Source organism: Nuphar pumila, chromosome 1, assembly GCF_984573655.1.
Source record: "Nuphar pumila chromosome 1, dmNupPumi1.hap1.1, whole genome shotgun sequence".
NCBI lineage: Eukaryota > Viridiplantae > Streptophyta > Magnoliopsida > Nymphaeales > Nymphaeaceae > Nuphar > Nuphar pumila.
Window position 1 is genome coordinate 167785812 of NC_143249.1, and position 63533 is coordinate 167849344.

The 63533-nt window shown below is 36.1% G+C and overlaps 1 protein-coding gene across 4 annotated transcripts; it reads right to left on the minus strand.

Moving 5' to 3' along the window:
- Nucleotides 1–30865: 30865 nt before the first annotated feature.
- Nucleotides 30866–59815, minus strand: LOC149851223 (uncharacterized). Of its 4 annotated transcripts, none has more exons than XM_089999315.1 (10): nt 59606–59815; nt 59320–59403; nt 56940–57989; nt 50957–56800; nt 47419–48340; nt 46623–47308; nt 33854–33992; nt 33673–33754; nt 33449–33566; nt 30866–31168 (listed from the first exon to the last, which is right to left on the minus strand). In XM_089999315.1, exons 2-9 carry the CDS (start codon nt 59368–59370, stop codon nt 33464–33466), a joined length of 8877 nt encoding a protein of 2958 aa, XP_089855441.1. In that variant the 5' UTR covers nt 59371–59403; nt 59606–59815; the 3' UTR covers nt 30866–31168; nt 33449–33463. The 4 variants fall into 4 exon arrangements, with proteins under 4 accessions (XP_089855441.1, XP_089855433.1, XP_089855459.1 ...); XM_089999307.1 differs by having other exon boundaries at nt 30866–31188; XM_089999333.1 differs by having other exon boundaries at nt 30866–31188; nt 50957–56811; nt 59606–59790.
- Between the last annotated feature and the right edge of the window lie 3718 nt (nt 59816–63533).

The window sequence follows — 63533 nt, forward strand, 5'->3', positions numbered from 1 at the left end:
TAATGTATAAAAATAAATCTCTACTAGAGGTTGTTGTTTAATTGTTAAAATAATATTTATAGATGTTAGTGTTGGAATCCGTGTCATTGCGTGTTTAGTCATCTAAGGTGGGACCCTAGACTAAAATGGCATGTCCTTGTGACACAGGGAACAGACAGTACAGTTCACCTAACCAAGATTCTTTATTGTGAGGTATGAGAGGCCCAAGTCAAGGCTCAGTACCGGTGCAATTGTAGCCACTCAAAAGGCGGGTGAAGCCCTAGAGGCATATTCTTTTCTTTTGGTCCCTTCAATTTGACAATGGCATTCATTGCCAAACTTGGTCGTTCAACGGTTAGATTTGTGGCATTTGTTGGGGGTTCATTGAACACAAACGTACAAATACTGTGCAAAGTCAGTGATTGTATTATGGTGGTGGTGGGACAAGCCACCAAGTTGTGGACTTGTGGTACAGACTCTTGTTTTTGTGTGGATGGATCCAAAGATGGAAAGCCTATACCTAATCCTTTGGAATAAATCCATGCGTGAGATATTTTGTGTGTTGCAAATAAGTTGGTATATTTATTTCAGTCAACAATTAAAAAACCAACCGTTGAAGTTGCATTGGATATTATTGGATCAACTGGTCGGTTTTGGTTCAGACCCAGGTGGAACCAGACTTGGACCCGATTTTTGGGTATGGTATCGGGTATGGACCTGAGTCTAATCGGGTGTACTATAAGAAAAATCATACCCAGATCCAATCAGAACTAAATGAACTAGACACGAACCATACCCGGTAAAATATTAATTTTTTTATCATTTTTACATTAAAAAATTGCAGGTCTTAATTGGAATTCAGGTCGGGCCCGGGTCTGGTATAAAATTTCACAAACTATACCTGGATCCATGTCACTACAAGAAAATAAGGGATTAGACAGATTATTGACAGAAAAATTTTGTCACTAATTATTGACAGATTAACGAGAGAAACAAGTATGTCGTTAAGAACCGTAATATTGACGAAAATATTGACGGAATAGATTTCGTCACAACGTAGCGTCAGAATGTTTGGTTGTAATAATTGCGTATTTTAGCGACGGATTGGGCGAGGGAAAGTACACTTAGGGGTGCATTTATTTCTCAAGCAAGATGGAGTGGGATTAATTAGTTCATCCTCATCCTCTTGAGTTGTGATTTGTACATAGTCAATTATGAAGCTCGAACTATGGATGTCTAGTTTCTATCATGTTGTAAGTAGTGACTATTAATGGAGTCTTTGGGTAAGAGAGTGAATCCTAGGGATGTCAATGAATTGGATATATCTGACCCTATTCAAATCCAATTATAGTGGGATTTAGTTAAGAAAATTGATTCTGATAATGATGAGTAACTGGATTCAGATCATTCCATATGATGATTTCATGACCGACAAATATCCATGTATTTTTTTCAGATTTGGTATTAGCTTTTTTCCATCCGAATCTGAATCCGAGTCCAATTAGCTAATATAGAAGAAATATATGCAACCAGAGAAGGGACATTCATGAGAGCATGTGATGATCCCATCTCGAAAGACATCCAGCAACATGAAACCTCCTTGTATGATCCCTGATAGTAAATCCTACAACTCTCATCGTGCAATGGATTGTACCAAATATAAACATTATTATACCTATTGTACATATATTATACGTACATATTTTATATATTATCAAGTTTTAAAAATAAATTTGCATTAGAAAACCAGCCAGCTCTTGATCGGCTAACAACAGCCAGCTAACGAGCCGAGCCTGAAAACAGCCGAAGCTCGGCTCGTTTTACCAGCTACGTGTCCCAAGAGAATGGAAATTAATTAAAATGACTGAAACGGACGGTTGATAACAAAGCAAACATGGCTAATGATTGTGGTGGTCCGCGGTGGCTTGATGCTGCCGGTGGCCCGGCCCCTCGTGTTCATGGCTGAGTTTAGCCCCACCGACGCAGTCGCGGTCTGGCGCTTTTTTGAGACGTGACACGCTGCTTCTCACCAGACATGTATGGCACGTGAGCGATATGTAGTTTCCGGCTAAAGGTGGGTGACGAGCTCACGTGATATTCTGTGTTTTTAATTAAGGGGGTTTCGACGGTTCGGGTTTGATTCGGATTCTTGTAGAACCAGATCCAGAATTAATTTGAGATGATGGTACCATATTCGAATCCGATTTCCCATAAGAGAAACCATACCCAGATTCTATAAAGATTACATGAACCAGACCGGGATCATACTCGAGTAAAATAATATCTTCTATCTTTTTATATTGAAAAATTACGAAATTCAGGTCAAGCCTGGATCTGGTATGAAAATGATGGATAGGGGATTAAGGTTAAAATCAAAACCCATAAAACCCGTGAGGATGAACTTACTCTTACCCGCCTTGTCTCGCCACCCGCTCTGCCTCGTTCTTGATCTCCGATAAGAAAATTATTATTATTATATTCTTATACATATATAGATATAACCCTAACATAAAACTCATTATAGAATCTCTTTTCTTTTCTTCCTTTCCTTTTTCTAACGAGCCGCACGAGCTTCCATTTCTCTCATCGTCTTCTTCTAATGACGGAAGGCAGCATAAGGTTCAGAAAAACAGGGTTTCACCGTGCCTTGCCTCATTTTGAACCAAAGATGAAGGACATGAAACGGGGAATGAACCGGAGATGGAGGTTAAAATCAAAACCCCTGCACGGATAAAGACAGAGATAAAAAAGCCTATAGACACTAGATTATGGTGATTCAAATCATATACCTAACCTTAGATATTTATTTTTTTTAAAGAATGCTAGGGTTAGAAGGATGGAGAAAACATGGTAGGCATTGCACCCATTGAAAATAAGATAAGTGAGAATCATTTACGATGGTTTGGGCATATTCGACGAAAGCCTAATGATGCTCCAGTTAGAAGGATGGAGAAATGAGAAAATATATTAGCTAAAAGAGGTCGGGGTAGGCCTAAGAAGACTTGGATGGAGATGATAAGAAATGATATGAAGGCTTTGAACCTCGCCGAGGACATGACATTAAATAGAAATGATTGGAGGAGAATGATTCATGCTGAGTACCCAAAATGATTTTCTTTTTGGTTCATATCGCCGATCCCAATTGTTTGGGATGAAGGCGTTGTGGTTGTTGTAGAAAGCTAGGGTTGGGCAGATCCCTAGCTGTTATACAACGAATCATTTGGGGTCGGAACTTGCAACGTCCCAACACAAGGTAACCTACATTAACTGCTCCTGCCAGACAAGCGGAACCCGTTGATGTATACCTAACATTAGATTTCAATTAAAAGAACAGGAGCGCTCTTTTCAACTCATGCATATCTTATGCACATCTGCACGAGAGACTTATATATCCTTGAATAGTTATTGTTTACACAGTCAAATTAGTGGTGACTAACTGTTTGAATCCAACTATTTCGACACACAAAGTTTTTCCAAGAGTTGAAAAATCAACAATCTTTAATTTTTTTAATTTTAAATATTATTATAAGATTAAGGACTGGCAATCACATTCATACGGGTAAATCGCGAGGCTATCACCGATGCATTCAAGATGTGTGCAGCTTTAAACGGGACAAAAGAATATTGTGGTATGTGTTTTTTACTTAATCCAAATATGTAGATGTGTTCAATTGTTTATTCATTGAAAGCCATGCTTTGAATCATTTAAAAAAAATAACAAAAAACAAAATCAAACTAGAAACAATAGCGTTTCCCTTCTTCTAAGGTAGTGCACAGATGTTGCAAGTATGAACTCTATTGGTATGTAAGTGGTTTAATAACCAAGGTTGTTAAATGCGATGAGGCGAAGCGAGGCGTTGAGCATGTTATGAAGCGAGGCGTAAGCCTCGAGGCGTTGAAGCGTAAGCTTCATGATCAAAATAATAAAATATATAATATTAATAAAATAGCACTGGTAAATGGTTTTTTAATATAAATATACATATATGAGTTTGTTATATACATATATGAGTTTGTTTGATGGTTAATTAGTAAATATAAGGTTTTTGAAGGACTTGAAAAATAAAGAGCTCCCAATTTTTTTAAATTATAACCTTGAATTTGTTTCCATCAAAAACGGCCTAAACAAAAAAAAAATCTTAGTGATGCATATAAATATTTTTTTCTTGGACATATCAAATGCATACATGCAATAGAACTATCATGAAACTATAGTTTTTCTGCAATGCACTTTTGCGCACATCTCTTACTTATATACGGTATATGTAAATTTAAGTTAGTTATACTAATGCAAGATTTTTAGTGGTTTACCACCATGCAATTAATCGGGAGCTATTAATGCTATTGAAACTTGCATTAAACATTTAACTGAAATCATAGTGAGGGCAATCCAAACAGTGTTATATTTGAAATTATTTTAGATAATTATGTATTCAAAGCAATTCCAGAACGCTTCAGGTAATGAGGGTGCGCCTCAGTACCTTGAGCGTGCGCCTCGCCTGTGAGGCGTACGCTTCAAGTGCTGAGGCGTACACCTCTCACAACACTGTTAATAACTATTATAAAAAGAAGCGTCCCTAATTCCCCAGCTCTGTTATGGGAAAAAGAAAATAGAAACTTTGATGTTTATTTCATTAACTTTTTGGTGCAATATGAGCTGTTGATTTTTTTATTATTTTTTTTAAAGAAATATAAGCTGTTGATTTTCAATTACTCTAAAAATACATATAAACACGAAAATATCTAATCTAATATCTTTAGTCTTTTTTTCAAAGGTTTGAATTAAGCAAAAAAACACATGCAAATACGCTTTTTAAAGATACATATAAAGTTCACATCACATGTATGCTTTCGTGTTAGATGATACCGTACTATCAAAAGCTCCTACGCCCTCATCAACATGCATTGGCTGCTGACAACCGCTCATCATGGTTTCTCATGTGGATTATATGCAACCAATCAATAGAAATCCACAACTCTGACAAAAAAGAAAAAAGAGAACCGTGGCCACATGTATAAAGAGCTCACATTCATGTTAATCTAAGTTTCAGTTAAACAGTGGTATCCCATGTGGTAAGCGGGCTTAATAGATATTTGATAGGGTCAGACCAGCTTGCTTATCTAAAAAACTAAATAAATAAATAATGCGTTGCCTGACTTCATGGTACAGATAGCGACCACCACCGTCAGAACTGACAATCACTTTTTATCTTTTATTTTTGCATAACTTAAGGGGTGGCAAAACCTGGCACGACCCGCCAACCCGACCCGCTAACCCGCCTCTTAGGCGGGTTTGGGTTGGGCTTAAACTAACCCATTTAATAAACGGGTCGACCCGCCTAACCCGTTTATTAAACGGGTCGAGTTCGTGTTAGGGGTATGCTAACCCGCCAACCCGACTGACCCGTTCAATAAACGGGTTAGGCGGGCGGGTCGACCCACCAACCTGACCCGCCAACCCACCCGCTAACCTGTTTACCCGATCCAACCTGTTTATTAAACGGGTTGGCGGGTCGTGTCGGGTTACCCGTTTAATAAAGGGGTCGGGATCATGTTTGCCACAGCCGACCCATTTAATAAACGGGTCGGTTCGGGTTGAGGTATGATGACCCGCCAACCCGACCCGATTGCCACCCCTACATATTGGCACCAATCTTAGGAAAATTTTACTTATAGTTGCTCTAAGTTTCAAATGTCTAAGATGGACGGCTGACCTGTCAAGAAATTATTTAGATAAAACCACAAATACCCCTAACAATAGAGCAAGAAAAGCGACACCTAGTCATTTAAAGAACAAAAAAAAAGCTAAAAATTATCAATTTCAACAAAATGCAGCTCAGGTGGTATTTGAGTAACTCTGTCAAAGGTTGGGCACCTATCTTATATATTTTAAAATTAAGGTGGTTGAACATAAATTTGCCCGCTTATATTAAAATTACATAAAGTGACTGATATGTACGATACATTTGATGTGTTTTCCCAAATAGGTTCTAAACGTTTTTAGGTTCTTTTTATCCTTAGCACTATTGAAACTCAATTTTTGGGAGTTACGTCACAACTCTCCCAATGTGGCTAAATCCCACTAAAAACAGAATTCACACTATATTTTCACATAAATCACTCATTTTGCATAAATAGTACAAAAATTGCAATACTTCTAGTAAAAATTTCTTGTGATTTTCGTCAAAAGTTTTGGGTTGGTAGTTGTCAAAATCTGTTTGTAAAACCCCCTCCTATGATTTTGTCGAAGGAGATAAAAAAAACACAATCTGCAGGAGGAATGAGGTTTATCCTCATTCTCCTTACCCTGTGTGAGCCTTTGACTGCCCCTGCCCCTGCCATGGATGATGAGGTAATGCTCTTCCCCTTTCCTTTTTTTGGTCGATTTGAGAGTCGACAACCATGGATGCCGGCAAGCCACAAAAAAAAAGAGGGCATTGCTGCAAAGAAAGAGAGAGGGGGGGGGGGGGGGGGTTCGGCCCGCACCTTTACCACAGAGAGAAGGGGAGAGGGCCAGCTCAGAGGCCTGCCCCCTCTGCAACAGGGAAGACAAAAGGGGCTCTGCCCCTTTCGCCTTTATTTTTATCAAGGTTGGGTCAACCTGGGTGCAACCCAGACCGAACTGGGTCAGTCTAGGTGCGACCCATACCGAACTAGATGGTTAAAAAAGAGGGGGGGGGGGGGGTCAGACCAGGTCGGCTTGAGTGCAATCTAGATCGGGTCACCCAGACCGATCCAGACGAGTGAAAAAAAATGGGTCGAACCGGTTCAGGCCGAATCAGTTTAGATCGAGTTAGCTCGGGATGAACCAGTTTAGCTCGAATCGGATCAGCATTGAACCCGTTTGGACTAAACCGGGTCAGAACGAATCGGTTCAGACTGACTCATATAGACCGAACTGGTCTATGTTTGAACCAGACTGAGATGGGTCTGACTGGGTCTCAGGTCTTGATTCAGATCAGATCGATTCTAGATACAGTTAATTTAGATCGATTCAAATAAGAACTAGATCCAGAGAAATCTGGGTCTGGATTCAGATTGACTATTATGGATCTAGAACAAAACTGGATTTAGTTCAGATCAATACTAGATCTAGATCAGATTTGGATCCGGATCCAACTAAATGGATTAGTTCTGAATCTAGATCAAAATTGGGTCTAGATCCTGATCAATAATAGATCTAGATCTTCTCAGGCAGTTTTGGATCCAGATTAGAAATGAATCTAGATTGAGTTTGTGATTTAATTTTGAATATTGAAAATAATTATCAAAATGACCAAAATGCCCTTATATGTACCCAAGATTTGTTTTGGTAAAATGGGCATAACTTTACACTCCAAACTCATAATTGAATGATGTTTGGTGTGTTGGACTCGTATCGTAGAGGATAATCTACTTATCCTTTGGTTTTATTGAAATCAGGGGCACAAAAATTGACGTTTAGACTAAACCGGGTCAGAACGAATCGGTTCAGACTGACTCATATAGACCGAACTGGTCTATGTTTGAACCAGACTGAGATGGGTCTGACTGGGTCTCAGGTCTTGATTCAGATCAAATCGATTCTAGATACAGTTAATTTAGATCGATTCAAATAAGAACTAGATCCAGAGAAATCTGGGTCTGGATTCAGATTGACTATTATGGATCTAGAACAAAACTGGATTTAGTTCCGATCAATACTAGATCTAGATCAGATTTGGATCCGGATCCAACTAAATGGATTAGTTCTGAATCTAGATCAAAATTGGGTCTAGATCCTGATCAATAATAGATCTAGATCTTCTCAGGCAGTTTTGGATCCAGATTAGAAATGAATCTAGATTGAGTTTGTGATTTAATTTTGAATATTGAAAATAATTATCAAAATGACCAAAATGCCCTTATATGTACCCAAGATTTGTTTTGGTAAAATGGGCATAACTTTACACTCCAAACTCATAATTGAATGATGTTTGGTGTGTTGGACTCGTATCGTAGAGGATAATCTACTTATCCTTTGGTTTTATTGAAATCAGGAGCACAAAAATTGACGTTTAGACTAAACCGGGTCAGAACGAATCGGTTCAGACTGACTCATATAGACCGAACTGGTCTATGTTTGAACCAGACTGAGATGGGTCTGACTGGGTCTCAGGTCTTGATTCAGATCAGATCGATTCTAGATACAGTTAATTTAGATCAATTCAAATAAGAACTAGATCCAGAGAAATCTGGGTCTGGATTCAGATTGACTATTATGGATCTAGAACAAAACTGGATTTAGTTCAGATCAATACTAGATCTAGATCAGATTTGGATCCGGATCCAACTAAATGGATTAGTTCTGAATCTAGATCAAAATTGGGTCTAGATCCTGATCAATAATAGATCTAGATCTTCTCAGGCAGTTTTGGATCCAGATTAGAAATGAATCTAGATTGAGTTTGTGATTTAATTTTGAATATTGAAAATAATTATCAAAATGACCAAAATGCCCTTATATGTACCCAAGATTTGTTTTGGTAAAATGGGCATAACTTTACACTCCAAACTCATAATTGAATGATGTTTGGTGTGTTGGACTCGTATCGTAGAGGATAATCTACTTATCCTTTGGTTTTATTGAAATCAGGGGCACAAAAATTGACGTTTAGACTAAACCGGGTCAGAACGAATCGGTTCAGACTGACTCATATAGACCGAACTGGTCTATGTTTGAACCAGACTGAGATGGGTCTGACTGGGTCTCAGGTCTTGATTCAGATCAAATCGATTCTAGATACAGTTAATTTAGATCGATTCAAATAAGAACTAGATCCAGAGAAATCTGGGTCTGGATTCAGATTGACTATTATGGATCTAGAACAAAACTGGATTTAGTTCAGATCAATACTAGATCTAGATCAGATTTGGATCCGGATCCAACTAAATGGATTAGTTCTGAATCTAGATCAAAATTGGGTCTAGATCCTGATCAATAATAGATCTAGATCTTCTCAGGCAGTTTTGGATCCAGATTAGAAATGAATCTAGATTGAGTTTGTGATTTAATTTTGAATATTGAAAATAATTATCAAAATGACCAAAATGCCCTTATATGTACCCAAGATTTGTTTTGGTAAAATGGGCATAACTTTACACTCCAAACTCATAATTGAATGATGTTTGGTGTGTTGGACTCGTATCGTAGAGGATAATCTACTTATCCTTTGGTTTTATTGAAATCAGGGGCACAAAAATTGACGTTTAGACTAAACCGGGTCAGAACGAATCGGTTCAGACTGACTCATATAGACCGAACTGGTCTATGTTTGAACCAGACTGAGATGGGTCTGACTGGGTCTCAGGTCTTGATTCAGATCAAATCGATTCTAGATACAGTTAATTTAGATCGATTCAAATAAGAACTAGATCCAGAGAAATCTGGGTCTGGATTCAGATTGACTATTATGGATCTAGAACAAAACTGGATTTAGTTCCGATCAATACTAGATCTAGATCAGATTTGGATCCGGATCCAACTAAATGGATTAGTTCTGAATCTAGATCAAAATTGGGTCTAGATCCTGATCAATAATAGATCTAGATCTTCTCAGGCAGTTTTGGATCCAGATTAGAAATGAATCTAGATTGAGTTTGTGATTTAATTTTGAATATTGAAAATAATTATCAAAATGACCAAAATGCCCTTATATGTACCCAAGATTTGTTTTGGTAAAATGGGCATAACTTTACACTCCAAACTCATAATTGAATGATGTTTGGTGTGTTGGACTCGTATCGTAGAGGATAATCTACTTATCCTTTGGTTTTATTGAAATCAGGAGCACAAAAATTGACGTTTAGACTAAACCGGGTCAGAACGAATCGGTTCAGACTGACTCATATAGACCGAACTGGTCTATGTTTGAACCAGACTGAGATGGGTCTGACTGGGTCTCAGGTCTTGATTCAGATCAGATCGATTCTAGATACAGTTAATTTAGATCAATTCAAATAAGAACTAGATCCAGAGAAATCTGGGTCTGGATTCAGATTGACTTTTATGGATCTAGAACAAAACTGGATTTAGTTCAGATCAATACTAGATCTAGATCAGATTTGGATCCGGATCCAACTAAATGGATTAGTTCTGAATCTAGATCAAAATTGGGTCTAGATCCTGATCAATAATAGATCTAGATCTTCTCAGGCAGTTTTGGATCCAGATTAGAAATGAATCTAGATTGAGTTTGTGATTTAATTTTGAATATTGAAAATAATTATCAAAATGACCAAAATGCCCTTATATGTACCCAAGATTTGTTTTGGTAAAATGGGCATAACTTTACACTCCAAACTCATAATTGAATGATGTTTGGTGTGTTGGACTCGTATCGTAGAGGATAATCTACTTATCCTTTGGTTTTATTGAAATCAGGGGCACAAAAATTGACGTTTAGACTAAACCGGGTCAGAACGAATCGGTTCAGACTGACTCATATAGACCGAACTGGTCTATGTTTGAACCAGACTGAGATGGGTCTGACTGGGTCTCAGGTCTTGATTCAGATCAAATCGATTCTAGATACAGTTAATTTAGATCGATTCAAATAAGAACTAGATCCAGAGAAATCTGGGTTTGGATTCAGATTGACTATTATGGATCTAGAACAAAACTGGATTTAGTTCAGATCAATACTAGATCTAGATCAGATTTGGATCCGGATCCAACTAAATGGATTAGTTCTGAATCTAGATCAAAATTGGGTCTAGATCCTGATCAATAATAGATCTAGATCTTCTCAGGCAGTTTTGGATCCAGATTAGAAATGAATCTAGATTGAGTTTGTGATTTAATTTTGAATATTTAAAATAATTATCAAAATGACCAAAATGCCCTTATATGTACCCAAGATTTGTTTTGGTAAAATGGGCATAACTTTACACTCCAAACTCATAATTGAATGATGTTTGGTGTGTTGGACTCGTATCGTAGAGGATAATCTACTTATCCTTTGGTTTTATTGAAATCAGGGGCACAAAAATTGACGTTTAGACTAAACCGGGTCAGAACGAATCGGTTCAGACTGACTCATATAGACCGAACTGGTCTATGTTTGAACCAGACTGAGATGGGTCTGACTGGGTCTCAGGTCTTGATTCAGATCAAATCGATTCTAGATACAGTTAATTTAGATCGATTCAAATAAGAACTAGATCCAGAGAAATCTGGGTCTGGATTCAGATTGACTATTATGGATCTAGAACAAAACTGGATTTAGTTCCGATCAATACTAGATCTAGATCAGATTTGGATCCGGATCCAACTAAATGGATTAGTTCTGAATCTAGATCAAAATTGGGTCTAGATCCTGATCAATAATAGATCTAGATCTTCTCAGGCAGTTTTGGATCCAGATTAGAAATGAATCTAGATTGAGTTTGTGATTTAATTTTGAATATTGAAAATAATTATCAAAATGACCAAAATGCCCTTATATGTACCCAAGATTTGTTTTGGTAAAATGGGCATAACTTTACACTCCAAACTCATAATTGAATGATGTTTGGTGTGTTGGACTCGTATCGTAGAGGATAATCTACTTATCCTTTGGTTTTATTGAAATCAGGAGCACAAAAATTGACGTTTAGACTAAACCGGGTCAGAACGAATCGGTTCAGACTGACTCATATAGACCGAACTGGTCTATGTTTGAACCAGACTGAGATGGGTCTGACTGGGTCTCAGGTCTTGATTCAGATCAGATCGATTCTAGATACAGTTAATTTAGATCAATTCAAATAAGAACTAGATCCAGAGAAATCTGGGTCTGGATTCAGATTGACTATTATGGATCTAGAACAAAACTGGATTTAGTTCAGATCAATACTAGATCTAGATCAGATTTGGATCCGGATCCAACTAAATGGATTAGTTCTGAATCTAGATCAAAATTGGGTCTAGATCCTCATCAATAATAGATCTAGATCTTCTCAGGCAGTTTTGGATCTAGATTAGAAATGAATCTAGATTGAGTTTGTGATTTAATTTTGAATATTGAAAATAATTATCAAAATGACCAAAATGCCCTTATATGTACCCAAGATTTGTTTTGGTAAAATGGGCATAACTTTACACTCCAAACTCATAATTGAATGATGTTTGGTGTGTTGGACTCGTATCGTAGAGGATAATCTACTTATCCTTTGGTTTTATTGAAATCAGGGGCACAAAAATTGACGTTTAGACTAAACCGGGTCAGAACGAATCGGTTCAGACTGACTCATATAGACCGAACTGGTCTATGTTTGAACCAGACTGAGATGGGTCTGACTGGGTCTCAGGTCTTGATTCAGATCAAATCGATTCTAGATACAGTTAATTTAGATCGATTCAAATAAGAACTAGATCCAGAGAAATCTGGGTCTGGATTCAGATTGACTATTATGGATCTAGAACAAAACTGGATTTAGTTCAGATCAATACTAGATCTAGATCAGATTTGGATCCGGATCCAACTAAATGGATTAGTTCTGAATCTAGATCAAAATTGGGTCTAGATCCTGATCAATAATAGATCTAGATCTTCTCAGGCAGTTTTGGATCCAGATTAGAAATGAATCTAGATTGAGTTTGTGATTTAATTTTGAATATTGAAAATAATTATCAAAATAACCAAAATGCCCTTATATGTACCCAAGATTTGTTTTGGTAAAATGGGCATAACTTTACACTCCAAACTCATAATTGAATGATGTTTGGTGTGTTGGACTCGTATCGTAGAGGATAATCTACTTATCCTTTGGTTTTATTGAAATCAGGGGCACAAAAATTGACGTTTAGACTAAACTGGGTCAGAACGAATCAGTTCAGACTGACTCATATAGACCGAACTGGTCTATGTTTGAACCAGACTGAGATGGGTCTGACTGGGTCTCAGGTCTTGATTCAGATCAGATCGATTCTAGATACAGTTAATTTAGATCGATTCAAATAAGAACTAGATCCAGAGAAATCTGGGTCTGGATTCAGATTGAGTATTATGGATCTAGAACAAAACTGGATTTAGTTCACATCAATACTAGATCTAGATCAGATTTGGATCCGGATCCAACTAAATGGATTAGTTCTGAATCTAGATCAAAATTGGGTCTAGATCCTGATCAATAATAGATCTAGATCTTCTCAGGCAGTTTTGGATCCAGATTAGAAATGAATCTAGATTGAGTTTGTGATTTAATTTTGAATATTGAAAATAATTATCAAAATGACCAAAATGCCCTTATATGTACCCAAGATTTGTTTTGGTAAAATGGGCATAACTTTACACTCCAAACTCATAATTGAATGATGTTTGGTGTGTTGGACTCATATCGTAGAGGATAATCTACTTATCCTTTGGTTTTATTGAAATCAGGGGCACAAAAATTGACGTTTAGACTAAACCGGGTCAGAACGAATCGGTTCAGACTGACTCATATAGACCAAACTGGTCTATGTTTGAACCAGACTGAGATGGGTCTGACTGGGTCTCAGGTCTTGATTCAGATCAGATCGATTCTAGATACAGTTAATTTAGATCGATTCAAATAAGAACTAGATCCAGAGAAATCTGGGTCTGGATTCAGATTGACTATTATGGATCTAGAACAAAACTGGATTTAGTTCAGATCAATACTAGATCTAGATCAGATTTGGATCCGGATCCAACTAAATGGATTAGTTCTGAATCTAGATCAAAATTGGGTCTAGATCCTGATCAATAATAGATCTAGATCTTCTCAGGCAGTTTTGGATCCAGATTAGAAATGAATCTAGATTGAGTTTGTGATTTAATTTTGAATATTGAAAATAATTATCAAAATGACCAAAATGCCCTTATATGTACCCAAGATTTGTTTTGGTAAAATGGGCATAACTTTACACTCCAAACTCATAATTGAATGATGTTTGGTGTGTTGGACTCGTATCGTAGAGGATAATCTACTTATCCTTTGGTTTTATTGAAATCAGGGGCACAAAAATTGACGTTTAGACTAAACCGGGTCAGAACGAATCGGTTCAGACTGACTCATATAGACCGAACTGGTCTATGTTTGAACCAGACTGAGATGGGTCTGACTGGGTCTCAGGTCTTGATTCAGATCAAATCGATTCTAGATACAGTTAATTTAGATCGATTCAAATAAGAACTAGATCCAGAGAAATCTGGGTACATATACAGATTGACTATTATGGATCTAGAACAAAACTGGATTTAGTTCAGATCAATACTAGATCTAGATCAGATTTGGATCCGGATCCAACTAAATGGATTAGTTCTGAATCTAGATCAAAATTGGGTCTAGATCCTGATCAATAATAGATCTAGATCTTCTCAGGCAGTTTTGGATCCAGATTAGAAATGAATCTAGATTGAGTTTGTGATTTAATTTTGAATATTGAAAATAATTATCAAAATGACCAAAATGCCCTTATATGTACCCAAGATTTGTTTTGGTAAAATGGGCATAACTTTACACTCCAAACTCATAATTGAATGATGTTTGGTGTGTTGGACTCGTATCGTAGAGGATAATCTACTTATCCTTTGGTTTTATTGAAATCAGGGGCACAAAAATTGACGTTTAGACTAAACTGGGTCAGAACGAATCAGTTCAGACTGACTCATATAGACCGAACTGGTCTATGTTTGAACCAGACTGAGATGGGTCTGACTGGGTCTCAGGTCTTGATTCAGATCAGATCGATTCTAGATACAGTTAATTTAGATCGATTCAAATAAGAACTAGATGCAGAGAAATCTGGGTCTGGATTCAGATTGACTATTATGGATCTAGAACAAAACTGGATTTAGTTCACATCAATACTAGATCTAGATCAGATTTGGATCCGGATCCAACTAAATGGATTAGTTCTGAATCTAGATCAAAATTGGGTCTAGATCCTGATCAATAATAGATCTAGATCTTCTCAGGCAGTTTTGGATCCAGATTAGAAATGAATCTAGATTGAGTTTGTGATTTAATTTTGAATATTGAAAATAATTATCAAAATGACCAAAATGCCCTTATATGTACCCAAGATTTGTTTTGGTAAAATGGGCATAACTTTACACTCCAAACTCATAATTGAATGATGTTTGGTGTGTTGGACTCATATCGTAGAGGATAATCTACTTATCCTTTGGTTTTATTGAAATCAGGGGCACAAAAATTGACGTTTAGACTAAACCGGGTCAGAACGAATCGGTTCAGACTGACTCATATAGACCGAACTGGTCTATGTTTGAACCAGACTGAGATGGGTCTGACTGGGTCTCAGGTCTTGATTCAGATCAGATCGATTCTAGATAAAGTTAATTTAGATCGATTCAAATAAGAACTAGATCCAGAGAAATCTGGGTCTGGATTCAGATTGACTATTATGGATCTAGAACAAAACTGGATTTAGTTCAGATCAATACTAGATCTAGATCAGATTTGGATCCGGATCCAACTAAATGGATTAGTTCTGAATCTAGATCAAAATTGGGTCTAGATCCTGATCAATAATAGATCTAGATCTTCTCAGGCAGTTTTGGATCCAGATTAGAAATGAATCTAGATTGAGTTTGTGATTTAATTTTGAATATTGAAAATAATTATCAAAATGACCAAAATGCCCTTATATGTACCCAAGATTTGTTTTGGTAAAATGGGCATAACTTTACACTCCAAACTCATAATTGAATGATGTTTGGTGTGTTGGACTCGTATCGTAGAGGATAATCTACTTATCCTTTGGTTTTATTGAAATCAGGGGCACAAAAATTGAGGTTTGATGAGTCAATTCGAGAGAAATATTTTAGTAACTTTGTTAAAATATAAGAGGTGATGTGTATTAATACAAATATGCTTGTGTAATGATCGTATTTTAAAAGGTTGGAAACCTATCTTATATATTTTAAAATTAAGGCAGTTGAACATAAATTTTCCAACTTATATTAAAATTACAGTAAATAATTATTTTGTATGATACATTTGACGTGTTTTTCCAAATGCCTCACAAATTTCTAAATCTGTTAGGTTTCCAATTTTGTAGGTTCTTAACTTTTTTAGGTCCTTTTTACCGTTAGCACTATTGGACCTCCTCAAATTTTGTGAGTTATGTCGCAATGCTCTCCCGATCTTGCTAAATCTCACTAAAAACAGAATTCACATGATATTTTTACATAAATCATGTATTTTGCACAAATAGTATGAAAATCGTTATACTTCTGGTAAAAAATTCTTGTGATTTTTGTCAAGAGTTTTGCATTGGTGGTTGTGAAAGTTTGTCTTTCAATGTGGAATTCATCTTTTGTATAATTCACAGATTTTCACATGAAAATTTTTGTTTTAGCATATGAATTTAAGTGTGTGTGTGTGAGTGTGTGTGTATATATATATAGGCAATTAGAGTGTGAATTTCATTAAGAGTTTCACGTTGGTTGTTGCAAAAGTCTACTTTCAATGCAGAATTCATGAAAAGTTTAAGGAATTCATGGACTTCCATATGTTGTTGACTTTAAGCAATGTGAGATTCCATTTTAGCGTGTGAATGACTTGTATATATAGGCGATTGCGTTTATTTTTATTTTTTTTAGAGTTTGTATGTGGAAAGAGCAATGACCCTTTTCCCTCTACAATCGTGTACCCTTGCGATGATTTTTGTGAAAAAAAATTCACTCCATTTTGATGCTCATCGACTTAATTTCTTGGTTAGTTTTTTCTATTCATTCAGGTGATTACCGTTGTTTCCGAACTTTTTTTATTTTTCTGTAAATATGAGCAGTTAATAGCCTTATAGTGTTTTTGTTTGATTGTTGTTGTAGATGTATTATATATGCTTCTCTATTGTTGATGTTTTATTTATGTAACCCTATGTTTTATTTAATATTTGACACCAGATATATCGTTTAGGGTTTATTATGTTTAGATTTTTTTTGCATAGATATATATTGATCATGCATATATTTTGCATTTTATTCATACTATTCTATGTATGATCTGTCAAAAATCATGTTAAAAACCCATTCTTATCAACATTTTCAAGAAACTGCTTTTAAATTGAAAATAAAGGAAAAATCTCATATTCAAGCTCTTCCTTGCATTTTTCAGTGTTTTGTTTAGTTTAGGACTTTTTAATTTATAGTTTAATTAGACTAGAAGTTGGAATAATTATTTTATTTGGTTTAAAAGTGTCTTCTCTTTGAAAACATGTTTTTCTAGAGGTGCTCTATTGAAAATTTTGAAAATTAATAGGGGGTTTCAGGAAAAACCGTGTGACCTAGACTTTTCATTATAAAAACTATTTTTCCAGCAAAGAGGGGTGTCTTCTCTTTTGAAAAACACATCATCTGCCTCTCTTCTCTTCTCTTCTCTTCTCTTCTCTTCTCTTCTCTTCTTCCCCTGTTTTACTCATGGTCGGTTCCTCCTTCGTTTCTTCTTTCCTTTTTGTTTCGTCTTGCTTCTAATCTCTACTATCGCCGGCTTCTTCTGTCCCCATCATCGGAGGTACGTGCAGCCCAAAGGAAAGTCCACATCTTTTTCTTAACTCCTCCGTCGGAAGCGAATCGTGTGGTTTGCTTCTTCTCTCCCATCTCTTTATATATTTTAGATTCATTGTATATCATATTTTATTTTCAGCACTATTGGTTTAATTGATTTCATGTTTTCGCTTTACATATTAAATGAAATTGCATTACTTCATATAATAGTTTGTTATGTAATTTTCAGTAAAAATTTTGTCTTAGAAAACACAACATTAATATTAATTATTTTAAGGCTAGAAACTAATTGGCGTGAAGCATTGGTTCACACAAATCTTGATTTGCGGTACAGAGTTTGTTTACAATGTCATATGTATAGATTGACGTTGAATCGTGTGGTTATAAGACCATGCATCTTATCAGAACAGGCACATTATCAATGTGATCTGACCATGTTGCACGCACTTGATCAGTTGAGTGAAATCTTGAATCACATATTTTATAATAATTCGATTTAGTTGGATTCAAGAGTTGCACGTGTTCTGACCAGCGTGAATTGTTAATCACAATTCAACGTGAGTCGTGAAGAACCATTCATTGTGACCAAAGTCTTTTGATTCAACTGTGCTAGTTAGTTTAGTAAAACTATTTTAATTCCTTTAGTTAGCCTAGATTAATTTTAACCTTTTTGGTAGGAATAGTAGCTTCTTTTTACAAATTAAATCTTTGTTGATAGATAATTTAATATTGCAGCATTAAGTAAGTCGAGTAGTTTAAATTATGTAGTTTTAAGTTGATTCGTAAGACCAAATTTTATCTTATTTTCAAGTAGTCAATTGTGTAGACATTTTTCTTTCGGTCTAATTAGTTGATTCAGTTATTTGGTTTATATTATATTTGATTAGTTTTAGAGTTAGTTAGTTTGTTAATGTGTTTCATAGTTTGTTATATGAAATTAGTTATTTCATAATTTGTTGAATAGTTGTTTTAGTAGTTAGTTGGATACATGTTAGTTAGTTTGTTAGAGTCTTGTTTTATGTTTTGAATTCAACTAACATTAGTCTCTCTTTTTTTGTATAGTTTTGTGTGTTTTCTTTGTGTTTTCGTCTGTTTGTGTTACAGGGAAGTGGTTGGATGTGCGGTGAGTTCTCAAAAGTACCCCTGAAAAGCCATCTGAGGTCCCCAAAAAGGCCCTTCTAAAAGCCCTTTAGAACCCCTCAAGGAACCCTCAACAATAAGAAAAGGAATATCAAATAAAGTAGAGGCATCAAAAGAGACTAGAAGCTCAAGCATTGAAGACCCTTTTCTTTTCTTTTTAGCTTAGGATTTATTCATTTATTCATTTTGGGTTTGTAATAAGGTCACTTAATTATTTTTATTTGTTTAAGCCCTTCGCAGAGGGCCACACTCTTAGTTAATTAATTAATTAATTCTTTTATTTTTCATATGACCTACATTCAATCGTAGTTGTCCAACCAATGGATAAGATTGATTCACATTCTCAGGATGTGAACTGATCCTAATCGTCTAGATGCATCAGCTGGATGGCTAGGTTTGGCAGGATCCTTTGCATTCTATGTCCAAGGATGAGATCTCAATGTAACCACTTAGACAATGGACAAGCACCAATTGAAAGACTTGATGCTTTGCAAGTGCATATCTCTACATACAAAACAAACAAAAAGACATCACTCGCAGATTACATTCCCATTTAAGATAGTTGTTGATTGAGAACTCGCATTTCTAAGTGTTTTCTTTCTAAAATGTTGAATGGGTGTGTGAGAAGTCATTTTTTTCCTAAAATAATTCAATTTTTGTTGTCTTTGTTTTGGAAAATAACATTTGTACAAAGAAATATCGATGTGCTTTTCATTTCTCTGTGATTTGTTTCTTTATAAATCCTTTTTCATTCTCTTGGCAAATGAATGTTTATGTTTTAAGATTGAAAATGTTATTTTTAAAAACTTTTACAGTTGTTTGTAGCACTAGAGGTTGAATTTTTTATGACCTGATAGTCTGTAGCCTTTGGTTAGTTTTAATGGAATATTTTTTTTATAACGCCCCAATAATTGAAACTGAAAATTTAAGGGTTTTTTAATCCCTTAACACAATTTTCAAGGATACAACGAAAGATTCTTTTGAACGCAGTTCAAGCCTTGGGCGGGTTACAGAACTCAACTCACATGTGTAAGACCAAAATTAACTAAATTAATTCATATGATTTAACTCAAGTAAACATAAACCACTAGTCTTTCTTAATCAAACTTTATAAAACAATAACATCGTCTCAAATCATAACTATTAAAATAACTCAAGTCCTTCCAAAATAGCCTGAGAAAAAGGTGACTCTTCGGGCATCACCCTGAGCCTCCCGCCATCACTAGCGAGCTTACTCGCTAGCTAAAAATGTTAAAAGTAGGGGCATTAACAACGGTCCTAGTAGGATGCACCCTACAACATAAATATGGAAAGAATACAAACTCACAAAGCATACATCTTTCCAAAAATAGTTAATTTCTAGCATGGTATTAACATAATAATCAAATATCATAAAGTTCATGATGACCATAATATTAATCATAAGCATACAAGCATTCACAACTTATCATCCTTACCCTTAAGTAAGACACTTGCATCTACACTATTAGTAATCAAGATTACATCATAACTACACCAACATATGCATATAATCCAAATCATGCATGCAATACATCAATATTTATCACTTAAATACTTGTGAACCTAAATTTATACATTATTACATTGTTACTCTGTCACTGTCCTGTAAGGGTACACTCCCGAGAACTTAACTTCAACTCAACAATCACATGGGCAGGTTTATTATGCCATCTATTTTAATTTTCTTATGTATTCGAAAAGTCTGCGAAACACCCACTAGAGCGGACCATGATCAAGAGAACTCAAAGTGGTTCATGCAAAATCAATTTCTATCCTTCAGAGATTCTAGACTTGCTTACCTAGGTCTCTTTGGTAGTTTGGGCTACTTATGATCGACAACTTGAGATCAAGGAGATGCCTTTGCCCTCCAAAAAAATATAAAGTCAGTCGGTTGTGCGTACCTCCTACCCTTTCTAAGGTATATGTAAGTTCAAATAGGCTACTAGGTGTTATGACACTAGCTCACTACAAAATTGGGTGAACTTGGCATTGGGATCCTTAGCCCTAAGCTCCGCTTTGGGTAACTTAACACATTACCTCACAAGGCATAAACCTCATATATTTAAACTTTTTTGAAGTGCAACTAGATATAGCCCATTCAAACAGCTTAGGGTACGTACTCTCCCTTAGGGATCGCCCAAGAGCAATGTCTCTTTGAGGCAAAAGAGTGTGTTTCAGTAGTATGTTTAACATTACTCATAACCAATGATGCAATTGCACCCAAATAGTCTCACCAAACTTAAGCTCGCCTATGAGGTAGTGTATGCATGCCTTACATGACTTACAACACCAAATCATATTATACAACACACTTAAGATGATGCATGAAACATAATATGAAAGAGTAGATTATTGTGAAATACAAAGTTTTCTCCCGTTCCCCGAGTTCGACCCGGATTCGCCACTAGTGTGAGCCTGCTTTTAGTATTTGGTGTTTGGCTTTTACAAACGTTTTTATCAAAAATATCTTTTAAAAATCTATTTCATAAAACTTACACCATATGTATTTGTTTTTTTTTTTATAGTCAAACTAAGGTTAGAGAGACCCCTACATGTTCATTGATCCAATACTTGTTGTAATTTGTATACAAAAAATCACTATTCTGTCAATGGGTGTTATTCTGAGGGTTGATCTTTACAAATCTTAGTCATTCTCCCTTTCGCTAGTTGTGCTTGGTTTTTAACCAAAAAGTGAGTTTTACAGTAACTGTAGGTAATGTTAACCCTATCAAAATTGTACAAAATATATAACATGTCTATAGACAACTTCTCGCTTGGATCTCTTCCTTTTAAGGCTTATAATACTCGATAGTAGACGTTCATTCGAGTTGTTTCTATGATGACTCTCTTTCACTCATGCATTCTTTAGGATTTTTTACCATGTTAACTATTACCTATCTTTCAACTTCTCATCATGATAAAAATGTCTTGATTTCACTATATTACATGTTGGAGTGTGTATCGTATACTATATATACCATTTGTCTTGGAAGATACTTTGGATGTTAGCCTTTATCCACCCCTTTGGAAGGGGGTCCCATTGTGCATCAACTCCCTTACTTGCTGAATCACATATTTTGATACATATTGCAAGGTCTTGGCAACCCTTCAAAATTTGCCTATGTCTATTTGCTTGTCTTGTACTTAATATTTAGTAGTTTTGTTTCGGTGTATTGGGGCTAGGGTTGACTTCTAACAAGCATTCAATTAGTTAGATGTGGTTGAGAATGATTATGCACAAGCATTGAATAGGGTTTACAGGAGTTATTGTAGGTTATTGGTTTTCTGAGTAGTTGTTGTTAACTGAATAATACGTTGTGTGGTTTGTGTACGCAGTTATGATGGCTTCTAAATGAGTAGGGGTATTTTACTATAGCACTAATCAACCTATTTGGAGATCTATATTAGTCTCTAAAAACAACAGCTATAAGTAATTTGTAACATTGATGTCTTGTAAAATCAGATATGCGGAAGAGTCAATGATCTTCTAGTATAAGTGTTCTCCAAATTAAATGGCCAACATATATGTGTGTGTCTTCAATGGTGATGATGTAGAAGTTATTGATTGCGAACTTAAATAAGAAGTTGTTTGTTGAAAAGTCCCATACGTTGCTCCTCTGACAATTATTCTTATGTATCCATCAAAAGTAGGACATAAACTAAGATGACCTAAGGTTAAAAGGCGGAGAACAAAATACAATGATGTTGTGCCATATAAACGATGTATGCGGTGAGGTTGGCCACAATAGGCAAAAATACTCATAAAAGTATGTATGAGTATTCTATGCTTTGAGAAAGTATTTAGCTAATGGTTTTTAATGAATTGCTTCATTGTAATTTATATAGTATTTTTCAATGAACTTCTCCAATGTTTTATTGTCTCTTGCATATAGCTTGGGTATCTCACGAAAGATACTATGTATTTACATAGTACAAGAAAGGTCTGCAATCTCAGGTCACCAACCCCAACGCCACCTTAAGCAAGGACATAACTGAGGTATAATTATTAACGTCCCAAGTTATGTATGTATACAACCAATGGTACTTACCTGTATGTGTTGATATTCAATTTTAATTGGCGATGAATATAGGGTGATGAAAATCAAAAATGTATGCAGCAACCAAAATATAGCGAAGTGTCGAAGAAGAAACATTGTCGGTCAATGAATTGAGTATATAATATGTTATTTGGTTGTTTGTTTGTTATGTTTATATGTAGATTCACTTAAATCTAACATGAATGTATCACTTATTTTAATAATGCAGTACCTAGAAAGAATCATAGAGACTTTAAAAGTACTACATAGGGCAAATGCAAGTAGGATGCAGACTGGCAAAGACTATTTATTGTACCCTTTATTTCTCTGAGTCTCAAAAGTGATGTTTTTGTTATTTTTCTATCATCTAATATAAATTAATCAGTAAACACTAAAATTCAAAATAAATATTCTAAATGCCAAAACATCGAGAAGAGACATGCACTTGCTTGGAGATCGACCATTTATTGTATCCATTATGTGAATGTGACAAGGTATACTTACATAACATAAATTTTCAACTACATAACAATCACAAACTCGATTTATGTTGCAGATTTTGATTCTTGTCAAGTGGAGCAATTATCATTGGGTTTGTAGGAAATAAATATGAATGTGAAGGAATTTAAGTTGTGGTCTACAAATTTTGCTGATCAAAACTTTGAAAATATGGTACAATAACATTACTTATTCAATAATGTGCTTATTTTTCTTAAGTACTTGTTGAGTTAAAAGTTGTATTGCAGACTAGCTTTTTTGTAGAATAGAAGCATACCAATGCGTAAGGAAATAAAGTGACAAATGAATACTCACACGTAAATATAAGAAACAAATGAAAACAATAGATTACAATGGATAATATACATGCAATGATAATTTGAAACTATGCAAAGTAACTTATTCATGCCAATGTTTAAAAAAAAATCATTCACCCGTAGAAAACGACCTTACCAGAAGTTTAAAAAAAATGATTTACCTATAAAAAAATGACCTTAGAGAAAAAAATCAAAGGATTGACTGAAATAGTCGCTAATGTGTGTTTATTCAAAAATAATCACTGAAGATTTTGCCAAGAAAGAAGAGGTTTGTAGACCACAAGAATCCTAGGTTATGCAAAAATTGCCCTAGGTTGCGTAGAAAATATTTTAAAAAAAAATATTACATTTAATGCTTACAAAATTCTCACACTGAAAAGAAATTTTGCATCACTTAATGAAAAACTTTACGATTTTCACAAACCTTTCAAAAAATTTATAAACATTTTAGGAATTTCGCAACCACCAACGTGAAACTCTTGAAAAAAATCGTACTCTAATCACCTATATATACAAGTAAATGTGCACACTAAAATATAATCCTGCATCGCTTAAAGTTGATAGTATAAAAAAGTCATGAATTTCACAAACTTTTCATGAATTCTACATCGAAAGTAGACTTTTGCAACAACAAACACAAAACTCTTGTGAAATTCGTACTCTAATCACTTTATATATATATATATATATATGTGTGTGTGTGTGTGTGCTAAAACAAAAGTTTGCATGCATCCGTGAATTCCGCAAAAGATAAATTCTGCATCGAAAGACAGACTTTCACAACCACCAATGCAAAAATCTTGACAAAATTCATAAAGGATTTTTGCAAGTATCACAATTTTCGTACTATTTATACGAAATACGTGATTTCTACAAAAAATATGGTTAAAATTCTATGTGATATTTAGCAAGATCGAAAGAACGTTGCAACATAACACGCAAAAATAGGGTAAAAAAATCTTAAAAAGGTTGGCAACCTGCGAAATTGAACATTGAGCGAATTTCAAAATTTGTTGGCCATTTGGGAAAATGCATTAAATATGTCAGAAAGTACCGTCATTTTCCGTTAGAATTACCCTTTATTCTTTTTCATGGCAAGGAACCTGTTTAGAAAGTAGGAAGGGGCTCACTGGCCGGCTTGCCCTGGGTGGCAATATGTATAAGACTAGTCACCGGTAAAATAACACGGGATCATTCATTAACCTTATTGGATTTGTTTTTAGATTAAGTTTGACATGAATTTTCTTTGTTTGGCACTATTTTAGCATTGGATTATCCAAATAAAACTAACATCATAAAAATGATAGAAAGGACAAAATACTCACAAACATAGTAATAATTTTAAAAGCATATTTCTTATAATAAGGTGAGTTGCATTTTTTTAGGGAACAAAAGCCAAACACATTTTCTCAAAGTAACAATATACACTCAATTATTTAAATTTGAAAAGTGAAAACAATTCTTTTGGCTTCAAAAAATAACTATATAACCTAAAAAAACGTCACTGCCTAAAAGGGGTTCGGTAATATAACTAGTTTAAAGTCGAATAAAACCTGTGCATGTGCGAATGGGGGTTAGTGATCCAATAAAAAATTGACTAATATCTATGACCAACGATGGTCAGACGGTTTTCCTTCTCTCTCTGTTTAGTATTTCTCAGTACAAACCTTATATATTTTATCTTCATAGTTTTTTTATATTTTAAATTATAATATTTTGATATTTAAATATATTTTTTAATAACATCAAATTCAATGACCTATATATTGCACCAAAATTTTACAACGGAGAAAATTGGGCTTTTGTACTGAAACAACCATATCCAAAGAATTGTTGCTTGAAAATTTTGGACCTTTCTTGGTTGGTCCAAAATTGATCAAACTGCATTGACATGAAAACCTTTCACTTGGCATTTCATGGAGGGGAATGAAAAACACATGAATGAGCATTGTCAATGATGCTTCGATCAAGACTGAAGGTATTCTGAGCAGAGAGGTATCAAGTAATTTGGCCCACGAACATGCTGTGATCTCAAACGAAGTAAAAGAAAGTTAGAAACCATAGATCCAGCATACCTGCCCATCTTTTCTTGACGAAGAGTCTTAAAATCATATACAAGGAAAATTTACATTTAAAATTTTCTAATGGCAATGTATTGCTTTCTTGATAACCAACACTACTAATTTCAAAGCCTGCTTTTATATCCAATTTGTAATAAAATTGACAAGAATCACTAAAGAACACATCTAGACTGATAAACCGATGCATGTGTGCCAAACACAATTTCCTTGTGTAGAACAAATTGTCTTTCATGCAACAACCTGATGGGAATTTCCATCCTTTAACTGGGCCTAGGCATAGGACCAGATCTGTATTACACAGCACGTATCATCCAGTAGCGAATGAATGTTTTACATGAAGTTCCCCTAGGCATAGGCCTCAGAGGAACATGTAGTCAATATTGATATTGCTCATAAACAAGAAGTCCTGAGCAAGATTTCTCACATGATGCAAGAAGACAACCTGTGAAGATGCTGCATAAACAGTCAAGACAAGGATGTGCCCCTACTTGAGAAGCTAAATGAGCAGGCTCCATCTAAACTTCTTATCTCATGTTAGGGATGTGAATCAGTAACACTCAGCTAATGCCTTTATTTTTTCCTTCGTTTACTGAGATCCTTTTCAGGTTATAGCTCTTCTAAGTGTTAATTAGGACTTTGTTATGATCTTATAATATTTATCAATACCGTGAACAATTTACAAGTTGTAAACTTCAGCAAGAAATGATCTTAAGTCCCCAGGGTCTTGGACATGTGATACAAACAAATTCCTTATTATGACACCAAGCACCATCTTTCCCTCATCTGTCAAGGGGATGCAGCTTTTACTGGGGCCTGTTAAATCACCAGTATGTATTAACAACGTTCATGACAAAGTTTATGATGAAGACACTGTACTGTTTACTTCCCTAAAATACCATGAAGAGGAGTTCACAAGAAAGTTAACGGCAATGTGTGCCCAAATGGTATGTGCACACAACCCTGGATGAAAGCTTTTTGCAACATCCACAAAGTACAAGAAAGATCAAAACACTGATGCCATTTCGTCGTCAGTGCATTCACATGCAAAAAAAATCCCTTGGAATTTTACAAAAGCACATCAGGAGACCAGCAACCAAAAGAATAGCTGATCAAGCAAAGCTATGGATGAGAAAAAGTAAGCCAGGTCTCAAACAACACTTCCAAAACTGGGATGCTCCAATGCATGGCAACAATTAATATGACTTCAGGGAAATTTTAAATCCTCCAATTAAGCATTTATGATTGGGAGGGACCCATCCTACTCAAGGGTGAGGGCACCCAAAGACAATGATCCAGAGTGTCTGTGAGGTTGATGTCTTGCACCAACCTTGCTATTTCTTATAGGGGTAATGTTTGTTATACACTGTGTCTTGCACTGTTTAGTTATACACTGCCGGTCCCAAGCCCGGATAAAGGAGGAGGGTTGCGGTAGGCCTGTGACAGCCAGCATAAAAACTTAGTCATACCCTATGAATATGAACCAATATGAGAATTTCGTTGGGGCATTCCCTACTGACAGACGCGTTGTACTCTATAGGCCCAGAGGCAGTGATAAATGGGCAAGGGTTGCTAGGTCGTCGCCCGGAAGCGACACGTCACACCGGCGCCCGGGTGTGGTGTCAAATAGGCAAGGGTTCCCTCACTTTGTTGGACGAGTGGGGGTAAAGAAGTTAGTCCAAGACCATAAAATTAGGTTAGCCACTTGGAACATAGGGTCTTTAACTGGTAAGTTGGTAGAGTTAGTAGATGTTATGTGTAGGAGAAAGATTGATATTTTATGTCTACAAGAGACCAAATGGGTAGGTGAGAAAGCAAAAGTGATAGAACCTTGGGGATATAAGATTTGGTATACAGGAATAAATAGGAATAGGAATGAATTAGGGATTGTTATGACTCGTGAGTTTATAGATAATGTAGTTGAGGTCCGTAGGAAGGGTGATAGGATTTTACTTATTAAATTAGTATTATGTACGAATATTATTAATATTATTAGTGTTTATGCACCTCAAATAGGTTTAGATGATTCCATTAAGCGTCAATTTTGGAAAGATTTAGATGGAGTAGTACAAGGGATATCTTATAGAGTAAGGTTTTTCATCGGCGGTGACCTTAATGGGCATGTAGGCATTAGTAGGGATGGATTTGAGAGTGTCCATGGAGGCTATGGTATAGGAGAAAGAAACGAAAGTGAAGAAAGGATTTTAGATTTTGGTTTGTCCTATGATATGATCTTAGCAAACACTTGTTTTACGAGTCAGATAGATTTTTTCCTACTTAGAAAGAGAGATAGGGGTTGTTGCATCGATTGTAAGGTTATACCGGGAGAAAGTGTATCTACACAACATAGAGTCTTAATTTTAGATCCTACAATTAGACAATGCCGCAAAAGGGATAGACATAGGATAGGTCATAGAATTAAGTGGTGGGCACTGAAAGGAGCTAAACAAGAAATGTTTGTAGAGCGGGTAGTTAAGGAAGTTGATTGGTGTCTCGAGGAGGATTCAGAATCAATGTGGAATAAGATAACGGGTGACATGAGAAAGGTGGCTAAGGAGGTATTGGGTGAGTCTAAAGGCGGTGCACCGCTAGGTAAGGATACATCATGGTGGAACGAGGATGTCAAATTAGCTATTAAGGTTAAAAGAGAGTGTTATAGAAATCTAAGTAAGAGTCGTGATAATGAGAATTTGGAGAAGTATATGATAGCAAAGAAGAAAGCTGAAAAAGTAGTTCAGAACGCGAGGGATAAGGTATATAAGGAGGTTTATGACAAGTTGGATACCAAAGAGGGCGAGAAGGATATTTATAGGCTTGCAAAGATGAGAGATAGAAAATCGAGGGATCTGGGTATGGTTAGATGTATCAAAGATGAAACGCAAAGGGTTTTAGTCAAAGATGAGGAGATTAAGGAGAGATGGAAAGATTATTTTGATAAGCTATTTAATAAAAGTCATGCTCAGGATCTTGGAGACTTCTCCATTCCTTTTCATGAGATAAATCGTGACTTCATGTGCAAGATTCAAAAGAAAGAAATTACAGAGGCTTTGAAGAAAATGAAATCAAGAAGGGCAGTTGGCCCAGATGGTATACCTATAGAGGCTTGGCAATGCTTGGGAGAGAAAGGTTTAGAATGGCTGACAAATCTTTTTAACAAGATTTGGCGGACAAATAAGATGCCTAATGAGTGGAGGAAGAGTACTTTGGTGCCTCTATATAAGAATAAGGGTGATACACAAGATTGCACAAACTATCGTGGTATAAAACTCATGAGTCATACTATGAAACTTTGGGAGAGGGTGATTGAGTCTAGGTTGAGGAAGGTTGCCATGATATCGGAGAATCAATTTGGTTTTATGCTTGGAAGATCAACTATGGAAGCTATACATCTTCTTAGACAACTTATTAAGAGAAATATAAAGAGGAACAAAGATTTGCATATGGTTTTTATTGATTTGGAGAAGGCATACGATAGAGTACCTAGGGACGTTCTGTGGTGGACAATGATGAAGAAAGGTGTTTCTCTCAAGTACATTAATATAATTAAATATATGTATGAAGGAGTAATAACCAATGTTCGCACTTGTGGAGGGGTGACAACCAATTTTCCTATAACGGTTGGGTTACATCAAGGATTTGCTTTAAGCCCTTTCCTATTTGCTATAGTGATGGATGAGCTTACGAGATCAATTCAAGAAAATGTGCCGTGGTATATGTTGTTTGCTGATGATATTGTTTTGGGGTTAATGCTAAGTTAGAATTATGGAGACAAACATTGAAAGCAAGAGGTTTTAAGTTGAGTAAGAGTAAGACAAAATACATGGAATGTCGGTTATGAAGCAACGAAGTAGTGATGGGAGTGTAGTGAAGCTTGGTGAGCAAGAAATACCGGTGGATGATTGTTTCAAATATTTGGGATCTATCATTCAAAAGTATGGAGAAATTGATAGAGATGTAAATCATAGGATAAAGGTTGGGTGGATGAAATGGAAGAGTGCAACTGGAGTGTTGTGCGATCGTAGAATGCCATTGCGGTTGAAGGGAAAGTTTTATAGGACGACGATTAGGCCTGCTTTACTATATGGTACGAAATGTTGGGATGTCAAGAGACATCATATTCAAAAAATGAGTGTAGCTGAGATGCGTATGCTGAGATGGATGTGTGGAAATATAATAAAAGATAAGATTCAGAACGAGGAGATAAGTAAAAAGGTAGGTGTTGCACCCATTGAAAATAAGATGAGAGAGAATCATTTACGGTGGTTTGGACATATTTGGCGAAGGCCTAATGATGTTTCAGTTAGAAGGATGGAGAAATGGGAAAATATATTACTTAAAAGAGGTCGGGGTAGGCCTAGAAAGACATGGATGGAGGTGATAGGAAAGGATATGAATGCTTTGAACCTCACTGAGGACATGGCATTGGATAGAAATGATTGGAGGAGAAGGATTCATGTGGAAGACCCAGAATGATTTTCTTTTTTGATTCATATCGCTGACCCCAATTGTTTTGGGATGAAGGCGTAGTTGTTGTTGTTGTGGTAATGTTTGTTACCCTCGTGGGTAAGGAACCACCCAGTGAAAATGTAATTTTTTCTGTATTTTGCACATTTGACCCTTCAGATGTGATCTACATATTAAGTTTAGTAAAAAACTGACATTTGGATCATGTTTTTCTGATGCAAACAAACAAACAACAACTACGCCTTCATCCCAAAACAATTGGGGTCGGCGATATGAACCAAAAAAGAAAATCATTTTGGGTCTTCCACATGAATCTTTCTCCTCCAATCATTTCTATCCAATGCCATGTCCTCGGTGAGGTTCAAAGCATTCATATCCTTTCCTATCACCTCCATCCATGTCTTCCTAGGCCTACCCCTACCTCTTTTAACTAAATGTTTTTCTGATGATGTCAGATTTTATGAGGGTTGAAAAATCAACGGTCTACAATGCACCAAATTTTCAAACCATAAAAAAAACATATTTTTACATTGAAAAACTATGATCCAAGTGTTGATTCCTACTATTTTGACCATGCTGAACACACCCATGAGATCAGATTTGATCAAAACAACCTCCCCCTATGAGTTCTAACTAGTGAGCTCCTTACAAGGGCAGCAAATGATATCCTGTTCTTATACCCGAGGACGTTTCTCTCCCAATAAACTGCTCAACACTATAGAGTGTGAACTTTCATATTACCACCATTAAGATGGTTTAAGCAAATACAAACAGAGAAAACAACAATACGGAAATCCAAAATAAGGAAATAATCTGAATATCTACTACCTGCAAAATGTTGCAAAATAGAAGAATTTTTTCATTAACAATACTCCAGTTATCAATACAAATATTTACAATGGCTAACGTAATGACATTTCTTCAATATGTATGCCTTTCTTCTCTGTGGTAGCATGCTTTATTGAATGCAACCAAGGTGAACTGAGATTTAATCAACAAAAGAGAACAGAAAATCACAGCTTCCTGTATGGCAAAATAATTACCTGCTTTGGGCTATAGTCTACAAAGAATTTCTTTGGTATAATGAATAGATCTCAAGAAGAGAACCCTGTCTACCCTTTCTTTTTCTAGCAAATCACCTAGCACAAGCCAAATACAACTGCAAATCAAGAAGATTATTTGATCATGACCCTTCCAAGGAAAAGGAGAGAACAGAAAAGAAAAAGCGCATGCAATTCCAAGTCACATACGAGAAATCATGCTACAAACAATGAGCTACCCATATGAACAAATTCAAGATGACACAACAAAACTTGAGAAAACAAGCTCAAGTCATTTGTTTAAGCATCATCTCTCTTCACTTTTTGTTTTCATTGACCCTCTTTAAACTATTATTTTCCTTGTTTTCTTTATCTTATCTCAGTTATCTTAATTCCATCAATTGGTTCATAAGTAGACAAGTATACAATGCCAAGGATGTTTGCATTATTAAAATGTGTCGACCGTCTACCACAATCCTATAACTTGCATATGCAAATTGATCGCTTAAAGACATACATTGTCTCATGAATACTTTTAGATAAGTCCAGCATGTGGTATGGTCTTGTTCTCACCATGCCAAGAAATTCTTTCAAAGCCTTGGACATTCGAGATATTCCAGTTTTCCCACCAGACAAAAACAAGACTTTTGAACATGTTTTGGCTGCCATTTTTTTATCATAACACCCTGAGAAACGAGTTAACAGGTCCATAACTATTTCCTAGGATACTAGGCTCATGAATCGTCTGCATTGCACATTTATCACTTGGTCACCTAGTTTCCTTCTATGCCCATCCCAGGATGCTTTTTTGACCATAATCCCAAATCTGCGAGAAAAACAGTATATCATGCTATTATGACAAGATTGTCATAAAGAACATTAGGAAGATATTTTATCATGACACTTTCTGATAATTGCATGCGTGCAATACAATCCTCTAAAAATTGTTTGAATTTTTTAAATTATTTTTCTTCCCCTGATCCCCTATTTTTTAATTGCTTCCTATATTTTTCACATTATTTACAAAAAGGCCAGAACATCCCCGTGTTCTTTCATCTTTCTCACTTCTTATGGAGACAACATTCTATCCCCATAAAAACTCGGGAAATCCATGAAAATCATTTTCATGTACGCTATAGCTCTAAGTTAATATTGGTCTATGTTCTAAGACCATAATAAAAAGTTGAACCTGCATTGGATCTGGATGGATTGAAAATACCAAACTAGGTCACCACCACCTACAAATATTTCACTAAATGAACCACAGAACCCTACTAGACCAGGTCTGAGTCCGACTGGGACAGTGCCATACCCAACCCATTGGCAACACCATCTATGATTATGTGGTGCTCCATCTATCAGGTTGTGTGCCATCCGTGTAATATATCTCACACAAAAAGATCAAGGATCGGATTCATTTGAACAAGTATAGGTTTCCCATTTATGTAAAAAATGGTGCCTCAGAGATCTCCTGGCAACAAATATCTGGAAGATTTAGAAGCACTTATTTCCTTGCAAAAAAACCATAGATTTAAGACAAAAAGCAATAAAGAAAAAGGTTTTGGGAGACATTTTTTCATAGGAAATTACCTGATGATACTACCATAAGAATGTCCCAGCATACCTTTGATAAATTTGAATATAGTGATATTTTATCAACCATATTTAGGGGTGGAAAATACATTTGATTAGAAACAAAGAAAAAAGGATATTTTTATGACCACCTTATTCTAGTTAAAAAATAATTGTTTCCCTTTCTCCAACCAATAGTACCCAACCATTTGATATGGCCAATTTCTCACTTTTGTCATGATCTCTCTTCCACATCAGTGATGCTCTTTTGCTTTCACCAACCAGTAAGGTTTCCCCTAGAAGATGGTGTACCATGTATGCCAAACACCAATAACTACACTCTCAACATCATGGAGCCTTGCAACTATCACATAATCATCACAGAAGAAGGCAGGTCCTTCAATTTCCTAATAATTTTCATCAATGAAATTAAAAAAAAAATAAGAAATATTTTGTAAGGTTCCATCTAAAAAATTGTGTACTAAGTATGCCAAACACCAATACTTACGGTCTCAACATCATGGAGCCTTGTCACTAACACATAATCATCACAGAAGGAGGCAGGTCCTTTAATTTCCCAATAATTTTCATCAATGAAATTGAGAAAAATCAAAAATATTTTTTCATTTTCCAACACTTTGGATGGTAATTTCAAATCATAATGTACAGAAGCAGGATCATTATGAACTTCCAATTAAATAGTGATTGCTGAACCAGTGGAGATAAATACCTAAAGACAATAGACAAGCTTAAAGCAAACCAACAATTATACTAAAACATGCATTTGCAACATGATTCATAACTTACCTGAGAGAAGTCTTGTTAGATAATAGAAGCAGCAAATAGTACATGCATTGCAATCCAATAGATTACAATTCCAAGCCTAAAAGTGGGCTGCCTCATTAACACTCGCCCGCCTGAAACCCTGGTTGGGTAACAGAGAAATCAAATAATGTACGGAAAAAATATATGAACAAATGCAAAAAAGTAAAAAATTATATCAATGACAAGGTTAATGAATAAAGGCCTACCATAGTCCATCAATCCTGTCAGCTAAAGGCCTTGCGATCCTTGGTACAATGCTCGATGTGGTAAGTGACTTGAAAACATGACCTTCAAATTAAAAGATATTTCATCAACAATGTATTTCATGCATTGTCAGGATCACTATAAAGCATTATAAAGGGAGGGCAGAAAAAGAGCAGAAATGACCTTTATCATCATCTTCTGCATCTAACAGACTGCTGCCAGCCTCCATGTCAATAGCAACATGATCATTGGCAACTTTCCTGACATTCCGTGCATGAGATACAATATGGCCCAAAGTAACCACTTTCTTGTTCCTCTGTCCCTAAAAACACACAAGAAAAGGTTGAATTGTAAGTGCATAATGCAATAAATGAGAACCATCCTTACACAACCGCAATGCAAAATAAACCTTCCAATTTTCTACCAAAAAGTATGGGATGCTTTGTCCATTGGCAATCACCCAAAAAATCACAACTCAACCGCCACTAAGAAATGTGAATCACTAAATCCCACATGCATGGGATAAGGCTTGACAATTAATCATGGATAGCCATTTTTTCTGCATATGCAATGAGAGAGAGAGAGAGAGTCTTCCTGTTTGGCCATATATTATGTAAGAGAAATAGATGAGGAACCACAACGAGAAGTACAAAAAGGCATTAAGGTCAAGAAGCATGGAAATTTGTGAATAAGTATATATGTCTTCCAAGAGGTTATAATGCTAGAAGGCAGAAAACACATTAGCAATGGTGAGATGTGTAATGAAGCAACAAGTGCACAAATACAATGCTACAAAGTGGCTACAAAGTGGCTACAAAGGTGCACACTTACAAGTACAAAAGCCTCTAATGGGCCAAATACAAAGAGCCACTAAGGGCCAACACAATCTCACAAAGGAGAGAAATCAACACTATAAAAATAATAAGAATCTTTATTTCAATATGCTTGGCAACAAGCATGATTAAATACAAGAGGCACTCCCATGCTTAAGGGCTGGCCCAACTAGTTGGGCCAGCTCCCAATCACATGGTACAACAGTCAGAAATAAAAAAGAAACAAAATGAAACAGAAAATATGAAAATAAAAAACTCGTCAGTCCCTAATGGACTGACACCTGTTACAGACTGAAATACCCATTACATTCATAGTAAACTATATATATATATATATTCCATACAAATGTCATATACACAATACATTTTAACACCTCCCTCAAACTTACGGTGTGATCACCGAAAGTTTGTCAAGAAGAAAATAAAAACGAGGTGACAGAAGAGCCTTGGTGAAAAAGTCTACTAGTTGATATTCGGACGCAACATAAGATAGAGTGATGGTGTGTCTCAGAAATTCTTTACGCACATAGTGGCATTCTATTTCGATATGTTTGGTTCTTTAATGGAACGTATGATTGTCAGCCATGTATTTGCACTCTTGTTATCACAACATAGTTTGGAGGGTGTCTGAAGATGAACACTCATGTCTTCAAGTAATCTTCACAACCAAACAGTCTCTGATGTTGTAGTAGTGACTGCACGGTACTCGAACTCAATGGATGACAATGATATTTTTTGTTGTTTTTTGTACTTCCACAACACCAAATAATCACCTAAAAACACACAAAAACCGGTAGTTGAGCATCGATTATTTGGATCTCCTCCCCAATCTAAGTCAGAATAAGCAATCAGCTCAAGAGAGGAAGAGGAGGATAACTAAAGACATCTAGAAGTAGAGGTTTGTTAATATCTAACAATTCTCATCTCAGCAATCATGTAAACTATGGCAAGAAAATGTTGGAATTGGCTAGCAGTATGAACTGCATGCGCAATAGCAGGCCTAGTAATAGTCAAATAAGTCAAGACGCCAATTATTTGTTAATATGGAGTAGGATCATCCAGAGGTATCACATCATTAATCTTCATCTTGGCATTAATAACTTCAGGTGTGTCCACCCTCTTTTCATCAGTAATGTCTAACCTATCAATAATATCATTAGCACACTTGGTTTGAGAAAGCAAGTATCCTCTATGAGAATAAGGAACCTCAATTCCAAGAAAAATTTTGAGAAATCCAAGATCAGTCATTTCAAAATATGTTTTGTGGATACATTTAATATCCTTTACTCCTTGTTTGTCTTCACCTGTAATGATCATATCATCAACAAAAAGGAAAATTATAACAATCCCTGCATCAGATTTCTTAGTAAACAAAGCAATATCAATATAACAATACTTAAAACCAAACTTTAGCATAACAAAACTAAAGCGATCATACCAGGCATTAGGTGTTTATTTCAAACCATAAAGAGTTTTTCTCAATCGAAGTACCTTACCGGAGAGGACTTTATATCCAGGAGGTGAATCCAAATAAACCTCTTATTTTAAATCTCCATTTAAAAATGCATTTTTAACATTCATTTGGTATATATGCCAACCTTTAATAGCAACAACAACAATAAGGGTCCTAACTAAAGTCATCCTAGCTACTGGTGCAAATGTTTCATCATAGTCTATTACATACTCTTGTGCATACTTTTTAGCAATTAACCATGTCTTGTTTCTTTCTAAGGTCCCATCACTCTTAATTTTTACTTTATACACCCATCTACAACCTATAATTTTCTTACCTTTAAGAAAATCAGAACCTTCCCAAGTCATGGATTTTTCGAGTGCTCCTAATTCTTCATTCATAACTTTTACCCATTCGAGATGTTCTTTTGCTTGTTTATATGTAGTAGGTTCAAAATAAGCCAAAATCCTAGCTAGACAAGCCCTATATTGAGGTGAGAATGATTCATATGAAACAAATCTATCAAGGGGTGTAGAAGTCCTATCTGATCTTTTGACGTTTTCAGTTTGTTGATTTTCTAAGATAGAGTACTTTTCTAAGGCATTTGGTTGACTATCATTGTCACGTCTTCTATATTAAATTATACTAGGTCCACCAATTTCAATGCTTTCACCATCCCGATTTGATTGAGGCTCCTCATCCCTATCATTCTCATACGAAGAACTACCCTTACATTGAGACAATAATTCAAGTAATAAAGAATACTCGGAGTCTTTCTCAGGCACATTTTGAAAAAAAACTTTCATTTTCCAAAAAGCAAACATTCTTGGATATATATAGTTTGTTAATTTTGAAATCAAAACATCTAAACCCTTTCTGAGCTTCTCCATATCCAAAGAAAGCACACGGTATGACTTTGGGAGAGAGTTTATCATTTTTCTCAGTGAGAACAAAACACTTGCATCCAAAAGTCTTAATCTAAGATAATCGGGAGAAACTTTAAAAAGTTTTCATAAGGAGAGATGTTTTGAAGCTTAAATGACGGGAGTCGGTTGATGAGGTATACGATTGTCAAACATGTCGGTTGATAAGGTATATGATTGTCAAACATGGTTCAGGCCAAAAATGTCATGCAACATCTTTTGCAATTAAAAGAGTTATAGTAGTTTCAATTATGTGCCTATGTTTTCTCTCAGCTAATCAGTTTTTTTGAGGAGTATAGGCACATGATCTTTGATGAATAATCTCATTATTTTCAAAATAAGTTTTGAAATCATTTGACATAAATTCCCCCCAGAGTTGGAGCGGAAGATAAAAATTTTGGTCTCAAATTGATTTTTGATAAAATTATGGTATTTTTTAAAGTTCTCAAAAACCACATTTTTGTGCCTAAGAAAATATATCCATAAGTATCTTGTATAGTCATCAACAAATATTACATAATAAGATAAACCACCTTTAGATAAAATAGGAGAAGGTTCTGATACAGGTGAATGCACTAATTTAAATGGTTTAGAAGAGAAAAAGGTTCTTTTTGGAAATGAAAGAGCCTTCATTTTGCTAACAATAAAATCCCCACAATAAAATTTTTTACATGAGATAATTTTGACAAACTAGGATGCCCCAATCTTTGGTGTCATAAAGCAGACATGTTTTTTGGAAGAAGAAGACGATCCATGTAGTAGAGGTCTTCTTCTCTATAGCCTTCTTCCCCAATCAACTTCCCAGACAGGAGATCCTGCACAAGATATTTTTTGGATGAGAATGAGACACTACACCCATGGTCGGTGATTTGTGAAACAGACAAAAAATTTAAATTTAGTTTTGGGACAAGTCTAACTTTTAGAATAGAAAATTTTGAAGTGTTTTAAAAAATTTCCAATGTTTTTAATACTAAGAGAGGATTTGTCAGCGGTAAAAACATTTTTTGGTACTGAATTAGTGCAACATTTGAAAAGTAAAGAAGAATGTAGAGTCCTATGAAATGAGACTCTAGAATCCAAAAGCTACGAAATCTTACCGGGATGTGATGATGTAGAGACCGCGGCATCGGAGAGAGAATAGCTCTTGATTAGTGGATGAAGGATCTCCATGATTTGAGAGAACATGGTTCCAATTGATTTAGAATCTTCATTGGTTCCATTTCTTTCTTCGTGAGACGCTCCCATGGATGCCACCTTTTTTTCTTCTCTTTCTTTGAACTTGGGAAAAAATGACCTAATATGACCCGGTTCTCCATAATTATGACAAGTCAACATAGTTTTTTTTTCCATCATATCTAGGCTTCTCATAGTAAGGCTTTGAAAAATGAGGTTGTTTGTAAACATTCGTATTGGCCCTTGATCTTTGAGACGGCCAACACATTATCCTTTGTCTCCTTAAATTCGGACATAGATTTAAGTCTTGTCTCCATTATGCATACTTGAGTCAAAACTTTATGTAACGGAAGAAGATTTTCCTTGTGAATAATATTGGCCTGAACTTGTTCAAATTCGGGTCTAAGTACTTTAAAAAATTGAAACAATTGTTCCTCGTGCTTATATTTCTTTCATTCTTGAGCATCATTTGGAGTCTCCCATCTAGGCTCAAGTTTAGCCAATTGATCCAAAAGCCTCTTGAGGGTACTATAGTATTTCCTTACGGTCTTATGGCCTTGTATGCAATTATGTACCTTATCTATGAGATCTCATTTGTGTGCTACATCTTTTTGAGTATATGTTTGTTTAACATATTCCCAAGCCTCATCGGCTTTTTCAAATTCAAGAATATCAAAGCAAGGCTCTTCGTGCATACTATTCATAAAGAGGGAAAGCGCCTTGGTATGGCTTACTTTCCACTCTTTATAGTTTTTTTTTTAATCAATCATAGCCTTTTCTTTTTCAATCCCCTTAAGGCTTTCTTCCTTTGATCCACCATCGGCTCCAATAACCAATTTTGTGAGAATTGGTTGTGGTTCCAATGCAGATCCATCAACAAAATACCATAAGTTTTTACCCATGAGCATTCTTTTCACAGTTGCGGCTCACATGTAGTTTTTTTATCAAATTTGATGGGAATCACTATTGCAATTTTTTTATCGGCCAAAGTGGAGAGGAAAGAATGGAGATAAGAACGAGAAGAAAGAAGAGGAGAAGAAAGCAAGAAAAAAGTGTTGAAGAAGTTTGATGGTGTGCTTCCCAAGGTAACAAACCAACAAACCAATGCTCCACCACTCCCACGAATCTCCTCTTTAAGCTTTTGCCCAAGAACACCAAAGACTATGATACCATATAATGAAGTAACAAGTGCACAAATACGATGCCACAAGTGGCTTCAAAGGTGCACACACACAGGTACAAAAGCCTCTAATGGGCCAAATACAAGAGCCACTAAGGGCCAACACACAATCTCTCAAAGGAGAGCAATCAACATGGTACAACAGCTAGTTGGACCAGCTCCCAATCACATGGTACAACAGTCAAAAATAAAAAAGAAATAAAATGAAACAGAAAATAAGGAAATAAAAAACTTGTCAGTCCCTAATGGACTCACACCTGTTAAAGACAGAAAAGATTGAAATACCCCTGATGGGTATTTCAGTTTACATTCACAGTGAACTATGTATATATATATATATAGAGAGAGAGAGAGAGAGAGTAATGGGTATGTGCTAACGTTAAGATAAATGTATCCTTGGTATGTATATATACGTATGTGTATACATATGCATATGTGTACATGTGTATATATGTATATATTTATATATTTATATATAATATATATTTATCTTAGTCAACCTTGGTTGACTATGTTCTAGCTGTTGGAGGCTAGACCAACGGCTAGATTTCTAGCCGTTGGGCTAGCTCCAATGGCTAGAAGGGACTCCTTCCTCTTTAACTCCTCTCTCTTCTCTCCTTTTTGACATATATATGGGTGGGTATTTGACTTTGAAGGTGAGAGAGTGATGGGTAGTTTTTTAGGTTTTGAGTGATTGAGTATTGTAGTGAGGCTCTTTTGTAATTTTTCATTTCTTTTGTATTATTTGAATTTTATACTTAATTAAATTGTTTATTTTTAAGTCTTGTGTTCTATGGGTATTTTCATCGTGAACATGTGTTTAACTACAATGTATTCTTGGCTCATGGGACGCATTCTGGAGTGCATTGGAATCTGTACCATTTTGTGGCATGGTATCAGAGCGAGGCATCAAGGTCTTGAGAAAGATTCATATTAATGGATGGTATGGATTTAGGAATTTTGTATTCCGGTATGTATCTTTGGCTTTTCTATTTTCATATGTATGATAAGTATTTATAAAAGGGTTATGATAAAATTAAATGTTTTTGAAATATGTGTAGTGAAAATTTATGTTTTGCAAAATATGTGGTTTATTAAAATCTTATGTATTTCATGTTTTTGCAAAATACTAAATTTCATGTTTGAATGTCTCTTAACGTATGTATGGACTATCTTTTGGATTTCTTTTTTTGTGATGTGATCAAGCATAAAAATCAAAAAGATGTATTGTGTGATCCTTTTTTTTTATATAGACGTGTTTTCTATGTTATAATAAGGTCTTTCTATTATTATATGAATGTGTTATTTCATGTATGTTTAAGTGATATTGTTCTATTAAGTAAGACTATTTTCAAATGACTTGTGTTGAATTAAGGCATCTTTAAGTATATACTTCAAATAATCTTTATTAAATAGCATAAGCATGACTTGTTATCATATACTCAAACCTAACTTTTTTTGTGCTTATCATATTGGTTTCTTTCTTGTGTATTGATATCTTATATCATGCATCTTGGAGATTGTATATTCATTGCATTGTGAGAAAAATCTCTTGATTAATGCGATCATATGTGGGTTCATAGTTATGTACGTTATTAAAATTTCTATGGCTCTTTGGGAACATTTTATCAATAATGTCAACATTTTTATGTTTATGCATAGCTTTTAGTTGGCTCGTTATATCTTGCCCACTAGTGGTTTTGTATTTGTGTGATTGTGCACTTAGCTCTTTTGGACTCTCTATATGCTGCCTTTAATTGCCTTATAGTAGATTTAAATCTAAAGATTATATATATTACTCTTGTCTATTTAGTGAGATTTATTGGATCTATTGTATGAGATATGGACTTATGATCTTTTTAAAGATTCTCAAGCATCGTAATTTGCATGCTTATTTACTTATTCAAATTTGTAAAAATTGACATATCTATGTTGCATTGCATGGTATTGCATCGATTGACATATTGTGCATCTAATTGCACTAATTCTTATGATAAGGTTTTCATCTAACTTTATTGGATTTGATTTAAAACTTTTTTTTTTCAAATCGATTATTTGATATGAACTCGCCTATTTGGAAATTGATTTTCGTGAGTATTTATTGTCTTCTTATATCATTAATTTTTTCAATCACATAATTTTATATATGATGCATCATCTCTCTTGGCCTTATTGTTAAGTCAAAGTTAGCCATTGAGGTGAGTTATGTGTGCACCTCATGTCATCCTATCAATCTAGATTCTCAAGAGTTATGAGTGACATGTTGTCACTTATCTTGGGTCTAATTGATGGTTGATTGGCCTCTGAACTCATTATTGTTGGTATTCTGAGTTGGTCATTGAGGTAAGTTATGTGTGCACCTCAAATCATCTAATCAATATGCAATTATCAAAGTTTATGAGTGTTGTGACACTAGTTTTGGATCTAATTGATAATTGATTGGCCTCTAGATTCATATATGCTTTCATTGATTTAGAGATGTTTCTTGGGGTGAGTTGTGTGCACCTCGTTTTATGTCAGTTTAGATTGTCAACTTATGGTTTTACTCTAACAGACAGTTGTTTGATCTCTAGATTTAACTTTGTTGTATCATTCATTTGTTGTATGGTCATTGTTATTATAGATGCTTGTAACTATGTTTATCTGTAATGGCTATTTATTTTTGAAATCATGGTGTTTCGAAAGATGGTTAAAATTGATATTCTTATTGATAACATTAGTGTGTTTTCATTACAAGCTTTCTTACCTTGAATATATTCTCCTTTTTATGTCGTTTATCTAAGTGTCACTACATGTAGACAAGAGATGTTTGTTCACACCTTTTGTATGTCTATTTAAACCATAAGTGGCATTGTGATTATACTATTGTTCTAGTAGCTAATACACTCATGTCGAGTGTCATTATATGTAGACAAGAGATTGTTAACTTTTGTGTATTTGTCTAGCTTATAAGTGGCATTGTGAATATACTCTTGTTCTAGTAGTTGATACACTCATGTTGAGTGTCATTATATGTAGACAAGAGATGTTTATTCACACTTTTGTGTGTTTGTTTAGCCCATAAGTGGCATTGAGATTATGCTTTGTTCTAGTTGTTGATACACTTGATTTTTTAGGATTTGAGATCTAGTGAGGTGATGTTTGTGATAGTCAAACTAGTGTTTTAATTTATGAAATTAATTTATTATGATATATGAGATTTTTTAATCTCTTCGTAATTTTTTTTAAACTCATTTGCTCTCTTATGAGAAATGGTTGTTGAAATATTTTCATGCATTTTGCATTACACGTTAGTTGCATGAGTTATTCCATAATTGATTGTCTTGCATAATTTGCATAGGTGTATGTGTTTACCAAGAATGTATTCAATATATTTTTACTTGCATGTGTTGCCCTTCGTTAGCTCTTCGTATTGTCCCATAGTAGACTTGTGCTTATGCACTTTTGTGCTTGTATTATGCCTTCAGGTCTCTGTATTGTCTATGCTTGGACTTGTATGTTCTTTTACATTTTGTTTTTTAATTCCACATACTTCATTACATGTTTTTCTAAGCATTTCATTAGTGGAATTTCTTATATGTACGCCTGTAGTGGCTATTATGTGTATTTGATTGCTCTTGAAATTGTTCTCGGTCATCCTCTCTCCATAAGTTATATAAGTATAATTATTTTTTGTTAGACTGCACTTGTTATATCTTCTTGCAAGTACTTTAAGAATTGATGCTATTAAAGATCTTTTGGGATTATGGAGCGTATGATTAAACACCATTTAAAGAAGCACCAAGTGGAATAACCTGATGAAGTCCATGAGAGACATTTTATGTAATGGGTTTCTTCGTTTGTAATTTCAAACTTACAGTGAGTCGGAAAGTTTGAGGGGGGGTGTTAAGATAAATGTATCCTTGGTATGTATATGTATACGTATGTGTATACATACAGTTTGTACACCTTTATATATATAGTATGTATATATATATATATATATATATATACTTATATATATTTATATTTATATATATATATATTATATAATATATATTTATCTTAGTCAACCTAGGTTGACTGTGTTCTAGCCGTTGGAGGCTAGTCCAATGGCTAGAAGGGACTCCTTCCTTTTTAACTCCTCTCTCTTCTCTCCTTTTTTGGCATATATATATATATATATATATATATGGGTGGGTATGTGACTTTGAAGGTGAGAGAGTGATGGGTAGTTTTCTAGGTTTTGATGAGGTTCTTTTGTAATTTTTTATTTCTTTTGTATTATTTGAATTTCATACTTAATTAAATTGTTTATTTTTAAGTCTTGTGTTCTATAGGTATTTTCATGAATGTAACTATATTGTATTATTTGCTCATGGAACTCATTCTGGAGTGCATTGGAATTCGTACCATTTTGTGACACTGACAGCTAAATGAAATATGCTACATGAAACATGCTAAATGAGTTTTTAAGGTTTTTTCGTTTTATTTTTAAATTCTGACCATACAGATGAGATCTATGTACTTGATTTTAAAGAGATCAGCTCTTGAAGTGTTTTATTCCAACACATGGGTGGGTTTTTATTACGTTCAGAAAATCAACGATCCAAAATCTTTGTAAACTTTTTAGGCTCCAAATATCATTTTTTTCATCAAAAACACATGATCCAGGTGTGGATTACGCGTAAATCGACCATGTCCAACACATTTATGGGGTCGGAACTGCGAAAAAAACATCGGAAGAGCAGAGAAACCCATTTAGCATGTTTCATTTAGCACGTACCGATCTCTCTCTCTCTCTCTCTCTCTCTCTCTCTCTCTCTATATATATATATATATATATATATATATATATATATATATATATATATATACACATATACACACACAAAATACAAATTCCATGTGAATGTCATATACACAATACATTTTAACAAGATGGCCATAGCAAAAGGAACTATAGAAGCCAGACTCTTCTACGTAGGTCCAGCCATTGCTTCAGTTTTGCAGTCCTAACACTCCTAACAAGATGAAGCGTAAATTACATGCCTTGCCTCAAAACAACAAATAAGCACTGTCTTACCTGTAAAGATAGTAGTTTAAAGTAACACGAGATTAGGCTTCTTTTTTATGGCTAGAACTTACATATAAAAGTTCGTGTTAGTGCAAGATATTGCATTTGTAAGTCCATATAGATTTGAAGATTACAAGCAAAAGGAGGTAGGTCTGTCCACGTACATAAACATACCTTATATTTAACAACAAAATGTTGATAAATAACCATGTAGACATACATAAAACATACCTTATATTTAACAACAAAATGTTCATAAATAACCATAGCTGACATTTATGGAAGATCACACGCATACACGCACACGCACACGCACACGCACACGCACACGCACACGCACACGCACACGCACACGCACACGTGCACACGCACGTGACACACACACTTCAAATGTGAAAATGGAGTCAGGTCTGAGCATTTTGAGCATCAAAGTTCAGATGTCCTGTCATATCTTTCCAAGCAGTCAAGCACACAAACCACCAAGCAAAAATCAGTTCCCATCTCCAGTGGCTCTTCATTTCTTTCCTTTTGCCCAGAAAGCAGGATTTTTTGCTTTTTTTTGTTTTTGTTTTTTTTCTGGATAAGAACCCAGCAAGCAGGATTCATTAGAATTCCTTTAAAACTCAAAATGAAATGGAAATTCCAAGTCTATCCAGCAAATGGAAGAGTGGAGAAATGAGCAAGACCAGACTAGATGGAAAGTTGACTCCTCAACTCTATCACGCATGTAGCACCACCCATATAGAGACCTCTCTTCTGATTGGTACGCGTCTGCACAATACTTGGGGAGAATCTATGTAAAATCTTTGCTTAGGCAAACCCCAAACCTGTACCTGTTTTGGAAAAGGAGCAGTCAAGGATTCTAACAAGGGATAAGCGAGATTTAGCTGAAAAAAACCCGGAAGGTGTGTATTCCCAACCGATGTTATCCTCCTCCTCACTGGTTTCAGCCTTGAGAGCCTCTCCATAAAATTTGACTTTTAAAGATTATATTAGATGTCAAGGACTGGAAAAGCACTATAGTCATGGATACAAACTTCTTAGCATATTCTGTGATGCCTAAAATTAATAATAATAATCTTCCAAGGCACGTGCAACGTTTTGGCTGAATCAAGAGTTGCTATTAGACATTACACAAAATAGATTACTAAAATAGCTATGATAAGTAGCAGCACCTGATTGTTCTTTTTTCAATTTTGGGGAGATGGAAAACAGACTGGTAAAAAGTATCAACAAGGGGCATAGACAACATAAAATAACATTATTCTGCCACTTGTAAGTGGGAGGGACCATGTCTATTCAGACTGAACCAATTAAAATTCAACCAAGGCCTTAAACCATATGTATTTTTCAAGTTTTATATACAGGGAATGCAGAATTGGACCACTATACTCGAATACATTCATTCTACAAGTTGAAGTTCAAGCCTACTTTGAAAAATAATAAGGCATTTAGGGTAAGATCCAGAACAAAGTTGGAGAAACCTCCAGGGGACCAGGCTTGCATGAACTTCAAAATCACACAGGAACCAACCAACAAAATATATTGGTCTCACTAGATGAGACCCTGATTTCATATTTTCTACAGGGTTAATAGTAAATTTCCAGAGATAACAGACTTATTAAGGATAAAATGAGAGTATGCACCTCTAGGTTGCATTCTCATCCAACACATTCCCAGATAGTGTAAAGTAAGTGAATCCAGAGGAAGTGTAAAAACTTCCCAATTACTAAGAGTAATAAGAATTTAAGACCTATCCAGGAACCTTTCTTGACGAGAAAAGAACTAAGGAAGTCTAAAGCGCATATTATAAGAATACATGGATCCAACATAATACTAATATTTCAACAACAAGAGTAACATCCAAATCAGCTGAGTCAAGGTTGGGACCCACTCTTTCCAAGAACTATAGCATGTCACAGGTTGATTCACCATGAGCATTAAAAACAATGTGAAGCTTAAAACATGAAAGAGTCAGTTAGTTTTACATGCTTCATCAAATTAATTTCACAATTTGAAAAAGGAAATGTAGAAAATAAGAAGTTTCAAAAGCCAAGCTAAAATTGAAGAAAGCAAATAACATCAATCATTGCATTGAGAGCCATATCTGAAAGAATATCAATGAAGACACCACAACCAAGACCATGTCAAATCAATATTATAGAAGAGAGTGACACAATCAAATATGGAAAAAAAATATTAGCTCAACAACCAAAAATTCCATAAGCATTTTCAATTTGGCAATGCTAAAAAAATGAGTGTGGTAGAAATATTAAATCGATGGCAGAAAAGATAAGCCCCACATAGCCGAGGAAAGAAAAATTCAGGACATACCACTGATTCAATCTCCAATGCTTCTGAGGTACCGAGACCTGTTAATTGTCCAGATTCCCATGTTCCTGAGACTAATTGTAATTGGGAGTCCTTTTCTTTTATGGAATTCTCAAGCATTTGCACTTTCCGTAATAGCTCCTCTAATTTATTCCTTTCACCTTGTAAAGCAGAATCTCTGCTCCTAGCAGCAAGCCTTAAGCCTTCTAATTCTGACATAATAGAAGCAATATATGCATCTAATAACTCCATGAGTGCGTGAACCCTACCATGCTTCATGTCATCAGGATTTATGTCATGCACCCCAAGACGTGAAACCATCGACTCCAACCACGTAGATAGGTCATGCACCTCTGTCAAATTCCTTTTGTTATTCTCTTGCAGTGTGAGGATATCATTGGTATATCTCATCACTTCTTGGCGTAAAAATGAGATCTCTTCATCACGACCTTGCAATTGCACTTGAAAATTTTCAATTTCCGAGAGAAGGTTTTCTGAAAAGTGGTGCAACTCATCAAACTTTCTTAATGTAGAAGAAAGCTTGGCAACAGCCTTTGCCCGAGACGATTCAAGGTTTTCTATAGCATGATTCTTTTGATGTACAATTTTCTCTAGCTCCTCCACCTTCTTTGCCATGTCTTCCATCTGCACCTCTTCCTCATCCAGTGCTTGCATGAGACCCTCAATTTCTGCATGTAGCAAGTTTCCAACAACAAAATTATGACAAACAGGATATTAGTCCAGATGAGAAGGGTAGTAGCCAGAAAATTTTCAAAGCAAATTGAGAAACATAGTTTACCTTGATCTTTTTTGGCCAACAGATCAGTCAAGGATTCAACTTTCTTCTGTAACTCTCTTGAAGAGGCCTCCCAACCCGAAAGATCATTCACCTCCAACTGCAACATTTCATGTGAATGCTCCAGCACTTTCATCTTTTCCTTCAGATCACTCTCCGTTATTTTGGTAGAATGGAGATCCTTCAAGTATTTGTCAGCAGTTGCTTCAGCTTCCTTAATCTGAGAAACGAGCTCTGCACAAATCCTGTTTCTTTGGATTTCTTTTTCTTGTATTTCTTTCTGTAAATTGGAAACTGTTGCCTTCAATTCCTTTTTATTTTCTTCTGTCATCTCAAACCACTTCTTAGTTGAATCCTTAACAGTCGACAGTAAAGTATCAGCCATTGTCTTGACAGACTCCTCACTTAAACTGAACTTGCGTCCATCTTTATTTCCTTCATCCTCAGAGTACATGGTAGGTGATTGGATTGTTCTTGCTTTAAATGCATGCATTCCAGAAGATGAAGAATGCATTCCATAAGCCAAGCCAGGTCCAGATGCTACATACATATGATTCTCAAGTTCCAAAATTGAACTATTGCATGCTTCATAAAGTAGCACAATGAGCTTGTGCATCCTACCCAGTTCAGTGTCCTTCTCCTTTTTCCTTTCCTCAAGAACAGATATGTATCTCTTCAAAGAAGCTGAAGATTCCGTGCAATTTGTGATTCCTCTTTCACCATTCTCAATGATTTTGAATAGCCTTTTAGAACTTTGGCTAAAATCAGAGAACTGCTTCAGTGATCTTTCATGAATCCAAGTGATTCTCTTCATGCATGTCTGCAGGCCATGACCAACAAACTCAAAAAACTCAGAAATATCATGATCTTTGTTGTATTCTTCCAACTGAAGTTCCGACAATTTTGTATATGCAGGAATTGTTTCCTGAGAAGAAAAACACGGTAAAATAAGACATAAGGATGCAGTTACTTGCGAAGTGCATAAGCAGTGAATAGTGGAATTAAATAAAAGAATTATCCCTGACTATACATAAAAGATATGAAGAAATCCAATTGAGATCAATGTAAAAGACAAGAACCCTAGCATGACCAGAAAAATTTTCCATAAGGCACCACATGACACACATGCTTGCGAGATTAACACAGGAAGAAAAAGAACAGATCACTATCTAGTGCCATCAAACTCAAAGAGGCCTGAACAGACTAAACATTTTTCGTATTTGTGGCTGCACGCAGTTGTTGATGAGATACATCCCAAACTGAAAAGGGAACAACTTAATATTTTAATCTGGAAGAAATTTATTCTCAACAACTCGTAAGACATGAACATAAGATAGAGGAAGCTTAAATACAAAATCACCTTGAAGGATGTATTACATTTTCTACCCCTTTTTGAAAACCCAGAAATTCAAGGCAAAAAAGAAAAACACATTGTAGAAGGTTGTTTGTATTGTGTCGTATCATACGATATGTATCATTATTGTTTGTATCGTGCCGTATCATACGATACGTATCATTATTTTTTGCCTTAACGATACACACTCGTATTACGAGTGTGTATCGTACCTATATTGGGTGTATCGTATGATATACCCCTATATCGACCTGTATCGTACAATACACACCATATCGTACGATGCGGGTCTAGCACACTTAAAAAGACCCAAAACCGAGTCTTTTTCATTTTGGGTTTAAAATGCCTCTTAAGGACCGACTTCTACACATGTGTAGAGGCTATTGAAAGGGAACCCACGCATGGAAAGAGCACAAGGAAGTACAAAGAGCATTTTGATCCCATCAGTTTGGAACATTTTGATGAATTGAATGCATGAGTTGAAGAAGAAGCTCAGTCTCTTTTAAATGAAGAGGGCATTCAATGGATTAACATGGAAGGAGCACAAGAGGGGTAGATGATGAAGACCCTACGTATCTTGGAGACGCTGTGGATGTCGAAGAAGGAGAAGAAGAAGAAGATAATAAATATGATTATGATTATTGATGTATCATGTTTTATTAAAAAACTTGTTCTTGTGGGATATTTTTGTTTATGTAATATGAAAGTATGACTCTTGTGGTATGTAATAGAGACATAAATGCTTCATACGTGATTTTATGTATATGGTTTGTGCAATTCATCATTATTTCATGTGATATAATTTTTTTAGATTTTTTACTAATTTTTCCTGATTTTCTTGATTTTTTTGGATTTTTATTAAAAATTTACGATACGCTATAGTGATACTATTGGGTCGACCAATACGGGTAACGATACGCTACTTACAACCTTGCATTGTACAAGGCTAGCTCCCAAAAATAACGTCCACATGCCAGCTCATTTCTGAAGAAAACTAAACAAATAAATGAAGCACATGTTATAATCTCAAGCAACAAAACAAGGTTCTAAAGTAGGAAGATGCAAAAATTTGTGGTTTAGTAAATTGCACTGGGTAAACCCTTCCACTTCCAGGGGATCCTTAGGCGTGAGTCATCTAAGAATATAATCACTAATATATTTTCCCTGCAGAAATAAACAGAAACCACATACAACTTTCATCAAAATTGACAAGTATTTCAAAGTGGAATACAAATAGCAAAATATGGCTACCAAAATGAATGTTGTATTGCACTCTTTATAGCCAATGTCATCACTAATTGCACTGGAGCTATAAGGCCAAATTCACAATGACAAGGGATCCTATACCACATAACATACTGAAACTTTAGAAACGCAAAATCATGCCTTCTATGACTTAACAAGAATGTAATACCTCAAGTTCCAAAGAATAATTTACAAAGCCACAGTATTCTTTATAGCTTTTCAAAATCAGTGAAAAAAGAGCAACCAACTATATTCTGGTAACTACTTTTACAATATTCAACAGGCCTCTTAGGGCACGTTTGTGTGCCGCGGAAGAGAACTCCATGGCACCATCTTCCGTGGAGCACAAGTCCATTCTTTTCTGCAGAACACAAGTCCAACCGCCCTTCAAGTGACCATTGAAAACGAAGTCCTCTTTCTGCAGGGAAAGAGGGCCTCATGTTTGCATTGTCGGGGCTGGCACACAACACAAGTGTGCCCTTAAGCAAAAGAAAGAAATCAAACAACAAACAGAGCAAGAAGCCACAGATAATTTAGTAAATTTTGATAGGCCAAAACAAGCAAGACTAGCACTCATACTGAACACATGATGTTACTGTCACTGCTGCTGTTATTGCTACTATTATGTGTTCATGTGTGTAAAAAACACATGCAGATGATCTAGAAATACTGACAAACAATCAGTTTAACCAATGAATAACGGCACCCTTTCTCATTGTCAGCCAAATTAACATGAAATCACAGAAAAGAACTGGAATCATTATTAAATCCATAATCTAGAAACAATGATCATGACAAATTCTCCTAGAAATGTCCACTCTTATCGGCTACAGGAAAACTAGGAAAAGAGCCAATAACCTAAAAAAGCCATTGACTACTTATTCTTTTTAACCTAACATATGATATACAAAATATTCATGAGCCAAAATTAATAAATATTACCTTATCTAATTGCTCACTTGTTGAGACCATGCCATCAAATTCAATAACAGGAAAGTCAACGACTTCAGTAGGACCCATCTTCTTCAAGAAAGATACTAATCTGGTTTCTACATTGCCAAATATTTCTACTTCCTTGTGGAAACCATTAGACAGCAGACTATATAAAGCATTGCATGCCTCACTCAGCTGTTCAATTCCAATTCTTAGCTCCACATCTCTTTGATGTTGATTCTTTCTATCTTCTAGAATGCTCTTAGATGATTGCTCAAGATGTAAAAGAGCTTCTGCTTTGGCAGCTTCAGCAGCATCTCTCTGTGCAGATATTGTCACAATTACAATTTCTTTCTCTGCTAGTTCCTCCTGAAGATCGTCAAATCGATCTTGGACATCATTTAACTCAGCTACAAGTAATTCTGCTGCTTGTTTTGATTTTCTTGCATCCTGTTCACAAGAAGCCTGCTGAGCCTCTAAATCATGGACAAGCTGTACTAGCCACTCCATTTTCTCCACTGGATCAATGTTGTTAACTGCACCAGTAATATTAATAGCATCCATAGCAGTCAAAACCCCATTCAAGGCTTCGATTTTGCTCTGTAAGGTGTTCTCAGTTTCTTCCAGGTGATTTCTTAGTATAGCATTTTCAGATTCAAGTATTTCAAATCTCTCCTGGTATCCTCGTAACTGTCCAACTTTCTGCTCATATTCTGCAAGAGTATGATCATGCTTCTGAATCTCAACTTTTAACCTTTCCACCTCAGAGTTGGTCTCATCAAGAATCTGTTTCAACTGGTCCCGCTGCTGCACCAATGCTTTCCCTTTTCTAACAGCAACACTAAGCTTCTCTCTTGTTGAAGTACATTTTTGCTCCTCTTGAGTTAGTTGCTCCTCCAAATGTTCTTTGTGCTTACCAAATGCTTGGACCTTAGTGACCAAAGACTCACATTGTTCAAGGATTCGATCACGTTCTTCCTTTACAAGGGATAAAGCAGACAAAGCCGCTTCAAGCTCTCTCTTCAAACTCTCATTATTTTTTTCCGTTGCTATTGTTGTTTGCTCCTCTATGGATGTATTAGCTTGTCCAATTTCTTTATGTTTTTCATTATTTTTTAAAAAAGAATTCTCCAAAGAGAGAGTTGCATAACTATCTAAAAGCATTTTGATACATTCTCCTAAAGATTCCATGTAGTTAGCACCAGAGGAAGTTCCTGTTATATCGTGATGAAGCAATGCATCATGAACTAAAGACTGTAACTTTTTTATCTCATCTTCGGTAACAGCACAATACTTTTCAAGGGCAGCATTCTCTTCATGTATCTTTTCCTGCAGATCTTTTATTTCCTTTTCCATAGCAGAACAGTATTCATTGGTGGCAGCATTCTGCTCATGAATCTTTTTCTGCAATGAGACAATCTCTTTTTGAAAATTCTCCTTCTCCAGTTCATGTCGAAGTGTTCTCTCCAAGAGTTGCTCATGCTCATGTGCAAGTTTCTCAAAGCGCCCTGAAAGAAGTTCCTTTTCATGTGTAACAATTCCAAGTGCAGCATCAAGGTTGGATATCTTATTTCTTGACTCTTCCAGATCACCCATGACTGCACTAGATGATTCCACAAGGCTCTCAATCTTTTGCCTGAAAGCATCTCTGTCGTGTTGAGCCTCCCAGAGTGCATTACTTAACCATTCAATCCTATCTTCTGGCTCCATTGACCTCAGATGCAGTGGCATATCTATTTTGTCCAAAATTTCTTCCCATCTCTGCACAAGGTTGTTTCTTTCCATCAAGGACTGCTCCAGCATATCATTTTGCTCAGCAAGACCATAGAACTTACTCTGCAGCTCCTCATACTTTCTCCTGAGATCTTCAACTACAGGGTTTAAGCTCAACTGGGAATCTTCTTTCCAGGTATCAGAAGCCATAAATCCAGCCTCACCCACCGAACTTTTCTGATCCCAATCCACCAAAACAGGATTTCCACCGATGGATCTGACCAACCATTCAATTTTTTCAGTTACATCACCAAAGTTAAAATGGTCAGATAATTCCAATTCCTCTAAAATCTCCTCAATTCTTTGAAGAACTGAATCTTTCTGGAGAAATGACTCCCTCAGTGTGGTGGCAGAATTCCTAATGTATGATAGCTCGGATTCAAGGGCTTCAATTCGTTCTCCTGCCTCGGAGTAAACTTTAAGTTTTGTCTCAACTTCATGAAGTGATGCACTCTTAGACTGCAATTCTTTCCAGCACTTCTCGAGGTCACTTGTCTTCTCTGCCAGCGACTGTTTCAATGCATCGCGTTGCACGATCAAACCTTTTCCTTTAGCAACTGCTATACTAAGCTTTTCCTTGACATAAGCCAGTCTTTGTTCTGACTGCTCAAGTTCGACATCTTTATTTCTTAATTCTAAATGAGTTGCCTCCAGGTCTGCTTCCATCTTGGTCAAACCTTCTTTGAGGTTCTGTATTTCAACTTCTAGTTGAATTTTTAAGGAGTTCAACTGATGGATCCTCTCTTGCAGCTGGCTTAAACTAAGGGATTTCAACTCAAACTCTTCCCCCAACATCACATGCAAAGGCACCTTGTTATATTCATTCAAAAGTTCCGGCCTAGAAGTAAATTCCCAAATGCAGTTCCTTAACAAATTCAATTGCTCAATAATTTCTTTATATTTTCCAAGAAGCAAGAGAACCAAATCTTCTAAATACTCTAACGGCTGCTTACCCACTCCAAATATCATTTGTTCAGTCAGAACTTCATCCTCCACAGCTTTTATCAACTTTTTGACCCGTGTGTATGAGTCCTCATCAAGACATGAACTGAGGTCTGTAATTCCTTCGCTCACATCCTTTTGCAATGACAACTGAGGATGGGAATCCTCCAAATTTGTAAGTTTTGCAGCATCAGAAAAGGCGGATGCATTCAAATCATCAGAGCTGTTACCACTCTGAGTTTTATCACCCACAGAGTGGATCTGTTGGATTAAATTTTCAATTTCTTGAACTTTAGACAACAACTCTGACTCAAGTTCAACTTTTGCAGAATGAAGGAGTGATTGCTCATTCAGAAATTTATCCAACTGCATAGTAAGTGTTTCACATGATTTGGGTAGCACATCTTGCAGCTCCTCAAAGCTCAAATCCTTCTCAGCAGGCAGTTCAAGTCCACAAAAGGCATTAACCATCTTAATAATATGAGAATAGGTGTTGCCAAGCAGCAAAACAGCTGATTGATTCTTTTCAAGCACAACAACAAGTTTCCGCTTGAGTTCTTCAAATGAGTGATAAAATACTACACCTTCAATATATGAAGAGAGAAGCTTCTTGTGCAGATCCTCTATTGCTTCAGCAGCAGCAGAAACAGCCGTAGCAAGACGCATGCCAACAAAGAAGTCATTGGACTCATCGGACATGCACGAGACAGGATCTGTACACTCTCTAAGCTTTTCTACTGCAGTGAAGATTTCTGCATAGATAAAGTTGCTCTCTAGCTCAAGAATAGACATCTTCTCGTCCACTTCTTTCTGCAGGCATTCAACTAGAGTAGACACGGTGTCAGTTGTATGGCAGAAACTTTGGTGTAATTCATCCAAACGAACGTGAAAGTTAGAGGTCAAAGATTCATAGCCAAGTATCTTTTTCATATTTTCCTCATTAGACCTCAAAAGCGCATTCATCTTTGCTTCAAGGTTACCATTTTGTTGCTTTTGTGCGACATGTGCAGCCTCAAGGTCCCTCAAAGCCCCAAGTGCAGTTGCTTTACAGTTCTGCTCTTCCATAAAAAGATGAGTGGCCTTCCCCACATCCAACTCTAACTGTTTCAGAATAGCATTTAGTCGGCAAGATTCTTCCTTGGCTAATTTAAGACAAGTAGCAGAACTAGCATCCTGTGCTTGATTAATGACATTCCTTTTGTCAACCTTCGTCAGAGAATCTTCAGTTGTAGGTTTTTCTACAGAAGATACCTCTTCTACAAGGGTTTCTTCACTAAGAGCTTTTGACTCGAAAGCTTGAATTATTTTTGAAACTCCAGAAGCAGCTTTATTTGGTAACCTAACTAGGGAATTATCAGAAGGCATGCCCTGGATGGACTTCTCAAGCCTCTGCATTATCTTCTGAGCAACCTCCAGATGTTCCCTCAAAGAATCAAACACGTCTGAATGGGCCCCATGTTCCTGTCCAAGATAATCAGTCTTTACCTGATCATCACAGTGGACAGCAGATTTTTGGATCATGACAATGCCAGGTCCTTCACATGATCTAGTGCTTAAATACGAGTCTCCAGCTGCTTTTGTTCTGTGTATATCAAGGCTGCAGGAAAGATAAAAATTTTCCTCTGTAAGTTGTTCAATATAAGACATTGCTTCTCTTAGATCATCCTCTAAACAAGCTTGTCTCTCAAATGCCTCAACCAAATGTTCCTTATGTCCAAGCAACTCGGCCATGATTTTTGAGTTTTCACTCACAAGGCCATCTTCGCCCTTCTTTCTTGAAATAACTTCATGCTTATTCACATTCAACTCCTCCCTGACAGAAAGAAGATCCCTTGTTAAATTTTCATTTTCTGCTTGTAATACAACCACTAATTCCTTGCATTTGTCCAAACCCAATGCTAGCTGACCTACCTCAGCATTTGATATCTCCAATTTAGTCTGAAGCTCATTATTATGAAGACTAAGCTCCTCAAATCTCTCCCTTGCAGAGCATAATTGTGCTTTGAGCTCCCCTTTTCCAATATGCATATCTCTAAGTTCCTGGTTTACCTCTTTTTCAGACAGTTCCAATTTCTTCTGCAGCTCAATCGTTGTATTGTCAAGCTCTGCAATTTTTTCCCTTGCAGCAAGTAACTGGGTTTCAAGCTCCTCCTTTCCAGCAGTCATGACCATGAGCTCCGAGCGACACTGTGTAAATTCCTCAGTGATGCTTGCACTGCTTCCATGAGCTACATTGAGTAAAGATCTGAGCTTTGATACCTCATTGAAAAGTTGTTCGTCCTGTTCATCAGACTTCAACTGTATCAGGAGTTGTTCATGAAGTTTCGCCTGAAGAACATCTTCCATAACACTCCTTGTATAGAGTTCTTCAATAATCTTTGATAACATATCAGCAGAGCTGCAGCTTCTTCCAGATTCAACTATACGACAAACATCCAAGGATTCAGACACTTCATTCTCACATAACACCATTGAAGACACCAATCCACTATCAGCTGTACACACATAAGACCCCAGCCCATCTGAATGGCCAGGCAATGAATTTGTAGCTTTTTCAGATAACTCAGTTTCTGATACTACAGATTTTATTACTTTATCTTGCTTTTCCTGAAAACAATGCAGAGACTCGGCACTAAAGCCCACCTCCAACATAGTCTTATCAGCCACGTTTTTGCCTGCATGTCCAGATGAAGATGGAAGTCCAACATGCCCATGTAATTCCTCTTCTTTTAAATACCTAGTTTTCATCTCCTTGACCGTGGCTAGCACGGTGCCATCCCCTTGCATGTCCTCTTTTTCCCAAGGCTTGCCATGTTGATCCTTTTCCATCTCCAAACTGCCAACATCTCCCGGCAACACCACAATTGTTTTCTCCAGATCCATCTCCAATACCTTGGTTGTGCTGCAAAAAGCATCTCCTTCCAAAGAAGATTGTTTTTCCTCCTCAATCAACTCTGACACTGTGGCATTTCCAGGTAAGTCATCTTCTTTTGACAACTCAATGTTCCTCTCCTCGCCCCTCTCTGAAGGATCAGCCTCTCTTTGGAACTCCTCTTGTCCTACAGAGAAACTACTCTCATGCAAACCCGCATCTACATGCATACAATTGTTGTGGTCCAATCCCGGAAATCGAGCTTCCTGCATTGGCCCTACCCAGCAGAAAATGAGAATATGATTATACATCAAAGTTAAATTACATTTCCTAATCTAACAAATGTAGTATTTTTGACAGAGCACAATATTAGAAAAAAGAAAAAAAAAAAGGAGTAAATCTCACCTGATCAACAAGATCAGAAAATGTGGATTCTACTGAACATGAGTGATTTCCTTTCCCATCAATTGAACCCTCACGATGCTGCAAACCTGGTGAAATTATTTCCTCTTCAAGATGCAAACCTTGCAAATTTTTGTCGATTACACCTGTGTCCATAACTATCTGATTGCAGCCTGCCCTTGAATCAGACTCACGATGGATGCCAGGTAAACTCAAATCTTCTTCCAGGTGCACCTTTTCCAAATTAACCAATGTTGCTTCACCTTCAGGAACCTCCTTATGACAGTCACCCATAGGGTACTCATGCTGAAAATCTGGGAAATTCATTTCCTCTTCATTACGTACCCCTCCAAGACTAATTGCTGCTGCTCCACCTTCATGTATTTGTCTATGGCCATCGACCATGGAATCCTGATGGAAACCTAGTCGACTTGTTTCTTCTCCCAGAGGTCCTCCAGCAAAACTGACCAGTGTCAGAACCCCATCACATTTCAGCTTATGATCATCACTTGTGACATCCTGCTCTTGCCGGAAACCCGATGAATATGTTTCCACTTTTGTGTGTGTAACTTTCGCTCGATCCATATGCATTAGCTCATCCTCCTGCACAGGTTCTAGTGTATTTTGGAGATCCGGTGGACCTGTTTCTACTTGCAGATGGGACCTTCCCACATCAACCTTCATCATTCTGCCATCATCTGAAACTGGCAAATCTGCAGAATCCACCTCTGCATCAGGGTCTTGACTAGGAGATGCAGTCTCCACCGCTTTTTCCTGCTGAGACTGCACCACATCTCCATCCTTATTCATTAGTTTGTCATTATACTCCTGTTCCAGCATCTGTTGGAGACCTAATGGACCTGTTTCTACTTGATACAACGTCTCTGTGTCAACCTTTATCATTCTGCCATCACTGGAAACCGGCAAAGCTGCAGAAGTCACCTCTGCATCAGAATCTTGACTGGGAGATGCACTCTCCATCACTGTACCTTTATCTAAAGGCTTCCCATGACCACCACCCTTGCTCTCCCTCTTTTGCCTGAATTGTTCAAGCTGGAGGAGGAAAAAAAAGACAGTAAACATGACAAGAATGCCAAGTGGAGAAAATATGGAAATAAAACTCCTCCAGATTCAAATACAGCCTAATTTATAACTCTACTCACAAAGTAAAGCGGGAATAAAATAAAACAGAAGTTTCCCCAATTTTTACTTTTGCTTTACACAGAAAATTAGGGACGTTAAAATAAAGTGAATGCAGTAGAACTGCAATGTGCACAACTAAAACAACTTGCCCTAAATTTTCAGTTTTGCTTTACAACAAGTAAACAAGATATTCATCACAACAAATTGAAACCTCATAATTGCAGTAACCCAGAGTTACATTTTTGTGCTACACAGGGTAGAGACTAGATAAGGTACCCATCACATAAGACTACAATGCTACATTGTCAAGGAACCAACAAGAAATGAAGTTGACTTGCCTTAAACAAAGTGAAGTTGTGACAACTTTTAATTTAATTTTTTTTTGGTGGATTGCAAATGGTATAAATACAGAAATAGTAACAGACCCAAAGTTTCCTTCACAGTATAATAGGTTAAACACTAAAACGAAAACACCACAATTTGAAGCAGGAGTTAAAACCACCTGGTTTATGGAATTTTCTTAGAGAGTACATAACGGTCCAGTGAACACAGAATCAAACAGAACAAATGTGGAAATTACTACAATTGAAGTTGCCAGAGTTATCGACGAAACTACAAGAGCTGTCATTCACAAGAAAAACCTAAACCCAAGAATTTCAGAAAATTGAAGATAGAAACCATCATAGCTTGAAATTTAACTAATTTTACTTGGCAAATAGCAAAGCCGTAGGTCCCAATAAAACTTAAACCCAAGATCTTCAGAAAATCCAATATGAAAGCCCTATTACAATTGAAATTGCCCAAACTTATTGCATTGGCTTCTTAGCTTAGACATTAATTTGTTTTCCAGTTCACTTTACTGCTTGGATCTGTGACAAATAGAATACCTGTCGAAGCTCATTCATACGATATCGTTCTATAAAGAATGAGGTTGGCGGGTTATAGAAAAGGAAGGAAAGAGTAGAAAAATATGAGATTTTTCTTGACTAGTTACCGTTTCACTTCCAATAGCATCATAAAATAAACAGCAAGGATCACCGTAAAACCCTAAAACTCTCATAGCTTCCTGGAACCAAAATTTCTCAAATTCAACAATTTTGCAACCCTATAATCTCAGATCTTCCAACATTACAGCACTAACAACATCGCCAGGCCCAAAAAAAAAAACTAGAAATTCGTTCGTCAACCGAAAACGACAATCCGCACCCACATGCATAAAGCCCAAGGATCAGAAAGAAACCTTTTTCCGGCCGGCGGCCAGCAGATCACTCTTCTTCCGATTTTTCTCCATCGGACAAACGCCGCCTCGGACTGCTCAAACGACCTGAAACCCACCACCAAGCAATTCAGAAATTCAAACCCGATCTCGACTCGGAATCCTTCCTCCACCTAAATCTCTAGAATCAAGTGCAGACAAAAGATCTAAATCCCAAACCAAGCGAGAATTCGACAATTTTCACTTGGAATCCGAGAATAATGGAAAGCACAAAACACAAAACGAACTTCAATGAGAAATACAAGTTTACCTCGAATGAGATTCACATAAAGACAAGCCGTAACTGTGAAATGAAAGAGCTCCTTCTTTCACAGATCGATCATTCTCAGAGACAGAGAGGAATTAATTGAGAAAATAAATGGTCGCGATTTCGTAGATCTGACGCCAAGATCTCTCGCTCGCTCGCCGGTTTCCAAAGCGATGACGCCCAAACACCAACCCGAGATCGCGAGCGTTGGTTGAATTTCTAACACGCCGGAACGAATAAAACTGCAAGGGAAGGGGAAGGACCGTGTTGCAGCCAGAATGTCTATAATTTCCCTGTGCTTTTACAATATGACAATTCGCAAGTGGAATGGTCTGCCGACAACAGATCGGGTCTTATAGGATCCGATGGGTCTAGAAGAGTGTCCGAATTCGAGCTGTTGGATCGGATGTGAAAAGTTGGATATGGGCTGGGTTGTTGTATATTTAGATTCGGGTCCAAAATTTGAGCAGCAAATTCGAATTTGAATCCCCCACCGAATTAGATTTGATGCAGTGATCATAGTCACAAATATCGGCAGTTTATCATAAGGTTTTCAAAAAACTGATAAAATCCTTAAAACCATGATATTTTCAAATTTTCACTTATCTTGATTATTTTTAAATATGCTGAAGTTTTCTCGAGTTTTTTTCAAGAAACCCTTTTTTTAAATGTATCACAAGATTTTCCTTTGGAGGATAATAAGATTTATGATACGGTAGTAATTGGTCATAAGTGATCGGGTAAAAGAAAATTTTGATTGGAAACAAAAAAAATTTACACATAAAAATACAAAATGCATTGGATTTAATAAGAAACAAAGATTTTCTTTTTGTTTCATTTTTGTTAATTGTTATTTTAATTACCAACCGTTTTGTAAACCATGTTGGTTTTATGGCTCATGGTTTTAGCTAGAGAGGTTTGTGGTTTTTGTAGTGCTTTAAAAGCTCAAATGGTGCCAACTCTTGTAAGTTTTGAAAATTTGGAAATTAATACTACTCTTCTTGGTTTGGTTGATCCTTAGATCAGATAGCAAATTGCTCAAATTAGGCTAGCTTAGATCATTTCGATCCAGCTAGAATGGGTTAGAGGAACGATCACACCAATCGGCTTCTAGAATTGGCCATTTTATAGCCTAACCTGCTTTGCTTTGGAAAACTGGCGAGCCGCCTCTGATTTCCGGCAAAGACTCTGGTCCATCCGGCTAAGCAGTAGCTAAGGCAGGGCTCAGGCAACGGTTTCATGTTGCAGCAACTCTAAGACTCTCTCTCTCTCTTAAGTGGTTCTCTCGCTTTGATGCAATCTTTAATTTCTCAAAATGTTTGTGAACAGCTATTTCATGAATTATGAGATTTGAGGGAGATTTGGATCTAAAACTATAGATGGATGTCAAAATAATGTTGGTCAAGCATGATTAAAACCATGTTCCCCTCTTTAATTTTTTCCTCATCAGCACAAAATCAAACACTCTCATTTGAATACTTCAAACCTGATATCCTACAATTTTTAACCGGATTTAAAATTTAAAATCCGATGTTTGATACGAGAGAGAGAGTCATCTCACTCAAAGGTCAAGAGAATCATGAATTTGGTATTACTTTTGATTCTTAGATTCCAATATCTTAGATCATGCGTATAGAAAACATAAAATTGGCATGGGCCCCATACCAAATTCAATTAGGGTTGTCATCGGGACCCCAACTCATATCCCTTAAAAAGTGCAGAATTTTCTTTTAAACCATTGCGAAAATATTCTCAGAGACTCGGACCTTTACAGTTTCACTTACAGTTGGATAACCAAACAAATCATCAGGGATCTTATATTTATCATCCACACTATAGCAAACCAAATTTTATTAAATAAGTAATAATGGTCTCGTGATAATTACGTAAAAAAACTAGAGTGCATAAACAATTAAATGTAAAGAAAAACAGAGTCACGTTGTTCATTTGAGAAGTTGTCTAGCAAACATGTAACACTTGTAGTTTTTCTAGAAGCGAATCACTTTACTGATCCCCTGAGGCTGCGAAAAACCACAAAAGTAGGGGTGTCAGAAATCTGAGAAATTCTATGTACAAATCTCTTTAATTAAATAAATAAGTATAAACAATACAGATAAGAATTCATGCAATAATTTAGAAGAATACTATTGTAATAAGAACGTGGTTTGTATAAGCATTTAAAACATTCAACATATAACACGATAAAATATTACGCATTCAATCATATAGGGTAAGTAGAGAAGCAGGTAAATATGCATGATCGAATGCATAAAAAAAATGCATGATATCTATGCACATGCATGAATATTTTATTATCTTTGATCTAGTTCTCTTATTATATGCATGCCCCTATTAGAATGCTCACAATTTAAGTTTCTTTTTTTATTACTGTTGCCTGCGGATACACCAAACGGGTAAAATTATCGAGGTTAAGTAGGGTTCCCAAGATAACTTAGCACACAAGTTTATTTTATTACTAGGTTTCAAACTTAGCCCTCAACCAAATCATCTTCGGAACATTAGACCTCTACATCTAATTTCAAGATACTAAGAACCTCCACATCCAATAGTGGCACTTTCTTGGTATATTAAAACAATAATTGTGTCTATACACCACTCTCAGATAAAGTGGCGGATTCTCCCTAAAACCGTGGGCAGGAGAAAGAACCTCAATATCGAGTTTAGGTACTCCATAATGCACATAGACTTTTTGTATCCTCGTGGTTCTCCAAAACCGAAACTCCAAGATTCTTATTCTAACAACGGGCGATCTCAGAACGTATATTACACTGTTCTTTTTCTTTATCTTGTTATTAAAGGCCAATTATTTAGTTTGCAATACAGCATGCAAAAGCAAAGGCACAAGCTTGCATATTCTTCTGCGATAACCATCACGGGACCATCACCCACGAAAAAGTATAGAACAATGCAATACGGTGCAATAATATTAATGTGATTTTTGTGATGCATTTAAAATAAATAAAGACGGAGCAATCCAAAGCTCGAGGCTCTTCAGATCTACGATAATCCATTTTGACCATCGATGCATCATATGCAAAAACCATAACAACATGTCATATATGTAATAGAGTCACAAGATTTTCAATGCGCATCCACATATGCTAAATTAAAAATGTGCAAGGACCACAACATTCATATGCACGTGTCCACAATATTTATATACACGTATTCATGTACTCATGCCACACATATGCTTTTATTCAATACCCATATTCATGTCCAAAGCATGTTTTCTTGAATGCATGTATGCATGTCATAAGCAGGCTTTGATTCATTAATTCACCTTACTTGAAACATTTAAACATGCATGCCATTATGTACGTGCAAAACCTGTCTATCTCACGTATGCATATGCACATAAAAACCACCTTGTATCAACACTTTAACTGAGCATGATATAATAATGTGTAAGCATACAAAACTTTTATGCTTCTACATGCATACAACCAGGTCCAATGCACATAACCAACTTGGAAATCTACATGCAAACTTAACATGTCATTTTTAGATTAACTGAAACATATCATATCAGCATCAACAACATTCACAAGTACCCATTTGTACATGCCAACCATATGTAAAATTTCCTTTTTATTTTTTAATACATGTAACCCATAAAAAAAAATTGAACAACTGCGACCCAGCCGACCCGGTCGGTTGGGTCTAGCACACAGCCAAACCCACCCAGCTGACCCAGTTGGTTGGGTCAGTCTCCCAGCCCAACCGACCCAGTCGACTGGGGTTAACTTCTCAGGGCTCAATCGACTACAAGTCGACTGGGCCCAACAGTTTAACAGCCCTTTTTTTTGAAATGTACAGTTGGCTGAGTTAGCCCTAGCCCAATCGACTCAATCGGCTTGGGCCGAGTGCCCCACAACAACAAATATATGAATCTTTTTTTTCAGCTATG

What these genes read in the sequence shown, in the direction of transcription:
- LOC149851223 (XM_089999315.1), bottom strand. Translation starts at nt 59,370, where the DNA reads ATGGAGAAAAATCGGAAGAAGAGTGATCTGCTGGCCGCCGGCCGGAAA. An exon ending in GTTGGCCAAAAAAGATCAAG is followed by an intron (nt 47,309 to 47,418) that starts GTAAACTATGTT and finishes TGCTACATGCAG; the next exon opens with AAATTGAGGGTCTCATGCAA. An exon ending in GACAGGATTGATGGACTATG is followed by an intron (nt 33,567 to 33,672) that starts GTAGGCCTTTAT and finishes TTACCCAACCAG; the next exon opens with GGTTTCAGGCGGGCGAGTGT.